Here is a 71,023-nt window from a genome sequence, read left to right as displayed (position 1 = left end):
GTTCCAGATATAACACTTTTGGTTCCATGTAGAACCCTTTCCACAGAGGCTTCTAAATGGAACTCAAAAGGGTTCTCCTATGGGGACAGCTGAAGAACCCTTTCGAAACCATTTTACTAAGAGCATAGTTCTAATGTGATGAAGCACCATGAAGTTAGAAGCTGTTTTTGGGCCTGGACCACTGCCTAACACCACTATTGTATTATTAAATAACCATGGCACGCTCAGGAAGAAACACACTGGATAAGAAATTGTTCAACTTAAACCATTTACTTCACTACTTGTGTCAAAAAGTTTTTTAGGTTCCGCTAACAACAGACAAAGGCAGGATGCAGACAGTCAAAGTTACTGTTTCTTAAATTATTTTGTTTATTAAAAAAAAAAGGTTGTTATAGGTTTGCGGCAACACAGGACACACACAAAGAAAAAGTAGGCCCTGCACACACTTACACCACATGCCAAGGTTCATAGTAGCCTGCAGGTTGGCTACACAAAGGACGGTAGTTGTGGTCGCCTGACCTTAGCAACCCGTCCAGGCCGGGTTGGTTCGGCTGGGGGGAGCAAAAACCCTTGAATGAGTAGGTGTGTCCAAACTTTTGACTGGTACTGTATATACTGGATATACACATATCAGCCCATTTCTTAGGTACAGCACCCCGTTCACAAAAATGGATTGCTCCTACAAACAGTGAGTCATGTGGCCGTGGCTTGCTACGCTATATAAAGTAGGCAGACAGGCATCGAGGCATTCAGTTACGTTAGAATGCACAAAACAGGTGGCCTAAATCTCTTTGAGCGTGGTATGATCATGGGTGACAGGCGTGCCGGATCCAGTATCTCAAAGACGACCTCCCCCTGGGCTTTTTTCACATGACACTGTGAAAACAGCTCCTTAATGAGAGGTTGAAGGAGAATGGCAAGAGTCGTACAAGCTAACAGGCGGGCCACAAACGGACAAATAACAGTGCAGTACAACAGTGGTGTGCAGAACAGCATCTCGGAAAGCAGAACTCGTCGATCCTTGTCATGGATGGACTATTGCAACAGACGACCACACTGGGTTCCACTCCTATCAGCTAAAAACAAGAAGAAGCGGCTCGAGTGGGCACGCGATCACCAACACTGGACAGTTGAGGAGTGGAAAAACATTGCCTAGGACTTGACAGCGAGTTCAGTTTACTTGAGTGGCCTGGTCAGTCCCCAGACCTCAACCCAATAGAGTGTCTTTGGGATGAGATGGAACGGGCTGTTCGCAGCATAAATGTACCGCCGTCCAATCTGCAGCAACTGCATGATGCCATCGTGTCAGCACGGACAAACATCCCTGTGGAATGTTTCCGATAATTTTGTAGAATTCCCCAAATAATTCAGTCTGTTCTGGAGGCAAAGGGGGTCCGACTCGGTACTAGATTGGTGTACCTAATAAACTGGCTGGTGAGTGTGTGTTTATATGGTGTCATCGAGGGTCCTAATATTGTGTCTGTGTTTGAAAGTTTCTTGCATCTGAGGCTTTTCTCTTTTATTTTCTTTGTTTCTTTGTCTATTCACCGATGCATTGTTGCCTATGGTGGCCTCTGTGATGACGGTAACCGGGTTCCTCAATCTCTGGATACACTGACTCAATACTCTACATATCCTGACAACATATACTGACACCTCTGAATGGTTTTCAGGGTCAAGTGAGGAATCAGGTACCATGGGACTGCTTGTTTGGTACAGTATTCCTGTTGCAAACCATGTAAATGTTTTACAAAATGATTTTAATCTGAGAATAAACCATAATCGTAGGAACATGTAAACATTTTCAGTGCTGGAGAGACTGAAAACTGCACACAGAGAAGATGACAAAAGACACAGGCTTAACTCAAGCAGTCTCCACCAGCGCCATCTCCACCGCTACCTAGGAAGAGGGGAGCTGCTACCGGGAGAGACTAAGACCTTTTCTCGGGAAGAGCCGAACAAAGGCCCTGCTCGGGGTGAGTCGAACAACGGTCACCCTCCACTCTCTAGCAAAAGCGGAGTTTGACTTGTGAGTGTGTATTTGGTAAATTTTGAATAGATTGTGTTATTAATCATAGTATATATTTCTTATCCAAGACTAATATCTGAGAGATATAAGAACAATCAGGAAACAATTTTTTATTATTTTTTACATATATTTAAAATCTGGTTTGGGCTTAGTGGGACTATAATTTGTTTTTCAACAGGACAATGACCCAACACACACCCCAGGCTGTGTAAGGGCTATTTTATCAAGAAGGAGAGTGATGGAGTGCTGCATCAGATGACCTGGCCTCCACAATCCCCCGACCTTAACCAAATTGAGATGGTTTGGGATGAGTCGGACCGCAGAGTGAAGAAAAAGCAGCCAACAAGTGCTCAGCATATGTGGGAATTCCTTCAAGACTGTTGGAAAAGCATTCCAGGTGAAGAGAGAATGCCAAGAGTGTGCCAAGTTGTCATCAAGGCAAAGGGTGGCTATTTGAAAAATCTCAAATATGAAATAGATTTTGATTTGTTTAACACTTTTTGGGTTACTACATGATTCCATATGTGTTATTTCATAGTCTTGATGTCTTCACAATTATTCTACAATGTAGAAATAGTAAAGATAAAGAAAAACCCTTGAATGAGTAGGTGTTCTAAAACTTTTGACCGGTATTGTATACTTCTCTGATTCAGAAGGGTTGGGTTCAATGCGGAAGACACATTTCAGTTGAATACATTCAGTTGGACAGCTGTCTAGGTATCCCCCGTTCCCTTCCATTCATTTCTTTAACTGGTACTGGGGACATTCAGACTAATCGTGAGAGTGTTCATGAGAGTCTCAGCTGTCCACCGAGTGCTCATACTAGTGTGTAGCCCAAACCGTTCGGACGCTACAGACAGAAGTTGGCAGAAGAGGCTGTACAGACTTCAGACATGTCACGAACACAATAGTGAGAGTCTCGTCTTTCAATAGAGTGGTCAGAATACTTCGTAGGCCAAACCGTTCGGACACTACAGACGTTTTTGTGAGAATACCTATTTTCGGGAAGTCTCATGGTTGGCAAACACCACTCTAGCTCTGCCACCTTTCACTGCAGATGCAGAAGAGCAATATCGGCAGATGTGGTAGATTGAGACGCAGCCCATGCAACAACAAAATAACATATCTCTACCTTAAACAGACGGATTTGGATGGGTAAGTGAAATAGATAACAAACAAAAGTGAAATAAACAATCAAAAATGTACAGTAAACGTTACACTTACAAAAGTTCCAAAGGAATAGTGACATTACAAATGTCATGTTATGGCTATATATATACAGTGTTGTAATGATGTAGATCTCTCTCTCGCTCGCTCCATCTCTCTTGCAGTATCACAGCTTTGACACCAGGTGGCAGGAAAGTCTAACCTACTGCTGCTCTTAGCACTGCCACTATTATTATTCTGAAGGAAATCCCAGACAGCCCTGAAAACTGAAGTCAGACTGCAGAGTTTAATCAGATAAAAAAAAGGTATTTCCCTCATATCCCAACAGCTGGTTAGCACACACATTTATGAAGAGGGAAATGCCTCACAAACAGCACCCATATAAATGGAGGGATTAAAAAAGACACCAGCTATGTGGATGTTGTTGTACAAGGCCCTTGTATTACAAAAACCTGGTCTGATCCAAGTCATATCAAAGGGCATGCTGGGGTAAAACAACACAATGAAACACTGCCTTCAGGGTTGGAGATTTACAATGACTCATCTACATGTGCTTGTTATCCACAGTATCTCCTCATCTCTACTTGTTCTGATGCCAGAACCAAACCATCCCTGACTACAGCCATTCTGTCTGGAACAACCTCTTATCTGCATCAAAACAATGTCTAATCTCATTCTGTGCATCACCACCATAGTGAGATAAGCTGCAAGACGCAGCTTGTTCAAAGAGACTCCCGTCCTGTGTCTTTCCACTGATTGACTACCTCTCAATGTCTTCTCAGTTCCCATCATATGGTTCAATAGGCCGTCATGTCTTCCTCAATAGACAGTCAATGAGATGAGGGAGATACTGTATATTACTCTAAACTACGCTCTTCTGTTGGGATGAGGAAGGCCATTTGATCAGGGTTTAACGATGCCTTTTGGCTCTGTGGTGGTGTGTCCTCCTAAGTGATGGGCGTGTGTGAACAGACAGATCCCCCCTCGGTGCCCATATTGGCACCAATATGGAGGAGACACATGGGCTCAAGAGAGGGTGTCATCTGAAATCAGCATTTGTTTCCCTGCCGGACCCTCATCCTGAATCAGGGAGCTTTGACTTGTCAGAGATCATGTGGGCATATATTCAAGGAAAGGTTGCCTCTATGCTTAGCAAAGAAATTGGGTAGTTTAAAAAAATAGATTACAAAAAAATGAAGACAGGCACTAAGCAGGTTTGTCTAAGATGGCTTCATATCAGCAGAGTACACTGTCTGAACCTGCTATGACTCATTATAATTTTCACTGCTGTGATTTCTCTTCCACATGTCCCCCTCACACGTCTGTTTGTCCCTCCACAGTGTGTTTGTGTACTGTCCGCTTGATGTTTGAGTGAGTTGTTTCTCAGTATCGGGGGAATGACTGTGAAGCCCACGTGTCCTGTTGTCAGTGGACTCTGCCCCTCCACGTTGGATGGAGAAGGGGACGTGAACATGGAGGTGTGACGTGTGTGTGTGTGTGTGTGTGTGCGTGCGTGCGTGCGCCCTCAGACAGACACTCATACACAGTGGGGACCCAGCCAGAGGGAGGAGTAATACACACCTGTCTGTAGCACATTCCAAAGTGGAACTCTGACCATTTTACCCAGCAAATGTATTTAAAAATATATATATATATATTTAACGAGGCAAGTCAGTTAAGAACAAATTCTTCTTTTCAATGACGGCCTAGGAACAGTGGGTCAACTGCCTTGTTCAGGGGCAGAACGACAGATTTTTACCTTGTCAGCTCAGGGATTCGATCTTGCAACCTTTCAGTTACTAGTCCAACACTCTAAACACTAGGCTAGGGCTGGTGTGGGCTAGCCTGTGCCCATCTTGCCCACCATATACCCACATGGGAGTCATGTTTTCTGGGTATGAATGTCACATGCCATTACATTGGCATTACAAGTATTGACATGTAAAAGGACAGAGACTTATCACTGGATAAACCTGTTGCTGACACATGAGCTAGAGATACAAATGTCAGCTGGGCCAGTCTGGACTTAGGAGGCCCGGGAAATAACAGTCTCTAATTAAGTAAAGCAAAAATGGCGCCGGAAGAAATGGCAGCAGTTTTACGGGCGCTAATTGTGCTATTATGTGTTTTTTTTCGCGTTATTTGTAACTTATTTTGTACATAATGTTTCTGCCACCGTATCTTACGGCAAAAAAGAGCTTCTGGATATCAGGACAGCGATCACTCACCTCGGATTAGACAAATATTTTTTCTTCAACAAGCAAGACGCACAGGACATTCTCCAAACACCCCACAGGGCCGACATCCCCGTTATTTGCAAGAGGAAGCGACGCAGGTACAGAGGACAAAGAGCCGGATGCCTGGTCAGGACCCGGAAAAGGCGGGTGAAATCGCCAACGTGAAATCATTGGACAATAAACTAGACGAGGTACGATCACGAATATCCTACCAACGGGACATCAAGAACTGTAATATCCTATGTTTCACGGAATCGTGGCTGAATGACAACATGGATATTCAGCTAGCGGGATATGCGCTGCACCGGCAAGATAGAACAGCACACTCCGGTAGACGAGGGGGGCGGTCTGTGCATATTTGTAAACAACAGCTGGTGCACGAAATCTAAGGAAGTCTCTAGATTTTGCTAACCTGAAGTAGAGTACATTGTGATAAATTGCAGGCCACACTACTTGCCTAGAGAGTTTTCAGCTATACTTTTCGTGGCTGTTTATTTACCACCACAGAAAGATGCTGGCACTAAGACCGCACTCAGTCAGCTGTATAAGGAAATAAGCAAACAGGAAACCACTCACCCAGAAGCGGCGCTCCTAGTGACCCGAGACTTTAATGCAGGGAAACTTAAATCAGTTCTACCAAATTTCTATCAACATGTTAAATGTGCAACCAGAGGGATTTTTTTTTTTAGATCACCTGTACTCCGCACACGGAGACGCATGCAAAGCTCTCCCTCGCCCTTCATTTTGCAAATCTGACCATAATTCTATCCTCCTGATTCCTGCTTACAAGCAAAAATGAAAGCAGGAAGCACCAGTGACTCGGTCTATAAAAAAGTGGTCAGATGAAGGAGATGCTAAACTACAGGACTGTTTTGCTATCACAGACTGGAACATGTTCCAGGATTCTTCCGATGGCATTGAGGAGTACACCACATCAGTCACTGGCTTTATTAATAAGTGCATCGAGGACGACGTCCCAACAGTGACTGTATGTACATACCCCAACCAGAAGCCATGGATTACAGGCAACATTCTCACTGAGCTAAAGGGTAGAGCTGCCGCTTTCAAGGTGTGGGACTCTAACCCGGAAGCTTACAAGAAATCCTGCTATGCCGTGCGACGAATCATCAAACAGGCAAAGCGTCAATACAGGGCTAAGATTGAATCATACTACACCGGCTCCGACACTCGTCTTATGTGGCAGGGCTTGCAAATTATCACAGACTACAAAGGGAAGCACAGCCGCGAGCTGCCCAGTGACACAAGCCTACCAGATGAGCTAAATCACTTCTATGCTCACTTTGAGGCAAGCAACACTGAGGCATGCATGAGAGCATCAGCTGTTCCGGACGACTGTGTGATCACGCTCTCCGTAGCCGACGTGAGTAAGACCTTTAAACAGGTCAACATACACAAGGCTGCGGGGCCAGCCAGATTACCAGTACGTGTGCTCCAGGCATGTGCTGACCAACTGGCAGGTGTCTTCACTGACATTTTCAACATGTCCCTGATTGAGTCTGTAACACCAACATGTTTCAAGCAGACCACCATAGTCCCTGTGCCCGAGAACACAAAGGCAACCTGCCTAAATGACTACACACCCGTAGCACTCACGTCCGTAGCCATGAAGTGCTTTGAAAGGTTGGTCATGGCTCACATCAACACCATTATCCCAGAAACCCTAAACCCACTCCAATTCGCATACCGCCCAAACAGATCCACAGATGATGCAATCTCTATTGCACTCCACACTGCCCTTTCCCACCTGGACAAAGGGAACACTTATGTGAGAATGCTATTCATTGACTACAGCTCAGCGTTCAACACCATAGTACACTCAAAGCTCATCACTAAGCTAAGGATCCTGGGACTAAACACCTCCCTTTGCAGCTGGATCCTGGACTTCCTGACGGGCCGTCCCCAGGTGGTGAGGGTAGGTAGCAACACATCTGCCACGCTGATCCTCAACACTGGATCTCCCCAGGGGTGCGTGCTCAGTCCCCTCCTGTACTCCCTGTTCACGCACGACTGCATGGGCAGGCACGACTCCAACACCATCATTAAGTTTGCAGACGACACGACAGTGGTAGGCCTGATCACCGACAACGACGAGACAGCCTATAGGGAGGAGGTCAGAGACCTGGCCGGGTGGTGCCAGAATAACAACCTATCCCTCAACGTAACCAAGACTAAGGAGATGATTGCGGACTACAGGAAAAGGAGGACCGAGCACGCCCCCATTCTCATCGACAGGGCTGTAGTGGAGCATGTTGAGAGCTTCAAGTTCCTTGGTGTCCTCATCAACAACAAACTAGAATGGTCCAAACACACCAAGACAGTCGTGAAGAGGGCACGATAAAGCCTATTCCCCCCTCAGGAAACTAAAAAGATTTGACATGGGTCCTGGGATCCTCAAAAGGTTTTACAGCTGCAACACCGAGAGCATCCTGACTGGTTGCATCACAGCCTGGTACGGCAATTGCTCGGCCTCTGACCGCAAGGCACTACATGTGGTAGTGCGTACGGCCCAGTACATCACTGGGGTTAAGCTGCCTGCCATCCAGGACCTCTACACCAGGCAATGTCAGAGGAAGGCCCTAAAAATTGTCAAAAACCCCAGCCACCCCAGTCATAGACTGTTCTCTATACTACCGCATGGCAAGCAGTATCGGAGTGCCAAGTCTAGGACAAAAGGCTTCTCAAAAGTTTTTACCCCCAAGCCATAAGAATCCTGAACAGGTAATCAAATAGCTACCCGGACTCGCTACTTTTATAGCCTCGCTACTGTATATAGCCTGTCTTTTTACTGTTGTTTTATTTCTTTACCTACTGTTCTTTACCTACTATTGTTCACCTAATACCTTTTTTTGCACTATTGGTTAGAGCCTGTAAGTAAGCATTTCACTGTAAGGTCTACACCTGTTGTATTCGGCGCACATGACAAATAAACTTTGATTTGATTTCACACACTCAACACAAGTATTTGTGTTGCTACAAGAGAGAGAGAGAGCGACACAGAGAGAGAGACACACCCAGTGAGACACACACAGTGAGACACAGAGAGAGAGACACACACACAGAGAGTGACACACAGAGAGACACACAGAGAAAGAGAGAGACACACACACACACACACACACACACAGAGACATAGAGCGAGAGAGACACAGAGAGAGAGTCGAGAGACAGACACAGAGACATAGAGAGAGAGAGAGATACAGAGATACACACAGAGAGAGACACTCAGAGACACACAGAGACAGGGATAGCCATAGTTGTGACTTTTCCTGTGTCCTTGAGTGACATATTGCATGTGTAATTGGAGTGTAATGAACTTAAAGGGAATATAATATAATTGACTATTAGCATTTGAATGAATGAGGGAACAATCTTGCATATGTTCATAACTGCAATAGCTTTATTTTTCTTTCAAAATTAATGAAATTATAAAAAGTTGACATTATTCAACATTTAACAAGGTTAAAACAAACACATAAATATTTGAGTGTGAATGTTTGGTTTATATTTCTCACCCTGCACTAAATAATAATAAATATGATGCTCTGGGCATATGCCCAGTTTAGTTTCCATGTTTTACAGTGCAGTTCGGGGTATGACAGAATCACTCAAAACGTTTCAGAGGATCAAGGAGTGGTGTTGGTTTGGGCCATTTAGTTGGTGTTGGTGAAGGCCTGGTAGAGGGCGGTGAGCTGGGCCTTCAGGTCCTGGGCGTAGGGGTCCAGCTTGTCCTTCAAGTCCTCAGCATAAGGGGCCAGGCTCTTCTGCACCATCTGAGCTCTGGTGGTCAGCTGGCTCTGGAGGTTCTCGGCCAGGGGGGCCACACTCTTCTGGAAGTCCTGCAGGCGCAGGTCCACTTTCTGCTTCAGCTCATCTGTGTAGGGACCCAGCTGGGACTGCATCTCCTTCACACTCTTTTCCAGACTCCCCTTCAGCTCCTCACTCTTCTGGAGCAGGGTGGCCCTCAGGGCCTCAGAGTCCAGGGACTCTGCATAGGGGGCCAGATCCTGTTTCAGCTGCTCCACTCTCTGCTGGACTTGTGTCTTGATCTCCTCTGCGTAGGGCTCCAGTTTCCCCTTGACGCTGCCCAGGTCCTGCTCCAGACGCTCTCTCAGCACTTCAGCTTCCTGGGTAATCTTGGCCATCAGGTCCTTGGCTGCAGGAGGAAGCTGCTCCTGAAGGGAGACTGCGTATTGGCTGGCCACATCAGCACTCTCTGTGATACGGTCACTGCAGGAGAGGAGAGGGGTCAGGTCAGGATTCTGCAATGCAGTGCCTTAGACCGCTGCACCACTCGGGTGACTAGTACTCTGAGGGCTTCCACTACAGACATTACAAACATGTTATGACAACTAGATCACAGGCCAAATGACTTACTTGACATCCTGTCCCAGCTGAGACTTCCTGATCATCTGGACGGTGTCGTCGGCAGTTTTTGTTGCCTTGGCAACATAGTCCCAGAAGGCATCTGTCAGCTGCTCCAACTGTGGCTTGGGCTCATCAGCATAGAATAAGTTAGCATGGCAACCTGTTGGGGCATGGAAGGAGAGTTAGTTCCTGTGAAACTGCTCGTTTAACCTGACCTGCTTTATGACCTTACACTGTTCAAGGAGCTTGAATTAGACTAAGTTTAAAATAATAATCATTCTAATAATCTTGTTGCATTCAAATGTTTTTTTTTACAGAGTAGTTATGGTTGTGGTAACATTAGATGTTACTTACCAGAGAGTATAGCAATTGCAAGCACCACCAACACCTTCATATTTGCGTTTCTCACTGAAACAGAAACATCATTAATCAATTACACTTCAATTACATTTGAATCTTAGAACCCTAAAATCACAGTTTCTCAACACCTTGTTTTGAATCTCAGCATTGGCCTCACCTGTTTTTTTCTTGGTGTATCTCTGTGTATTCAGTCTGTCTGTGTGTCTATCAGGCCAGTGCTATGCTGTATATATAGTCGAAACCAGAGCTGTAGCTGAAAGCCCAAAGTCCAGGAGTCACTGCCATGTCACCTCTCTTCCTGCTTCTACTACAACTCCTTGCTGGCTGTCACCACATGACTGTTCGCTTACTATATCGACATGCACATACACACACACATGCACACGCACACACAAATCACAATGACAATACATTATTTTGTTATGTTCATATTCATATTCATTCTCTGAGCCTGACAGACTGAACATAGACAGACCAGACTTGATTAAGCTTGCTTTGATTGAACTTCAATATGTTTCCTTTGGGAATCTCCCCCACCACCACCATGGTCCTTTTTATTGGTTATATTCTAATTAGACAACTGTGCATGGACCTTGACCCTTCTACTGAAAGCCTCATTCTAGAGAAGACTTACAGTCAGGGATGCAACTTTCACTGGGAACATGTCCCCCCCACATTCTGAAATTGCATTTTTGTCGCCCACAGTTTTATCATTGGAATGTGATACAATAGAGGCAACTGCGTGCTTTAGGACCATGCGGACGTCTCCGAGCGGTTGGGTAGTCTGTTTGGAGTGTTTATCCGACTGGATAAAAAATATATAAATAATTTTCCAAAATATGGCCCCCCCACTTCTAAAACCAAAGATGCGCCCCTGCTTATGGTAATACTAATGGGTAAAGGTATTTCACTGCTGACGGCCGGCAGATAACCTTAAACATGTCCACACCAAAGACACTTTGTAATCAGGTCAGGCAATGAGACCACAACCACATATAATACTAACTAGATTCTACGGATGCTGGCATTAGTACATTTTACTTTTCAATTTGGTGCTTTTCGACAAGGACATGATTTCATTCTATGGGTGTACCACAGGGTTCAATTCTCGGGCCGACTCTTTTCTCTGTATATATCATAATCATCTGCTCAATTATCACTCCAGTGTTAATCTGCTAAATTGTAATTACTTCGCTACTATGGCCTATTTATTGCCTTACCTCATCGCGCCATTTGTACACACTGTATATAAACGTTATTTTTTTCTATTGTGTTATTGACTGTACGCTTGTTTATTCCATATGTAACTCTGTGTTGTTGTTTGTGTCGCCCTGCTTTGCTTTATCTTGGCCAGGTCGCAGTTGTAAATGAGAACTTGTTCTCAACTAGTTTACATGGTTAAATAAAGGTGAAAAAAAAAAAAAATTATAGATATCCTGGCATTTGTTCAGCCATCAACGGTAGCATCCCAACGGTTGTGTCACCTCAACTGCCAACGCAAACCTATAGCGCAGTGTCAACCTTCACACATTTTAGTCATCACTGGGGTCAGAGGTTATTTGAGGTGTTGAACGTTTACATAGGGAATAGTAGATTCCAGGCAACTGCCTCTCCTTATTCTACTCTCTATAGAGTGGCACTGTGATGGTTTGTAATAAGGCACAGTGGGCAGATATGAGGTTTAGAACTCAACTCCTGACTTCACAGCTCCAGATTACCAGGATGTGACATCATGAATAACTCAAGTGATGTAGAATGAGTGCTGTGAAGATTCTCAATCTGGCCATTCTCTGGGTAGACTGATCCACCTTTTTGACATGGTAATGTTGTTCCCAGACACTTCTTTGCACAATAACCCGGGGGCGAGGTTATGATAAGGTCAACTACCAGTATAACTACCAGTATATTCCTAGACACCATACGTTATCTACTAACTATTGTGAAATCACATCTAATGAATGGACTTGGCCCATGCGACCCCTAACCCTAGACCCTATCACAGTGTGCATGGGCCGGGGTCAAATGAACTTTGGTCAGACAACTGACACATGGAAGTGCTTGAACACATGACCTCACAGTGAAACTGAAAACCATATCATAGAATATATTCTGGGAGTCAATGCCAGCTGGCTGGACATCAAACTTAAACTGACTATAAATCAATACCATATCTGATCACTGTGATATCTCATGAAGTTTGGAAGGAAGGTGTTGTCTGGACAAAGTGCTATTTATGTCTGAGAAATGGCTGTGATTGGCTCAGAGAATGGCTGATTCGATCTGAGACTTTCTGTGCCATCAAGGAAAAATCCATGAAACTGACCTGGTGTGAACCAGATACTCACTATCAGCATTGTAGAGTTGTAGCATCATATATAAAGACAAATATACATTATGGTTGAGAGAAAGGAACATGCTAGTGTATGTAAAAGTGCATAAGCCTCAATACAACACAATACATCTACCCTCAGATGATATTAACAGTAACAGACCTGTATAACTGCAAGGCCAACAGTGTCCTGCTGCACATGTATCACTACTGCATATCATTGAAAAACTATAGACAATGGGATTGAATGGAGATGTGTTTATCAGCATGCAGTCCCAGGAGATTGGTCTTCACTGAGTATCTCTGACCACTATTTTGTGTCCCAAATTCTGTTTGTGACACTTTACCCAGAGGTGATGATAACGCAGTGCTCTCCTGTGCATTCTGGGTCCAGGGGTTCATTGGGACAGGTCCAGGGTGAGTTGTCAGAACAGAACTGGGCTGGGTCAGGTAGACAGGTGCTGAGTGGTGCACTGCGGTCTGAGGGTTTATGATTTGGAGCACTGCTGACAGCGAGGCACTGGCTCCTGGACTTTGTGTTCCTTACTGCCCTGCTCACTATATATACAGGTCAGGACACAGCTGAAACTAGTCACTGCAGACTGGACTCAGAGATACACCAACACACTCATACACAAAGACGGTAAGCTGGATTCTACAAGTCCATGGTATTATTTGATAGCATTCCATTATGTTTTTTTTCTGGTGGATTACAATGTTTTAAGTGATTGTTGCTTTATTTCACAGAATCTGATTGAGAATCATGAAGGTCCTTGCGGTGCTCGCTCTGGCTGTATTCACTGGTGAGTGGGATACAAGAATATTCAGATTATAAGTGAAATTTATAGAGCTGAAGTACAGCAACATAATACATTCCATCAATCTACCAAATTAATTTTAAGTCAATAGTCAATAATAACAACCATAGCAGAGGGAGTATAATTTTGTAGTTACCTTAATGCCACCAACAGGCTGCCATGCCTAACCAGTTGTTTCACAACAACTAACTCTTCAGCTACGCCCCAACAGGCTGCCACGCTAACCTGTTCTACGCTGATGAGCCTAAGCCACAGCTGGAGCAGCTGACAGATGCCTTCTGGGACTATGTCGCCAAGGCAACGCAAACGGCCGACGACACCGTCCAGATGATCAGGAAGTCTCAACTGGGACAGGATGTCAAGTAAGTTATGTGATCTGTGATGTAGTTGTTATAACGTGTGGTATGTCTATAGTCGAATCGCTCAGATTACTTGGATGGGGACCTGAACATGACCCCCTCTCCTCTCCTCTCCTGCAGTGACCGCATCACAGAGAGTGCTGATGTGGCCAGCCAATATGCAGTCTCCCTTCAGGAGCAGCTTCCTCCTGCAGCCAAGGACCTGATGACCAAGATTACCCAGGAGGCTGAGGTGCTGAGAGAGCGTCTGGAGCAGGACCTGGGCAGCGTCAAGGGGAAACTGGAGCCCTACGCTGAGGAGATCAAGACACAAGTCCAGCAGAGAGTGGAGCAGCTGAAACAGGATCTGGCCCCCTATGCAGAGTCCCTGGACTCCGAGGCCCTGAGGGCCACCCTGCTCCAGAAGAGTGAGGAGCTGAAGGGGAGTCTGGAGCAGAGTGTGAAGGAGATGCAGTCCCAGCTGGGTCCCTACACAGATGAGCTGAAGCAGAAAGTGGACCTGCGCCTTCAGGACTTCCAGAAGAGTGTGGCCCCCCTGGCCGAGAACCTCCAGAGCCAGCTGACCACCAGAGCTCAGATGGTGCAGCAGAGCCTAGCCCCCTATGCTGAGGACCTGAAGGACAAGCTGGACCCCTACGCCCAGGACCTGAAGGCCCAGCTCACCGCCCTCTACCAGGCCTTCACCAACACCAACTAAATCACAAACACTTTCCTCCAACTGACTACTCTTTCCCTTTTGACGACTGTATTCTCCCTTCAAAGCCTTAGAACATGCCACCATGGTCAATAGAATGAGGGAGAGTTTACAAAGATGAACTTGGTAATGCAGATGAGGTCCATTCTAAATTTTGTATGAACTGAATTGGCTCTGATGAGTCAATGACATCTTTGTATTTTGTTTGTTTGTTATCTGAAGGTTGGTCAGTGACTGTGCCATATTGGTGTTGTATTCTTAATTTATAGAAATAAAAAGCAAAACTAAACATAACTTAAATGTATTGTGTCTGATGTATCGTGTCTATGATGCTAATTTAAATAATTTAAGCTGCTTCCACAAATTATAATGTGGTGACAAGAGTATGAGGTGGAAAGTCATATTAGTACATAAACATTGTCCAATAAGACTGGTTGCATGTAGGACTACTGTATGCCGCTGATCCAGTCATCTCTCCTCAAAATATGCATATGCCCCTGCTGGTTAAAAAGAGGTACAAGTATAGCCTTATATACCATCAGAAATAAGTGTGTATCACAGCATAAACAAATCTTGAAGATGTTTAAATATTACATTCACCTTTTAGTCATTTAGCAGACGATCTTATCCAGAGCGATTTACAATTAGTGCATTCATCTTAAGATAGCTAGGTGGGACAACCACGTATCTCAGTCATAGTAAGTACATTTCTTCTCATTAAAGTAGCTAAATATCTTACTCAAAGGGAGAGTAAAAGCTATTAGGATTATAGCCTGCATTGTTTGTCTTCAAAGTGGGAGCCATAATTACAATATCTGTGTTGTGAAAATTGTGTTGTTTGCTCTATAACCTGTTAGTTCATATGCCTTGACACCGTGATATACAATATAGGCCTAAGTCCGAGACAATAGAACACACAATGGCAGAATAAATTCAACCACACCTTTGTTTCATCACAAAACCGGAGCGCCACATATGTCCGGTGTAGTCCACAAAGCATATTACCTTAAACAAACAGTTGCATGACCTACAGCATGGTCAATCAAGTTAATATTTCGAACATTTTCGAACTACTGAACAACTATGGATTTAGAACACCGGAGACTTACTGCAGGTCCCAAAGAAAACAGGAGCTGCCTCCACTATTCCAGCACCATTTCAACTTAGACATTTCAACATCATCAAATCACCTCTGCTTAATCTAATACAGTTACAACTAAAAGATCCTCTGAACAATTTAGTCCAATCAACGTAAGCTAAATATCATGTGGCTGTCCATGGTACTGATTTCTGTGTGTGTGTGTGTGTGTCGGTGTGTGTGTAGAAAAAGTAGAAAAAAACATGTTGACTCACCCTACTTGAAGAGAAACGCCAATGTCATCCTCCTCTCATGTTGACGAAACGGTCTATGACTGTCATACAGTACACGCTTTTAGTTTTTGTTGTCCTAGGCTACTGGGCTAAAATGCTTGCTCGCTAGCCTAACTTCCTTTCATGGGCAACGATTAGCCAGTTAGTTAACATTAGCCTACTACATCTCCTGAGTGGTGCAGCTGTCATCTCCTGAATGGCGTAGTGTTCTAAGGCACTGCATCTCAGTGTAAGAGGCGTCACTACAGTCCCTGGTTCGATTCCAGGCTGTATCACATCCGGCCGTGATTGGGAGTCCCATAGGGCGGTGCACAATTGGCCCAGTGTCACCGGGTTTGGCCGGGGTAGGCCGTCATTGTAAATAACAATTTGTTCTTATTAACTGACTTGACTAGTTAAATGAAGGTAAAAAAAAATGTCAAAAAACAAAAACATCTACTGTAGCTACATATTGAACTTCCATCCTCTGAGGCCAGGGGCACAATGTATGAATTAACGTTTGGATCCAAATCCCTATCTCCATCCATGGCTAATTTTGGATAAGGCCACCGGAGGACAACAACACAACGAGATGCAACAATTCAAGTTTTTTGTTTATTTTGATGTGATGTGGTTGGTGTGAATCCAAAAATCAAAACTGGCTTCAATAAACACTTTTTTTTGGTGCACCAGGACCATTGACAGTTGAGTTCACTCAGTTTAGCTCAAAATATATAAATTATTGTATATGTTTTATTCTTTTTTATTGGTACATTTTGGGGGGGAAGCCTGGCTTCCCTTGGCATCCATGAATACACACCACTGGCAATAGCTTGCTTTCTCCTTCAACATAGTTTTAGAATGAATGCCATCTAGTGGCAGTTCATTGTCAATTCAGGGAATTATAAAGCCCTGTGCAATGATGGTGATTTACTGACCTCTTCACAGAAATCAGAAAATAACCATATATACAATGACCTGACAAACAGTCATGTACAGCTCTCTCTACCCCCCCCCCCCCCCCACCCCACCCTCTCTCTCCCTCTCTCTCTGAATTACTTGTAAGAACAATACAGTCCTGTAACACTATCTGAAATCCTATCACACCCCACAATCCCAAACCCCCTCCAGAGGTAGGTATGGAGCATGTTCAGAGCTGTCTCTGCATGTCTGATGATGTACCTGTATCCTCCCCCTCTCCCCCTCCGGCTCTACCAGGGCTCTCCCATGCTGCCTCACCCAGAGGTAAACAAAATTCCTTGGATCTGCCCCAAACTGCCACTGGCACCAGTAACCGTTAACCCTGCTGGGTTAGCCATGTACTTCCTTTGTTCAACATCATTACATTATCAACCTAATATAAATGACCTGTCAAACACGTTCTACTGGCCATACTGTTAACCCTCCAAACACTGTTAGACAAGCATACTATTTGTTTACTGTTACCTGTATTGGGTAGCAGAACGTATGTCCATAAAACAACTCTGTGAGAACAGGGAACAGGACAACTCAACATAAACCAAAAGTGGATATTGATTTATATCTTTGCCTGGTAGTAAGACTGTAAAACAAATATCTGAGATCTGCCTTATGCCACAGGGGTTCTGTAATGATAGACTAAATAAAGGACCCACATCTAAGCCTATAATGAACTGGCAAAAGGTCAATAGATAAGAACAAGAGACAAGTACGGAAATGGTCCTTACAGTGTTCCTTATGTTCCTTGGAGCAGCATTTTTACATAGTGAACTGTGTTTGATTTATGGTCCTTGTTGTTTGCTAGTGAACAGACACTGTATTTCTATGTAAAAAGGGCATTGGAGGTGAGGTCAACCTATTGTTCGGTGCAAGTTGCCACCAGTCAGCTACGTAAGCAAAATCAGTGAGTCAGAAGCAGATGACTGACCACACACACACGGAGAATAGAATCAAACCTAGTTTTAAAACTGGGCCCAGCTGAGCGCCCTTTGGCCCAGGCACAGCCAGTTGTGGTGACATCACAGACTCATGTGAAGTTAGAGGTGAGAGGTCTCACTCTGACCAGAGGTGACCAACTAACCACAGACCACAGTCCTCCAGCTCCCGTCACACCACTCCTGACTCCAAGATGAGCTGGCTGGGATTATGAGAGTTCACTGCTAACCGACAACTTCTCACACACTGCCCTGGTAGACGCATATTACCACATCACCCATCCTTACAATGAGAGGGAACAAAGAAGTATATATTTTTAGGACAAGAGGAAGTGTCTTCTGTTACAGAACTCTGTAGAAGTCTGTCGGTCTGTCTGTCTACAGCTAGTTATACCGTATCATCATTCTTCTTATTCTCTCTCTCTCTCACTTCCCTCTCGTTCTCTCTCACTGTTTCTATGACCCCAATGTTCATGCCTTGAAAGCCATTACAAAAGCTCTACTGCACTACTGTTCATAACAGCTGTGCTGCAATCCCTGTCCCTCGTGGTCCCAGCTTTAGTAGGACATGTCTGTCTGTCCCAGCAGGGAGAGCAGCAGTGGGTAGGGTATTGAGTTCAGCTCAGGCTGAAGCGTTCAAATAAAAAGAGTGAACCAAATTACAATCAAATCAAATTGTATTTGTCACATGCTTCATAAACAACAGGTGTAGTCTAACAGTGAAATGCGTATGGGCCTTTCCCAACAATGCAGAGAGAAAAAAAAATAGAAAACATTATAGAAAAATAACAACACAAGGAATAAATACACAATGAGTAACAATGTGCAAGGGTAGCAGGTAATTAAGGTAGATATGTACATATAGGTAGGGATAAAGTTAGTCAACAGGACAGATAATAAACAGTAGCAGCAGCGTATGTGATGAGTCAAAAGAGTTCAATGCAGATAGTCTGGGTAGCTATTTGGTTAACTATTTAACTATTTAGCAGAGAGAACAGTCTATGACTTGGGTAGCTGGAGTCTTTGACAATTTCTAGGGCCTTCCTCTGACACCGCCTGGTATTGAGGTCCTGGATGGCAGGGAGATCGGCCCCAATGATATTGGGGCGTCCGCACTACCCTCTGTATCGCCTTGGGGTCAGATGCCAAGCAGTTGCCATATCAAGCGGTGATGCAGCCAGTCAAGATGCTCTCAATGGTGCAGCTGTAGAACTTTTTGAGGATCTGAGGGCCCATGCCAAATCTTTTCAGCCTCGTGAGGGGGGAAAGGCTTTCTTTACAACTGTGTTGGTGTGTGTGGACCATGATAATTCCTTAGTGATGTGGACACCGAGGAACTAGAAGCTCTCGACCCGCTCCAAAACGGCTCCGTCGATGTGGATGGGGGCGTGCTCGGCCCTCCATTTCCTGTAGCCCACGCTCAGCTACTTTGTCTTTCAGACATTGAGGAAGAGGTTGTTGTCCTGGCACCACACTGCCACTGACCTCCTCCCTACAGGCTGTCTTATTGTCGTCGTCGGTGATCAGGCCAACCACTGTTGTGTCGTCAGCAAACTTAATGATGGTGTTGGAGTCGTGCGTGGCAATGCAGTCATGGGTGAACAGGGAGAACAGGAGGGGACTAAGCCCGTACCCCTGAGGGGTCCCCATGTTGAGGGTCAGCATGGCAGATGTGATGTTGCCTACACTCACCACCTGGCGGCGGCCCATCAGGAAGTCCAGGATCCAGATCAAGTTACAATAGAGATTGTGTCATCTGTGGATCTGTTAGGGCGGTATGAGAATTGGAGTGGGTCCAGGGTGTCTGGGATTACGGTGTTGATGTGAGCCATGACCAGCCTTTCAAAGCATTTCATGGCTTACAGAAGTGAGTGCTACTGGGCAATAGACAGTTAGACAGGTTACCTTGGCATTCTTGGGCACAGGGACTATGGTGGTCTGCTTGAAACATGTAGGTATTAGATAATGGGTCAGAGAGAGGTTAAAAATGTCAGTGAAGATACTTGCCAGCTGTTCAGTGCATACTCTGAGTACATGTCCTGGTAATTCGTCTGACCCTCATAAATGTTAACCTGTTAAAAAGGTCTTACTCACATTGGCTACGAGAGCGAGATCACACAGTCGTCCGGAACAGCTGGTGCTCTCATGCATGGTTCAGCGTTGCTTGCCTCAAAGCAGGCGTAGAAGGAATTTAGCTGGTCTGGTAAGCTCGAGTCACTGAGCAGCTCGTGGCTGGGTTTTCCTTTGTAATCCAACAACCTTAGGAACCTGTAGGAACAACTATAAAACCCCAATTCAATGCTGTTCCCACATTAAATGTGGGAGAAAAATAACTAATAACAGAGGCCGGTCAGATATCACAAAAGGATTGTGTGACAACAGATTGTGAGGTTGTTTGGATTCAATTACTTCAGTAATCCTCTGACTGTGTGCTGAACAGGACTGGACTTGTCATGCTGCTGAATGCCCACTTTTCCCATGTGACACACCCATACTGTGACATAGAGTAGAGGAAGCATGTGGAGTTCTATGCATCAAACTAAGAGACATTGTAAACACCTGATGGGTCATTTGATTTTATGTCACATATTTTTTATTCAGTGAAGTAATGTGTAAACTAAGATGGTAAAAATGTTTTTTTAAATGTGTCCTCAAATTGCTTGTAGTCAGAAGAGAGCACATGCACTGCAGTAGCTGTACATCTCAAGATATGCTAGCTGGCTAGATATATACACTACCGTTCAAAAGTTTGGGGTCACTTAGAAATGTCCATGTTTTTGATAGAAAAAAAAGTCCATTAAAATAACATCAAATTGATCAGAAATACAGTGTAGACATTGTTAATGTTCCAAATGACTATTGTAGCTTGAAACGGCAGATTTTTTATGGAATATCTACATAGGCCTACAGAGGCCCATTATCAGCAACCATCACTCCTGTGTTCCAATGGCACGTTGTGTTAGCTAATCCAAGTTTATCATTTAAAAGGCTAATTGATCATTAGAAAACCCTTTTGCAATTATGTTAGCACAGCTGAAAACTGTTGTTCTGATTAAAGAAGCAATACAACTGGCCTTCTTTAGACTAGTTGAGTGTCTGGAGCATCAGCATTTGTGGGTTCAAATAACTTTCTTCTGAAACTCATCAGTCTATTCTTGTTCTGAGAAATGAAGGCTATTCCATGCGAGAAATTGCCAAGAAACTGAAGATCTCGTACTACGCTGTGGACTACTCCCTTCACAGAACAGCGCAAACTGACTCTAACCAGAATAGAAAGAGGAGTGGGAGGCCCCGGTGCACAACTGAGCAAGAGGACAAGCACATTAGAGTGTCTAGTTTTGTCACGTTCCTGACCTGTTTTCTTTTGTCTTGTATTTATTTAGTTGGTCAGGGCGTGAGTTGGGTGGGTTTGTCTATGTGTGATTTTCTATGTTGGGATGTTTGTGTTCGGCCGGGTATGATTCTCAATCAGAGGCAGCTGTCAATCGTTGTCCCTGATTGAGAATCATACTTAGGCAGCCTGGGTTTCACGTGTGTTTTGTGGGTGTTTGTTCCTGTGTCAGGTTTTTTGCCACACAGGACTGTTTCGGTTTTGTCACGTTTGTTGGTTGTTTTGTATTTTGAAGTGTTTTGTTGACTTTCAGTAAATAATGAACACTAACCACTCTGCGTTTTGGTCCTCTCCTTCTGTCAGCGAGGACAGCCGTTACAGAAACACCCACCACCAAAGGACCAAGCGGAGTGGAAAAGGGCAGCGACAGCAGCAGAGACAGACACAGGAATGGACATGGGAAGACGTCTTGGACGGCAAGGGTTGCTACACATGGGAGGAGATCCTGGCTGGAAAGGATCGCCTCCCATGGGAACAGCTGGAGGCAGCGAGGAGAGCAGAGGCAACCGGAGAGAGGAACCGGCGGTATGAAGGTACGCGGCTAGCACGGAAGCCCGAAAGTCAGACCCAAAAATTTCTTGGGGGGGGGCACACGCGGAGTGTGGCAAAGCCGGGTAGGATACCTGAGCCAACTCCCCGTGCTTACCGTGGAGTGAGAGGGCGTCGTACTGGTCAGACACCGTGTTATGCGGTAAAGCGCACGGTGTCCCCAGTACGCGTGCTTAGTCCAGTGCGGGCTATTCCACCTTGCCGCACTGGCCGGGCTAGGTTGGTCATCGAGCCGGGTGTCATGAAGCCGGCCCAACGCATCTGGCCTCCAGTGCGTCTCCTCGGGCCGGCGTACATGGCACCAGCCTTACAAATGGTGTCCCCGGTTCGCCAGCATAGCCCAGTGCGGGCTATTCCACCTCGCCGCACTGGCAGGGCTACGGGGGCCATTCAACCAGGTAAGGTTGGGTGGGCTCGGTGCTCAAGAGCACGTGTCCTCCTTCACGGTCCGGTTTTTCTGGTGCCACCTCCACGTACCAGTCCTCCGGTGGCAGCCCCCCGCACCAGGCTGTCTCTCCGTCTTCTCTCTCCAGTTGCTCCCACCTGTCCAGCGCTGTCAGAGCCTTGCTCCTCTCCAGCGCAGCCAGTGTCTGAGCTGCCTGCCTGCCCAGCGCTGTCTGAACTGTCTGCCTGCCCAGCGCTGTCTGAACTGTCTGCCTGCCCAGCACTGTCTGAACTGTCTGCCTGCCCAGCGCTGTCTGAGCTGCCTGCCTGCCCAGTGCTGTCTGAGCTGCCTGCCTGCCCAGCGCTGTCTGAGCTGCCTGCCTGCCCAGCGCTGTCCGTCTGTACTGAGTCTTCAAAGCCGCCCGTCTGTACTGAGCCTTCAAAGCCGCCCGTCTGTACTGATTCTTCAAAGCCGCCCGTCTGTCCTGAGCCTTCAGAGCCGTCTGCCAGACAGGAGCCGCTAGAGCCTTCCGCCAGACAGGAGCCGCTAGAGCCTTCCGCCAGACAGGAGCCGCTAGAGCCTTCCGCCAGACAGGAGCCGCTAGAGCCTTCCGCCAGACAGGAGCAGCCAGAGCCTTCCGCCAGACAGGAGCAGCCAGAGCCGTCCAGCCAGGACCAGCCAGAGCCGTCCAGCCAGGACCAGCCAGAGCCGTCCAGCCAGGACCAGCCAGAGCCAGCCAGCCAGGATCCGCCAGGGCCGCCAGCCAGCCAGGATCCGCCAGGGCCGCCAGCCAGCCAGGAGCTGCCGTCTGTACTGATTCTTCAAAGCCGCCCGTCTGTCCTGAGCCTTCAGAGCCGTCTGCCAGACAGGAGCCGCTAGAGCCTTCCGCCAGACAGGAGCCGCTAGAGCCTTCCGCCAGACAGGAGCCGCTAGAGCCTTCCGCCAGACAGGAGCCGCTAGAGCCTTCCGCCAGACAGGAGCAGCCAGAGCCTTCCGCCAGACAGGAGCAGCCAGAGCCGTCCAGCCAGGACCAGCCAGAGCCGTCCAGCCAGGACCAGCCAGAGCCGTCCAGCCAGGACCAGCCAGAGCCAGCCAGCCAGGATCCGCCAGGGCCGCCAGCCAGCCAGGAGCTGCCAGAGCCAGCCAGCCAGGAGCTGCCAGAGCCAGCCAGCCAGATTCCGCCAGAGCCAGCCAGCCAGGATCCGCCAGAGCCAGCCAGCCAGGATCCGCCAGAGCCAGCCAGCCAGGATCCGCCAGAGCCAGCCAGCCAGGATCCGCCAGAGCCAGCCAGCCAGGATCCGTCCCTCAGTCCGGTGCTGCCCCTCAGTCCGGTGCTGCCCCTCAGTCCGGTGCTGCCCCTCAGTCCGGTGCTGCCCCTCAGTCCGGTGCTGCCCCTCATTCCGGTGTTGCCCCTCATTCCGGTGTTGCCCCTCCTTCCGGTGTTGCCCCTTAATCTAGTGGGGTTAATTTGGAGGAGGCTACGGAGGAGGGGATTGACTATGGTGGGGTGGGGACCACGACCAGCGCCAGAGCCGCCACCGTGGACAGACGCCCACCCAGACCCTCCCCTAGAGTTTATGCTGGTGCGCCCGGAGTTCGCACCTTAAGGGGGGGGGTTATGTCACGTTCCTGACCTGTTTTCTTTTGTCTTGTATTTATTTAGTTGGTCAGGGCGTGAGTTGGGTGGGTTTGTCTATGTGTGATTTTCTATGTTGGGATGTTTGTGTTCGGCCGGGTATGATTCTCAATCAGAGGCAGCTGTCAATCGTTGTCCCTGATTGAGAATCATACTTAGGCAGCCTGGGTTTCACGTGTGTTTTGTGGGTGTTTGTTCCTGTGTCAGGTTTTTTGCCACACAGGACTGTTTCGGTTTTGTCACGTTTGTTGGTTGTTTTGTATTTTGAAGTGTTTTGTTGACTTTCAGTAAATAATGAACACTAACCACTCTGCGTTTTGGTCCTCTCCTTCTGTCAGCGAGGACAGCCGTTACAAGTTTGAGAAACAGACGCCTCACAAGTCCTCAACTGGCAGCTTCATAAAATACAGTGGCTTGCGAAGGTATTCACCCCCTTGACATTTTTCCTATTTTGTTGCCTTACAACCTGGAATTAAAATGGATTTTTAGGGGGTTTGTATCATTTGATTTACACAACATGCCTACTACTTTCAAGTGTGCATAACCCAAAGTCAATAATTTGTAGAGCCACCTTTTGCAGCAATTACATCTGCAAGTCTCTTGGGGTATGTCTCTATAAGCTTGGCACATCTAGCCACTGGGATTTTTGCCCATTCTTCAATGCAAAACTGCTCCAGCTCCTTCAAGTTGGATGGGTTCCACTGATGTACAGCAATCTTTAAGTCATACCACAGATTCTCAATTGGTTTGAGGTCTGGGCTTTGACTAGGCCATTCCAAGACATTTAAATGTTTTCCCTTAAACCACTCTAGTGTTGCTTTAGCAGTATGCTTAGGGTCATTGTCCTGCTGGTAGGTGAACTTCCGTCCTAGTCTCAAATTTCTGGAAGACTGAAACAGGTTCCCTCAAGAATTTCCCTGTATTTAGAGCCATCCATCATTCCTTCAATTCTGACCAGTTTCCAAGTCCCTGCTGATGAAAAACATCTTCACAGCATGATGCTGCCACCACCATGCTTCGCTGTGGGGATGGTGTTCTCGGGGTGATGAGAGGTGTTGGGTTTGCGCCCGACATAGCATTTTCTTTGATGGCCAAAAGCTCAATTTTTTCTCATCTGACCAGAAGACCTTCTTCCATATGTTTGGGGAGTCTCCCACATGCCTTTTGGCGAACACCAAACATGTTTGCTTATGTTTTTTGGGCCACTCTTCCGTAAATCCCAGCTCTGTGGAGTGTGGAGCTCTCTTAAAGTGGTCCTACGGACAGATACTCCAATCTCCGCTGTGGAGATTTGCAACTCCTTCAGGGTTATCTTTGGTCTCTTTGTTGCCTCTCCGATTAATGCCCTCCTTGCCTGGTCCGTGAGTTTTGGTGGGCGGCCCTCTCTTGGCAGGTTTGTTATGGTGCCATATTCTTTCCATTTTTTAAATAATGGATTTAATGGTGCTCCGTGGGATGTTCAAAGTTTCTGATATTTAAAAAAAACCCAACTCTGTTCTGTACTTCTCCACAACTTTGTCCCTGACCTGTTTGGAGAGCTCCTTGATCTTCATATTGCTGCTTGCTTGGTGGTGCCCCTTGCTTAGTGGTGTTGCAGACTCTGGGGCCTTTCAGAACAGGTGCATATATACTGAGATCATGTGACAGATCATGTGACACTTAGATTGCACACAGGTGGACTTTAATTAACTAATTATGTGACTTCTGAATGTAATTGGTTGAGCCAGATCTTATTTAGGGGCTTCATAGCAGAGGGGGTGAAAACATATGCACACACCACTTTTCCATTAAAAACATGTTTAAAAAATGTTTCACTTCACCAATTTGGACTATTTTGTATATGTCCATTATATTAAATCCAAATAAAAATCAATTTAAATTAGAAGTTGTAATGCAACAAAATAGGAAAAGCGCCAAGGGGGGTGAATACTTTTGCAAGGCACTGTAGTACCTGCAAAACACCAGTCTCAATGTCAACAGTGAAGATGCGACTCTGGGATGCTGGCCTTCTAGACAGAGTTGCAAAGAAAAAGCCATATCTCAGACTGGCCAATAGGAAGAAAAGATTAAGATGGGCAAAAGAACACAGACACTGGACAAATCTGCTTAGAAGGCACGCATTCCGGAGTCGCCTCTTCACTGTTGACGTTGAGACTGGTGTTTTGCGGGTACTATTTAATGAAGCTGCCAGTTGAGGACTTGTGAGGTGTCTGTTTCTCCACCAAGACACTCTAATGTACTTGTCCTCTTGCTCAGTTGTGCACCGGGGCCTCCCACTCCTCTTTCTATTCTGGTTAGAGGCAGTTTGCGCTGTTCCTTTAAGGGAGTAGTACACAGCGTTGTACGAGATCTTCAGTTTCTTGGCAATTTCTCGCATGGAATAGCCTTCATTTCTCAGAACAAGAATAGACTGACGAGTTTCAGAAGAAAGTCTTTGTTTCTGGCCATTTTGAGCCTGTAATCGAACCCACAAATGCTGATGCTCCGGATACTCAACTAGTCTAAAGAAGGCCAGTTGTATTGCTTCTTTAATCAGAACAACAGTTTTCAGCTGTGCTAACATAATTGCAAAAGGGTTTTCTAATGATCAATTAGCCTTTTAAAATGATAAACTTGGATTAGCTAACACAACGTGCCATTGGAACACAGGAGTGATGGTTGCTGATAATGGGCCTCTGTAGGCCTATGTAGATATTCCATAAAAAATCTGCCGTTTCCAGCTACAATAGTCATTTAGAACATTAACAATGTCTACACTGTATTTCTGATCAATTTGATGTTATTTTAATGGACGAAAAAAGTTATTTTCTATCAAAAACATGGACATTTCTAAGTGACCCCAAACTTTTGAATGGTAGTGTACATATCCATTCCGACCAATCAGTGAAGAGATAGAAGTTGACTCCTGGAGTTTATCTCATACTATCAGGCTCTGAACAAACCAATCAATTCCAGTTTGTGTTTCTTGGGAGAAGGCTTCTTGTGATTACCACACAGAGAGGAATGTCTAGTATTGACAGCAGAGGTAGCGTACCTGCTGGACCATTCTCGGTAAAGGCCATCGGTACTGCTGGAATCAGTAGTGGTGCTGATAACAAGGCCTATATATGGCCAGCATTGCACATATATAGACTTTCATTACCTGAGTATAACAATGACTCAACAGAAGATTCCTCATTATGAAAGCTCTGTTGTTGTATCACTGGGGCTTTCCAGAACCCATTACAAGACCCAAGATGTTAACTTTCACCATACAACACCATCTTTAACCAAGCCTTAACTATGCTTAGATCTTACTATGCCAGACTAAATTCCTGAGCAGAACATATTCAGGTCAAATCTGATGTGATAAACAAGCAATACCGCAAGGACATTGTTGATCAGGATGTGGCCTTGATGTACTTCAATTGTATTCATCAGTTGTGTAAAGTACTTAAGTAAAAATACTTTAAAGTACTACTTAAGTTGTTTTTGGGGGTATCTGTACTTTACTTTACTATTTACATTTTTGACAACTTTTACTTTTACTTCACACATTCCTAAAGAAAATAATGTACTTTTTACGCCATACATTTTCCCTGACACCCAAAGTACTCATTACATTTTGAATGCTTAGCAGGACAGGAACATGGTCCAATTCAAGCACTTATCAAGAGAACATCCCTGGTCATCCCTACAGCCTCTGATATGGCGGACTCACTAAAAACACATGCTTCGTTTGTAAATTATGTTGGTGTGTGCCCCTGGCTATATGTAAATGAATAAAAACAAGAAAATGGTTTGCTTAATATAAGGAATTTGAAATTATTACTGTCTAAGTACTGTATATTTTAGCAATTACATTTACTTTTGACACTTAAGTATATTTAAAACCAAATACTTTTACACTTTTACTCAAGTAGAATTTTACTGGGTGACTCACTTATACTCGAGTGTCAAGTCTACTCCCGCTCCCCCTCTCTGGCGCTCGACATTGCCGGTCTACTAACCACGGGTCCTGGCAACCTCATTACGCACACCTGGCAACCCTCATTACACACACCTGTGCCCCATCATGAGGCAATCTTGGACTCATCACTACCCTGATTACTTCCCCTTTATCTAGCACTCCTTTGTTATCACCCACCAAGCAATATTGTTTGTTTCCATGTTAGACGCTTCTCTTGTTTTATATCGTTCTTGGTCATTAAACTCACTAACTGCACTTGCTTCCTGACTCCCTGCATCTACGTTACATTGAGTCATTTTCTATTAAAGTATGACAATTTGTTACTTTTTCCTCCACTGGTACACATATTGACTTCTTTTGATCAAGAAGAGTAATCTGCAAATGCAGACGGAATGACAATCCTCTCACAAATAACATCAGTTCTGACCTTTGCTTGAATCCTAAGAATATAATTTGGGGGATGCTTATATTTGTCATGTTATAAACAAGTGTAATGGAATTCTTTGTTGCATATCCCAACTCCCACGAGACACCTGCAGGGCGTGTGGTCACGGCCACACTCCCTGCACTCCATTGTACAGCGCCTTTGGAGCAATTAGGGTTAAGTGCCTTGCTCAAGGGCACAGCGAGATGTGTCACCTTGTTGGCTCTGGTATTCGAACCAGCGACTTTTCGGTTATTGCCCAAAGCTCTAACCTTGATGTCCAACAATGCATAAACTGTGACTAGACCTAACAAAAAGGAGAATTAGAGCTACATTTGGGTGTGTGAGTTGAACTCATATGGCTCAGTTGGAGTCAGCACTTTCTCTTTTTATTTTATTTTTTGTCATTGTCTCAGTTCCTTACAGGCTATGAACAATAAAGCTAGCTCTGTCAAATCCTTATCTTGAGAGTTATATTGAGGTTACATGTTCTACAGTAACTCCTTTTACCTCAAAAACATTTTCCTCATTGGACATGCCTATCCCAACTAACCGCAGTCTATTTATGTGATGTATGAACTGCCTTCGTTGCCCCTCACGCCACTCTCTCTACCGCCCACTCATAATCCTTCCTACTGCACCCCAGCTCTATCCCCAAGCCCTGACATGTCTCTGGGAACAGCAGTATCTCCCACTCCTATCTTGTTTTGCACTGATCTGTTAGCCTGGGGAGTTATTGTTTTGAGGAAATAACAGATGTTAACAGTTACAGTGCCTTCAGAAAGTATTCATACCCCTTGACTTATTCCACATCGATTGAGGTACTTTACAGATAATTGTAAGTGTGGGAAACATAGATGTGTTTAACGTAATTTAAAAGTCATGTTAAACACTATTATTGCACGCCGAGTGAGTCCATGCAACTTATTATGTGACTTGTTAAGCACATTTTTAATCCTGAACTTATTTAGGCTTGGCATAAAAAAGGGGTTGAAAACTTACTGACTCAAGATATTTCTGTTTTTTTTTTTTTTTTTATTTGTACACATTTTGAAAAACATTATTCCACTTTTACATTATGTGGTATTGAGTGTATGCCAAAAATCTAAATTTTATATTCAGGCTGTAACACAACAAAATGTGGAAAAAGTAAAGGGGTGTGAATACTTTCTGAAGGCACTGTAAATGACTGATCCTAGTTGGATTGTGAATAGTGAACAGTATTATTCATGTAATTCTGATAGAAGATGTTCCATAGGTCATGGGTTCAACATCATTCATGTAGACTACTTACCCAGTCTGGTCATTATGGAGACAGTGCCTTTCAAATGCATTTGATTGGTGACCATCATGCATTCAAATAGCCCAGTGTAAATGAATGAAGACTGATGGGGAGTGGAGAGGTGCCATACAGTGGCAGGGGTAGTCAGTTGATACTGTAGTTTCATGATTAAAAATAAACTGATTCAAATACATTGAAGACCATTGGAGCTGCCTGACAAGGATAGCCTATTTACAGATTCCTGGCGCCAGCAGTAGATTATTGTTGGCAAAAGAATTGTTCTCTGAGACATTTAACATTTAATTGTATTTGCAAAACGGATTACATAAAACACACCTGGAAAAGCCAAAGACCAAGAAGGAAATGTATAAACAATCTGAGTGAGCCACAATCACATCTAAGAGTTCTTTAAACGAGTTTCCTTGTTTCAAATAGCCTACAGTTTTTTCATAGAAGCACAAACTATTTTCGTTGACGTACATCATAAACTATATATTGCACAATCACCATATATCCAACAACAACGCAAAGAGATGAGAACTTCGAACGCGAAGTGGCACATCGCGTGGAACGAACCATGAGCTGAGCCACACATCATCACATGCGCGCGTTCTCCCAGCTACAGGCGCGCGGCCGTCCCAGGACAGTATAAAAAGCCCCGCGAACTGTCCCTAGAGCACGGAAAGAACTGGATTTCTTAGGTGAGTGAGGAATGGGGACAACTAATGGGCACCATATAGGCTACAAACGTGCTTTAGTCATGAGTGAAATACCTTATTTTTAGTAGAAATATAAAGCAGCTGTTAAAGTAGACTAGATTTGATACCGAGATAGAGACTACTTATAAATTATTGCATTAGGTTAAGCTACTGTAGCCTTCACATTAGGCAATGAAAAGCAAGTCATTAATCTTTTTACTGTAGTGTGCAGATTAACCAGACCAAATGTATGGTAAAACTGTTAAGAAGAGATGCATTGCAGTGGAAACTACAATACCTTATTAGTTTATAGCATAATGACTGGATTTAAAGTTTAATCTGAAACGTTTGATTGCATAGAACTAGTTTAGTTGCTATTCTAAAAGAGCTCAGTGAGTACAGTTATGGACATTTAGCGTCCATGAAAGGTAATTTTTCCTATTTATTCTATTGGCTCAGAGTAGTATTCTACTTTATTCAAAAAAATATTCTGCCAATTATTCCAATGATGTAACATTGTATCTTTGTATATTGTTGTATTTGTTTTCTATAGCTTTGATAGACAACCACTGTCTGACTTGGGTCTATGTCTGTTTTCATAGGTGTATCTGTCTGTCAATCAATCATGAAGGCTGTGGCAATAATCCTTGCTCTGGCAGTTATCTCTGGTAAACCTGGGTTTACACTGTTCCCTTTTGGCACTGTTATCAATATATACAGTTCCTTGAAAAAGTATTCATACCCCTTGGATTTCTTCACATTTTATTGTGTTAGAAAGTGGGATTAAAATGGATTTTAATTGTAATTCATTACAATTAACGACTATATTTTAGTTATAAATGTTTTCTTAATCTTTTTTTAAAAATTAGAATTTTTCTTCCACTTTGACATTACAGAGTATTTTGAGTAGATTGTTGACAAAAAAAATGAAAATGAAATACATTAATGCCACGTTGTAACACAATAAAATGTGAAGAAATCCAGTGCAAGGCACTGTATATACAGTATATATATTTAGTATTAGTCAACTGTATATACAGTATATATATTTAGTATTAGTCAACTGTATATACAGTATATATATTTAGTATTAGTCAACTGTATTTACAGTATATATATTTAGTATTAGTCAACTGTATATACAGTATATATATTTAGTATTAGTCAACTGTATATACAGTATATATATTTAGTATTAGTCAACTGTATGTGCATGAATGCATTTACTGACTCCTTGCTGAAATCAGTCTTTAAGATCAACTCTTACAATACTGTAACACTTGTATAATTAGGCTTCATACTGTACCAAGGCTCCACACTCATTACCAGACTGGATTTAACCCCCCTGATGGTGTATATTATGGAAACCTCACCTCAGAGCTCTCTGTGTCCCCCTGCAGGCTGCCATGCCCGCGCTGTGCGCCAGGCAGAGGCCCTCCAGAACCACTGGGAGGAGAACGTTGAGCGCTTCTGGACCTACGTGTCTGAGATCAACAGCAGAGCCGACGGACTGGTGGAAAACCTCAAGGCCTCCCAGCTCAGCAGAGAACTCGAGTGAGTGGCACATTGTGACACTATTTTATTCTGAAGTGATATAGGCTCATATACTTTGCTTCATCGCTCTCCATTATCACCTTGTGCTGTGTGACTGTCTCTGACCATGCCTCCCTGCTTTCCCCTCTCTCCCCATCCTCCCCCCCGTGTCCCTGACCATGCCTCCCCTCTTTCTCCTCTCTCCCTCATCCTCCCCCCTGTACCCCTGTGTCTCCCGATTTCCCAGACGATGTCTCCCCTCTCTCCCCCGTCCTCCCTCCTGTACCCCTGTGTCCTCCTATGTCCCTGACCATGCCTCCCTCATCCTCCCCCCTGTACCCCTGTGTCTCCCGATTTCCCAGACGATGTCTCCCCTCTCTCCTCCATCCTCCCCCCTGTACCCCTGTGTCTCCCGATTTCCCAGACGATGTCTCCCCTCTCTCCTCCGTCCTCCCCCCTGTACCCCTGTGTCCCCTTACGTCACTGGCCATGTCTCCCTCTACCCACTTTATGACCATCTCTGACCATGCCTCCCTCTCCGCAGCACCCTGATCACTGACACCATGGCTGAGCTGACCGTGTACGGGGAGGACATCCAGACCAAGTTGGGGCCCTACTCCCAGGACACAGCCGCCCTGCTGGGCCAGGACCTGCAGCTTCTGACCACCAAGCTCCAGACCGACATGGTTGACGCCAAGGAGCGCAGCACACAGTACCTGGGAGAGCTCAAGACTATGATGGAGCAGAATGCTGATGATGTCCACAACCGTGCCAACACCTACACCCGCAAACTGAAGAAACGCCTTAACAAGGACACCGAGGAGATCCGCAAGTGAGTATAGATGGCAACAGCTAATGTACTGTAACAGCTTGATTTCCAACATAGAATTTCTAAATACAGTTTTAATATCTTCCAAGTGATGCAAACTCCCTATGCCTCTCCCTCCCCCAGGACCGTGGCCACCTACCTGGGTGAGATCCAGTCCCGTACCTCCCAGAACATGGATCTCGTGAAGGAGCGTGTGGAGCCCTTCGTGAGTCAGGCCCACGACACCGCCGCCCAGAGGCTGGGCAGCTTCACTGACCTTCTGAAGAACCAGGCCCAGGACCTGAGCCAGCAGGTCTCCACCCAGGCCGAAGGCATGCGCGAGAAGCTGGAGGCCACCGCCGAGGACCTGCGCATCACCCTGGAGGGCAAGATCGATGAGCTCAGCAGCCTGATCGCCCCCTACGCCGCCAAGATCCGTGAGCAGCTCCAGACCGCCATGGACAAGGTCAAGGAGACCGCTGTCTAAATGGACCCAGGGGAGGGAGGGGGTCGGAGGACCGGTGTCCCGCCACTGCACCCCTGTTTAAGTAGGGGTGGGGGTTGTGAAGCACTGTGCCACCATTCACCTAGCTACCACAGAGAGGAGGAGGGAGTTAAGTGTTACTGATGCTGTTTTCACTGTGTTGGCACTGTGTGTTTTGGTTGAGGGTGGTTGATAGAGAGAGATGGGTGAGGATGACAGAGCTTTGAAGTGGTCTTGAGCAGACAAACACAGTTCTTTATGTCTGTTCAGGCCTCAGAAAGGCATTTACTGTTTAAATCACTTCAATCACTCTCTCGCTGTATTATCTCCTCATCTAAGAACACAAGAGCCACACTCAATACTGCCTTTCTTAAACACACAAGAGGCCATTGTTTTTAACCTGCTTCGCTTGTCTTCCTCATTATAAGTGCTCTAGATGTCTTCTCCAAATTGTTCTACTAATTTGCATCAGGTTTCTAAGGCTGCTATATGGGATACAAGGGGGGTTGAAACAGTATCTAACAATCGTGAGCCAAATTGTCTCCGGCCCATTCCAGCGCTGTCCCTGTCCTTCATTTCAATAACTGCACTGAACTAAGACTGGGCTTATCTCCAGCACTAGCATCAGTCTGTCCAGAACCAAAGGAGCAGAACCACTCCATGCCTTGCTTGTCTATGATGCTGTATCTACACCTGCTCTGTAGGCTCTGTATTTGTTGTGATTCATATAGAAGTGTATTTACTATGACTGTGATATGACGCGAATATGACAATGAAACTAAAAGGTATACTTCACAGGGTCCATATACTACCTGTCTGTAATTTTTCAGTTTGGCCAGAGTGTCTCTGCCACTTCACAATGTAACACGCCCTGCTGCTCACCATAGCACACTGTTCGTCTGGCTGTCTGGCTGACTGCAGTGTGCTACCCAGCGCTGCGTAAATAAAATATGTAAAGAGTTGCTCAATTGTCAGTGTGTTCTTTTCTTGTCAAACGTTTATCAACTTTTTTCAACTTTGACATTTCTTTATTTTTAGTTACAATGACAAATTAGGTAGTTAATATAGCTGAATAGATGGATCTTCATCTTACAATCTATGGTTGATGAACACATAAAATCAAGACATTCCTATGCTTATAAATTCCCTCTATCATGCATCATGTTCTGATAACAATGATAAGCTGAACCAGGTTAGTTACAGCTGGGGTTGGAGAGAAAACCTACAGGAGGGTAGCTCTCCGGGAACAGGGTTGGAGACCCCTGACATACAGTAATTCAGTGTTGGTCTTTATAAACCACAAACAATGTAAGTTGAATTGAGATCTACGTTAGGTTATAATGTCACGTAACATCACATCTGGAGGCTCCAGAAATAGGTTGGACAGAATGTCCTCGTCATGTTATGCTCTATCTTCTTTTCTATCATCTTTTCCCATCCCCAGATCCCATTTCTTTAACCCCGAAACACCAACCCTAAACCCCCTGTAGGCAGTTCTCTACTACCTGTACACTCATAAACACACACATGTTCCTTATAATACACTTTCTTCAGGCTGTTGTTACGTACGTTTATAGGGATATGTCTGACGATTTTCAGTAAGGCCTTCTTTCAGGGTACCTATCCTTCTCCCTAACCCACATCCCCCTTTCACCTTTTCTTTTAGGACCCTCCCCCACCACCCATACCCCCCTCTCAACACACACTGTCAATTCATCTCCTAATCTGTACAGATGGTGCAAGATTGACCAAACACTAAAGGGCCTTTCCGCCCCCTCCTGCCCTGCAGGTCTTTCTTTCTCTTTTGTCCCCTTTCCTCCCTCCTTCCGTACCTCCCTCCCTCTCTCCCTGCTTCCCCGGTCCTGGCTTGTCGGGATCTGCTCTCACATTCCTTTCTCCTTATCCCAGCAGGTTTCAAGAACCATGTTTGTGTTTTCATCTACTATGTTTATAGTTATTCAACCCTCCTCTCCTGTCTAAGATACACAGATGTGCACGACGGTACACACACACACACACACACATACATACACACACACACATACTGTAGGTACACAAATGCTATGATAATTGCTTTTGATGGATCTACAGTTAGTTTTTCACGTTTGCAATTTGACTTGTAATATCGCTGACCCTGCTGCTATCTTGGACCCAGTCTGTGTTGCAAAACAGATTTTATCCAAGAGATTTTAGGTTTAACCTGGATAAATCAGGTTTAAAAGAACACGTAAACACCAGAAACACACAGCAATAGTAAGGCATTCTGGCAGACCAAACAAAACATGGATGTTTTTTTTGTGTAGTTAACAGAAAGTGTGAGTCACAAAGTTTGCCTCTGAAGCGTAGGATAGTGGCCAGCAAGTAAACATTTAGGCTGGAAGCCAGGCAGTGAAGGCCACCACTTATCCCTCCTCTCTGCTCCACCAATCCCCTACTGAAAAAAGCACTTACAGTCGAAGCCGGAAGTTTACATACACCTTATACAAATACATTTCAACTCAGTTTTTCACAATTCCTGATATTTAATCCTAGTAAAAATTCCATGGCTTAGGTCAGTTAGGATCACCATTTTATTTTAAGAATGTGAAATGTCAGAATAATAGTAAAGAGAATGACTTATTTCATCTTTAATTTATTTTATCACATTCCCAGTGGGTCAGAAGTTTACATACACTCAATTAGTATTTGGTAACATTGCCTTTAAATTGTTTAACTTGGGTCAAATGTTTCGGGTAGCCTTCCACAAGCTTCCCACAATAAGTTGGGTGAATTTTGGCCCATTCCTACTGACAGAGCTGGTGTAACTGAGTCAGGTTTGTAGGCCTCCTTGCTCGCACCGGCTTTTTCAGTTCTGACCACAAATTTTCTATGGGATGGAGGTCAGGGTGTTGTGATGGCCACTTAAATATCTTGACTTTGTTGTCCTTAAGCCATTTTGCCACAACTTTGGAAGTATGCTTGGGGTCATTGTCCATTTGGAAGACCCATTTGCGACCAAGCTTTAACTTCCTGACTGATGTCTTGAGATGTTGCTTCAATATATCAACATAATTGTTCTTCCCTCATGATGCCATCTATTTTGTGAAGTCCACCAGTCCCTCCTGCAGCAAAGCACCCCCACAACTTGATGCTGCCACACCCGTGCTTCACGGTTGGGATGGTGTTCTTCGGCTTGCAAGCGTCCCCCTTTTTCCTCCCAACATAACGATGATCATTATGGCCAAACAGTTCTATTTTTGTTTCATCCGACCAGAGAACATTTCTCCAAAAAGTATGATCTTTGTCCCCATGTGCAGTTGCAAACCGTAGTCTGGCTTCTTTATGGCGGTTTTGGAGCAGTGGCTTCTTCCTTGCTGAGCGGCCTTTCAGGTTATGTCGATATGGGACTCGTTTTACTGTGGATATAGATACTTTTGTACCTGTTTCCTCCAACGTCTTCACAAGGTCCTTTGCTGCTGTTCTGGGATTGATTTGCACTTTTCGCACCAAAGTACGTTAATCTTTAGGAGACAGAACACGTCTCCTTTCTGAGTGGTATGACGGCTACGTGGTCCCATGGTGTTTATACTTGCGTACTATTGTTTGTACAGATGAACGTGGTACCTTCAGGTGTTTGGAAATTGCTCTTCTTTTGATTTTCCCATGATGTCAAGCAAATAGGCACTGAGTTTGAAGGTAGGGGTTATGGTTACTAACATTGACTCTTATAATTAAGTTATTCTTTCAGCGAAATACATCCACAGGTACACCTTCAATTGACTCAAATGATGTCAATTAGCCTATCAGAAGCTTCTAAAGCCATGACATCATCTTCTGGAATTTTCCAAGTTGTTTAAAGGCACAGTCAACTTAGTGTATGTAAACTTCTGACCCACTGGAATTGTGATACAGTGAATTACAAGTTAAATAATCTGTCTGTAAACAATTGTTGGAAAAATGACTTGTGTCATGCACAAAGTAGATGGCCTAATCGACTTGCAAAAACTATAGTTTGTTAACAAGAAATTTGTGGAGTGGTTGAAAAACGAGTTTTAATGACTCCAACCTAAGTGTATGTAAACTTCCGACTTCTACTGTACACCTACAGTACTTTAGTATTGTTGTTCATGGTAGTTTTAATAAACTAAACAAAGTTCATTTTCACTGTATACAATAGCACTATGGGCATCTTTATTTTTGAAGTTGAAGCACTGTTTCGTGATTAAGTCTATAAATATGAACACAAGCTTCTTGATGATATTCATTAAAATGTGCTCACACATCCTTTTTTAACCAGGAAAAAAACGGTAGAAAAAATACTCTATGCAAGCATTAACTGTGTCTAGTAAACCATCTCTACTCAACCCTAAGCATAAAAAGTAGCATACCATTTCAAGTATGTGACCTTGTTTTCAATGAATATACAAGAAGAGCAACAATGACTACAATGACCTCTCCCCTAAATCAGGTCACACTCCTAATAACAACCTCTGTGTTGAAGTGCATTGTTATTGAGTCACAGTTTGTTTCTGTTCCTCCTTTACTGGAAGGCCGTGTTTGGGTGAAGTGTCCTACACTATAGTAAACCCTGTATGTATTTGTAGTGGTCTGGCCAAGGAGAAAACAGGAAAACCACAAGCATTCTGCCAGTCAGTACTTCTTCTCACATACTATACTGCAGCTCCTGGGTGTCTCTGGCTCCGGCTGAAGCAACAAAGGGCTCCAGCTAGAAAGTGTTGGCAGAGCAAAACCGACAGTAACCCCCGACAACCCCCACAGAGATTTTACCTCTTACTACCCTTCCTCCCCCCTCTTCCCCCATCTTGGTGCTGGAACACAAACCATTCACCACAGGAGCCCTTTGGCAAAAGAATTGGGAAAAACAGTCTTTTATCAGACGGCTTGTTATTGCAATTCATGAGCGAGCGAGACATGCACGTCCATGCCTCACACAAAGACTCACACACTCTGCCACAGGTGAGGAATGGGTACTGTGTGATTAAGAGGTGCAAGACAATGGTCATCTGTGCATCATAATAGGGTTTCATATGGCTAAAGCCATCAGCACCAAATGGGCACCCTGCAGTGGGCAGCAAGGGGCTGGGTGTAAAGAGGGAAGTGCTGCAATGAGGAAAACATACCCCTCCAGCACTAATGAGAGGTTACTATAGTTCAACAAACTGTAGTCCACTACCCCTGTATGCTCCAACACAGAGAATGACCTTCTAGACTTACTATTTTAAGAATATTGCAAATAAAGTCATAAGACTTTGCCAGACTTTGTAGTTCTTGGACGTGGAGTTACGTACTGGCTATTCCAGGACAGTAGAGGTTTGTTGAGCCCAGCTTCTTTCTGTTGGAGACAGCACGGAGGAGCACTAATATAATGGACTTCTATCTATAGATCTACATAACAGTGGACAAATATGATACTGTGCATGCTGTATCACATGATAACACTGATAACACAGATCTGGGTGTGAGGTCAGTGAAGGGTAATGGCACTGAAAGTAGATCAGAGGGGAAGAAGCGCACATGTTATAGGCCTGATTTTTATATTTTATATTATGAAATTGATAGGTGTCAACAAGGATTCCATCACACAGCTTTCATTTATTCAGAGAAGTCAGAACAGGGATGACTTCAGGGAAGGGAGGAGGGAAGGATGGAATGGGGCCCAAATACTTGCCTTGCCAAAAAGACTAAGGGCTGGATTCAATCCGTATCGCAGAAGATCTGCATTAAAATGCAAAGGTCATTGAATGCAGTCAACGCAACGGTGGGAACACAGCTTTTAATTATTGGTCGCAAATCTTCAGTGCTATGGATTGAATAGAGCCCTAAATGGACTGGTCTGGTGGACTCAGAGACAGATCTGCACTGAGCACCAGAGTCAATGCAGTGCTGGTTAGTGATGCCACTGCAGAACTGTATCAATATCTTACCTAGTATAAGTATCTTGTGACCTAGTTTAATGGTCATACTCCACTTTAGGTCTGTATCTCTGTGCACTCACAGTCTGATGATTTACAATGGATATTTTATGACAAATTAATATCACATTATAAAACCTAAGGCAGGTTGAACCCCCCCCCCCCCAGATCAGACTGTGAATTACAGATCCAGTCAAATAAATACATTCCCACAAAATCTGATTAAATACGTGATCATGTGTGGTTTGAAACAAGACAGGACATGGACCATACCTCAGCTGGGCTCTCCGAAAAAGGGAGATGGGGGAGGGTTGGTTAATCTGGAGGAGAAGGTGGGAGTAGGCCACTCTTGGCGCGTGCTTCATTGTGCGATGTGGGGTCACCATAGGTCAGAAGTGGTGACTACTGATTACGTCAGCGTCCTGGGATATATAGAGGGACTCCGTCAGTCTGTCAGACACACTCTGGTTATTTTCTCTCTGAGACGGGAAAACAGGTAAGATTAACCTACTTTTCACTTGCATTTCTAGAGACTTCTTTTCATTGTTATTACTTCAAATGTCTATCTTTGTATGTTTTTGTTCTTATCTGAGCAAACACATAGGCCGGAATAACTTTTGTTCATCAGTTTATTTACTCAAAATATATGCACGTGAATGCCGTCAATGCAGTTGTTTATTTTATACCCCAAACTTTCCATAAATCTATACCCGTCTCTCAAAATCCGTTTGCGGTATTGTGGCGACATCTAGGTGTAGTTTATACAGCGGGAAAGACATCCAGCCAACCTTCTGTTTCTGAGCGCCATCCAATGCTCAGGACAGATATTAATAGAAACAATTGTTATGTTAGTTTACTAATTTGATCAAATGCAGGTCGAGTTTAAAATCTAAAATGTAAGGCTATCAAAGTTTTTTTGTCTTGCTCATGTAAAGTCAGCAATCTAAGTTGTGTGTAGGCTAGAGAACGCCAAGGGAGCTGTCCACTGTTCTGAATGCACTAACATAACAGCTGTTGATCAATAGTAATTGTTTAGGATGGCTTACATTTCACTTGTTTAGCACAGCTCCTGATGAAACCCTGACGGCATAATGCTACGATTTTGTTTTAACTCATAACTAACTCACATCATGCAAACCTTTTTATGATGGAGGATATTAAAGGCAGGGTGTTGTTACTAAATTTGTCCTTCCCTTGCAGCCAACAGTCAAGATGAAACTTTCCATTGCCATTGCCGTGTTGATGCTTGTGTTCGCCGCACACACAGGTATGAAGCCCTACCCTATTAGGCAGCCATTACACTCTCACTCTATCTAATCATTTTATTGCTCATTCACCTCCCTCAATACTGGCGTCAATACTAATGCATTATCACTGGTGACACGTATGTGATGTTTCTCTCTCACACAAACACACAAACGCATGCATACACACATGCACATGTACATGCATGTACACAAACACACAGCTTCACACACACACAAATACACTTGATACTACTCTATACAAATCCATTACTACTGAATGCGTAAGTCTGACCTCAAATACACATCAATACAAATGTATTATTATGAACACACATGTACCATATCTCTCTCTCTCTCTCTCTCTCTCTCTCTCTCTCTCTCTCTCTCTCTCTCTCTCTCTCCACCTTTCTCTCTTCATGATGAAACCCTCAGTCTACTCATTTTCCTGACTATTTCCCCTTCTGTTTATAGTTCTAACACTCTCCCCTTCTATTCATAGTTCTAACACTCTCCCCTTCTGTTCATAGTTCTAACACTCTCCCCTTCTGTTTATAGTTCTAACACTCTCCCCTTCTGTTCATAGTTCTAACACTCTCCCCTTCTATTCATAGTTCTAACACTCTCCCCTTCTGTTCATAGTTCTATCACTCTCCCCTTCTGTTCATAGTTCTAACACTCTCCCCTTCTATTCATAGTTCTAACACTCTCCCCTTCTGTTCATAGTTCTAACACTCTCCCCTTCTGTTCATAGTTCTAACACTCTCCCCTTCTGTTCATAGTTCTAACACTCTCCCCTTCTATTCATAGTTCTAACACTCTCCCCTTCTATTCATAGTTCTAACACTCTCCCCTTCTGTTCATAGTTCTAACACTCTCCCCTTCTATTCATAGTTCTAACACTCTCCCCTTCTGTTCATAGTTCTAACACTCTCCCCTTCTGTTTATAGTTCTAACACTCTTCCCTTCTGTTCATAGTTCTAACACGCTTCCCTTCTGTTTATAGTTCTAACACTCTTCCCTTCTGTTCATAGTTCTAACACTCTTCCCTTCTGTTTATAGTTCTAACACTCTCCCCTTCTGTTTATAGTTCTAACACTCTCCCCTTCTATTCATAGTTCTAACACTCTCCCCTTCTGTTTATAGTTCTAACACTCTTCCCTTCTGTTTATAGTTCTAACACTCTTCCCTTCTGTTCATAGTTCTAACACTATTCCCTTCTGTTTATAGTTCTAACACTCTTCCCTTCTGTTCATAGTTCTAACACTCTCCCCTTCTATTCATAGTTCTAACACTCTCCCCTTCTGTTCATAGTTCTAACACTCTCCCCTTCTATTCATAGTTCTAACACTCTCCCCTTCTGTTCATAGTTCTAACACTCTCCCCTTCTATTCATAGTTCTAACACTCTCCCCTTCTATTCATAGTTCTAACACTCTCCCCTTCTGTTCATAGTTCTAACACTCTCCCCTTCTATTCATAGTTCTAACACTCTCCCCTTCTGTTCATAGTTCTAACACTCTCCCCTTCTATTCATAGTTCTAACACTCTCCCCTTCTATTCATAGTTCTAACACTCTCCCCTTCTATTCATAGTTCTAACACTCTCCCCTTCTATTCATAGTTCTAACACTCTCCCCTTCTATTCATAGTTCTAACACTCTCCCCTTCTGTTCATAGTTCTAACACTCTCCCCTTCTATTCATAGTTCTAACACTCTCCCCTTCTGTTCATAATTCTAACACTCTCCCCTTCTGTTCATAGTTCTAACACTCTCCCCTTCTATTCATAGTTCTAACACTCTCCCCTTCTATTCATAGTTCTAACACTCTCCCCTTCTGTTCATAGTTCTAACACTCTTCCCTTCTGTTTATAGTTCTAACACTCTCCCCTTCTGTTCATAGTTCTAACCCTGCCTCCTTTCTCTCTCTCTACAGAGGCTCAGGAGGCTGAGAAGACCATTGAGGAGCATTTCGCCACCTTCGGCAATCAGATGAAGGAACTAACTGATGACCTGAGCGTCAAGACCAAGGACATGTTTGAAAAGATCGGGGACAGCGAGTTCGCCTCCAAGACCAAGTACACGCACACACACACCCCCCAAAACATAACCCAACATTTAATTAATTGGAGATCTACATTAGTACTCTGAAATAATTAAAGACTGAAATTACTCACTGTGTCTCTGTCTCCCCGTCTCCAGGAACTGGTTCACTGAGCAGTTTGACAAGATGAAGGCCAAGGTCGACGAGAACTTCCCCAAGCAGTAGTAAGCCTGTACACCTCTGACCCTGCCTGTCTAAGACCCCCCCACGCCCCCATCACGCTTCTTGCCTGGTGACGCGGTTGCCGTGACACTGACACCAAGGTTATATTCCCCCTCTGTGAAGAGACTGATGTCATCTCTGTGTAATTGTTATGGCTTGCTTTAATAAACATGGCTTGCTTTAATAACCTGAACAATAAAGACACCTTTGTGATAAAACTATATTTGTGGGTTGTTATATTATGCATTTGATTTGCTACAGTAAGAAGTCAACCTGTTCATTTTTAAAGAGACCAATGAGTCTAGGCAATGACAAGTTAGAAGTTATTCTGAACAATGAGTTTGATTGGCAATGATTTTTATTTGACAAGTGTCTCTTCAACTAATATATGGGGGGCACATCAATCAATCAAATGTATTTATAAAGCTCTATTTACATCAGACCGATGTCACAAAGTGCTATACAAATACCCAGCCTAAAACCCCAAACAGCAAGCAATGCAGATGTAGAAGCACGGTTTTATAAGGATATAAGGACATGAAGACCTGTACACATAATACAGACAGTATGCATAACATGTATAAAAAAAGTGCACAAAGACCAAACATTCACTTCGTCTCTGTTTATGATGCATTGTGGGATAGTTGTAGGATGTTAATGTGGTCAACGTGAATGGTCAGCTGACCAGTATGTCACATGGGTTAAAAACACCATGGTGGCCAGAGAAAGAATTAGTGCATTTTGACTGAAAGATACTATACTTAAAAGCAGTCTGCAACACATGTAATTTCACATTTTGCCCAGACACTTCTCTAACTGAGATTCAACAGTAAGACAAGTGTCTGTCAATGGCCCCTTTCTTCCATTCAACATGTTGGTTGTGTGCAGCCTTGAAAAGTATCTCTATGAACAATGTTCAATCTCTTGAAACTTCATGTTCCTGTGCTAAGATATGTTTACCCTAAAAAAAGATACAAACTTGTGTCACAATCAAAAATGGACTCTGGATTGATGCTGTTATTGAGCTCTCATTAACAATGAACACTCTGTAAAGCAATACAACAGAAATACTTTGATGCTCTGGATATCTTGTATCACTCTGGATATCCACTCGTCAATAGCTTTACTGAGAGATACTAACCCGGTCAAATAATTCTGCAGAATGAATTAATAGCAGAGAGTGTTCTATGAGAGATAGTGGTCTATCCATCTATGTCAATAGCAGACACCAAAGGGCAATTGGGAGCACTACACTTGCTGCTGGTCCTCCATTTCACAAGGCCCGTGCTAAAGTCAATGTTTATCCTGAGTTAATGATTACTATGCTGTCCCTGTTTACTGGAATCTGCTCCTGTGTTTGACCAGAGGTCAGGGGTCAGACGTAGGAGGGTTAGAGGGGGTCCAGGGGGCAAGAGGGTTGTGCACCCCACCAGGGAATACTCATATTTTCACCATATTTTCTGGTGGAGTGTCATGAGTGGGCAGCTTTAATCTGCTCTCTGTACCCTCTTCTCCCACAACAACCAACTATTGTGCTGTGTCTGTCGACAGGACCAGAGGTGAAGAGCAATAGCAGGAAAACAAGATTTGAAAATGACATCCACAGTTGGTCATGTATCAGTGTGTCATTCAGCATTATGCCTGAAACTGATGTGTTGCAGAGAGAGAGAGAGAGAGCGAGAGAGAGAGAGAGAGAGAGCGAGAGAGAGAGAGAGAGAGACAGAGAGAGAGAGAGAGAGAGAGAGAGAGAGAGAGAGAGAGAGAGAGAGAGAGAGAGAGAGAGAGAGATAGATATTGTGAAGTGGACTCCTCTCTTGAGTTCTGCTGACTGAGACATTGGGTCTAGTCCAAAACAGTACTCTATTTCATTGACCTGCTCTTCTTAATAAATCTATCTGGAGCACAGTGATATAAAGACCTGGTCTGAATACTTACAAGCCAACATGTCCACTCGTCTTTATTAAAGGAACTTTGGGCTACTGCATACTGCAGCAGCTGACACAAGTCATGTATCTTATTTCACGATATTTTTCATGATATTTTGTGTTAACTTTTTTTTTTAGGTTAAAATAAATTATCTGCCAATGACGTTAGATAATTAAGCTTGGTAAAAAAAAAAAAATCGTCTAAAGGGAATTATCACGAAATATTAGATATTTCCGCTTGCTTACGTTTTGGTTTTTGCAGTATACCCTGAAAAATCTTTTCTCAGAACTTAAATAAATAAAGACTATCGAAACACTGGACTACTTATGACTGACTCACTGATCATCTAAGCCAATCCAATCAGTCCACCACTTCCCACCCAAAAACAGACCATCGGTCAGTGGTCACCAAAACAAGAACAACGTACAAACGAAAAAGCGCTGTGAGAAGTCCCCTAATTCAAATAAAGTGACTTGATTCCACCAAACAGATTGGACAATACTGAGAACAAACACTAAGGTAAAGTGCTCCCTAAAATGCTCTTTCACTTACTTTGAATTGTGTATTGACCAGCTGTTTTTATACTGGAGGCCAGCTGTTATGAGTGATACTGTTGATTACAGAAATATATATACATATCAGTGATGTATCATTTGAATGTATGATTATTTTTGTTTGGGGTGATGAAAAATGTAATGTACTGTTTATTGAATAATTTCATTATATGTAATATCAATTTTATAAGTGAGATGTGTATTTTAGCCAAGTCTTCCCTCTCATTATGTTTCTATGACAGATGCAAGGGAAACTGATGCTGGTTGCTCTCGTCTTGCTCCTTCAAGGTGTGGCCGTGCATTTCATTTTTTTTTTAAACTCTCTATCTAGTCTGTCCTCCATTGAACTGTTGACATGGACTGGTAGTCTGTTACCTACTGTAACCTACTGTAACCTACTGTAACTTCTCTCCTCCATAGCATGTGTGTCCATAGTGGCCCAGATGCCAGCCCCAGGGGACTCTGACTCTGAGGGGGTTCTGCAGCGGGCAACAGAGGCATACAGGTACAAACAGACACACAGTCACCATGGCCGACCTTGCCGTTTTAAGAATAAGGGTAAAAGGCGTGCACTCAGTGGATGCTGCTTCCAACTGATTTATTATTGTGTGTGTGTCTTACAGGGCAGCCAAAGTTAAAGCCCAGAGAATAAGAGAGGTGGTGCAGGCCTTTGCTGGTGCGTACTACGAGGACCACATCAAACCAGTGGCTGATCCCTACATGGACTGGGCCTCAGCATCCACCAGTTCCTTCTGGGACAGAGTCAAGGAGAAGATGGACCAGTACAGACCCATCTAATGGCACCTGAATCTAAGGCAGACGAACACCCACCCAGCTCACTGCCAGCACATATACTCATGCAAGGTGATACTAGGGCTGATGCTATGTTCATGTGCACTAGGGATTACAACTAGGACATTTGTGTTACAATGTTTTAGAAGAGCGCGTAAACAGTGCTGTATGATTTGGCCGGTGAATGAGGACACCCATTTACTGGTGTTTCACTAACCTCAGCACAAGGGTTGTGATAGTATTAAAACTGCCATAGAGTGTATTAGTAATCATACCGTTATGGCTCACATATTGCATCTGAGTGAGTCAATTAACTATTGTGAACCACCAAAATTAATTCAACGTAAATCAAATAAAAAACATTTAATTGTACCATTATAGTGTTGTGCCTTTTCATAAACTTTCCCTTGACACGGTCTACACTCCTCACATTCATCCATCTCTGAACTGAATGAAGTAGAAAGCTGAGAGAGACTGAGAATATATTTTAGAAAGGCAGAGAAAGCAACAGGGAATGACAAAGAGGGAGAGAAAGAATGAGACAGAAAGAAAGAGACAGACAGACAGACAGACAGACAGAGACATCAGCGATGGGAGTGATAGCTACAGACTGTGCTGAAATGGGAGTGTTATCTAGGTGAGAGTTGACAGTTGAGATACAAGGTTCAGCAGGTGTGTCTGGCTGGAGGGGAGATGTGTGTGACCTGCAGGACGTTTCTCTCGGGTCTCACTGTGTGGACTGCAGACATCGATCCTGGAACACAGTCAACACACTCAGGGCCCTGTTTCATTCAATCAAAACCATAATCTGACTAACTGGGATACATGAAACACGTTCAAATAGCCAGTGAGAATGGACCTTAGCGTGAATAAACCATTGAGATGATTTTTTGTTAGACATTGTGAAGAGTGTTTTGTTGTTGAGTTCGTGAATTCTGAATGTGTGCAAGAATACAGATTTTCAATGAGTTACATAGAGGCAGTCAAACATACTGGTTTATGTTCCACACAAATGTTGACAAATAAATTATGGAAAACTTTCAGACACAGTTATAATGCTTAACAAGATCCTTCATTCAAACAAAAATCTACTTCATGCACTGATATGCAAACATTTTTGAGGAGAATTTATGCTTTCACTCGTATGCAGAATAGGGCATTGCAGCATAAATAATTTTCAGAAACCAATCCAAGTGATAATCTGGATGCATTGCATCACCTGTCTCAAGTGCAATGGACTTTGTGTAGGCGAACAAGTGTGTGGATGTTTGTCCTATAGGTACAGTGGGTTCTGGTGTGTCTGGTGCGTGGGTGTGTGTGCGTGCGTGTGTTCCTGTAGGTGTTTGTGTGCCTGCGTACCTGTGTGCATACTCATTAGATGACGTTTGTTTACTCTCCTCACTATATCATGGTGTCTACTTGTCCAGATTGCTTTACAGACAACTCAGCCACCAAAGGAGACTGTCATTTAATTCACTGGGATCTGTACACACACTACAACAGGAGGTCATCTTTTTCTCTCTCTCTTCTCAACTTTTATAGATATATTATTTCAATGCTCTAGTATCTCTAAAAATATAAATGTATTAATGTATACATTTATTTTCTCATGCATTTTAAGCATCTTCCTTTCCTATCAGATATAAACAGGTCAACAGTTTCATTGATGCCTGATCAGAAAGGTGTGATTTCGAGTCTAATAAATAGACAGGCATTGCATTTAACTTCATCTAAATAATGCATATAAATTCCTATTGTGTTTGTCTTTTTCTTTCAGAAATGAACGGAAAATTGGCATTAGCCTTAGTGCTTGCACTCCAAGGTAAGACCTAGAACCTGCAACACACACCCTGCAGAACTCAAACCAGATGTGTTTTTTCATCAGAAATGAATGCTTATAGGTACCTTCATGTGCGTGTAACATATTGTTTACTGTTCTCAGATGATTCATTCATAGATTTTAGATGTGTATGAAAATGTTAGTTTTTTGGCAAAAACGCTGTTTATCCATTGTTTAGCTGGAATGGAAGGTTCGTATCCTGTATATTTGACTGTGATATGTGGTTGTCTCACCTAGTTAGCTTAAGATGGATAAGAGCATCTGGTAAATGACAAAAATGTAAAATATAAAGGTTTTACATACAGATCTCATATTACTGTGTTGAATATTTTTTTGTAAAAAAATAATTACCGTATATTGATGTCACAAATGTATAATTTCTACCGTTCTTTATAAACAATGTAGCTATTTGGCACATTTGACTGTGTAAAACCTAGCTGTAATACAACTTCTTTCTGTGAGAGAGGCGGATATATAGCATTTTGCTAAAAAAAAACGTGATTAATTGTCTCTGAAATGAAACCCTCGTGATATTTTAAACAAAGACATGGCGGTCATTGAACAACCCCATGCCATGATTACATAGTGACAAAAACTATCTCTTCCATAATGTCTTTAAACAATAAAGGCAAATTTACCAACATTTATGAAAATGGATATATAGCGTTCATTCCAGCCATTTATACAACAGAAGGTAATAGCTACCTTTGACCTGCAGCTGTGAACATGTCAGCAACAGTGAGAGACTATGTCAGCAACAGGAATGCATAGCACAGTTAGTTGTATGTTTATCTGAGAGGTGAAAGGCCTTGAACTGTGATGGACTTGTGGAGGTGATAGACCGACTACGTTGAGCAGTGACACTATGGGCATCAGACACCACTGCTACACAATCTGCAGGGGTAAGAGAGACCTCAGACGTCAGGTTGAAATGGCCTTTGATTATTTCACCCGAGTTTACTCATCATGAGAGCGATCTAACCAAGTGACCAAACTATCTCCATTACACAGACACTAAATCAACCTTACTCACACACACTGCATGGTTATGCGAAGCATTTTAATATATTAGGGCTATTTTGTGGCTATAGTTAGTCCAGTGGTTTTAGATACTCTATAACAGCAGTCAATCAAGTCAAGCAAGTGCAATGAATTAATAAAAACTATCTCTTCCCTGTCTCCCCTCCAGTCTCTGTGTGCCTGTGTCAAGTACCAGAGCCAGACAAGGAGCTGGTGGAGAAGTATGAGACCATGAAGTCTGTGTTCTACAAGAGGCTGATGAACGCCTACAGCAAGGTGCAGGCTGCTGTGGGGCCTATGACTGAGAGCCTGGGCCAGGGCCAGGGCCAGGCTGCCAAAGACTACATCGAGGAGCTGCAGGGCAACCCAAAATTCCTGAGCGTTGTCAAGATCGGAACGTGAGTGCCCCACCGCGACACAACCAAGTTAACTTGACGCATCGATCCAGACCCTGCATTGAGTCAGTCTGTCGATGTCCTTCTGTTGTCCTGCCTGTTTGTCTGTCTATCCGTCTGTCTGATTTACTGTCAGTTCTTCTGTCTATCTGTCCATAACTTTGAAATAGGATTTCAAATGATTATAGGATCTTAGATGCTGGCCCCTCATGCCTATCAACATGTTACCTAGATATTTTACCATTCTTTATTGGACGTTAACCACTGGACACATCAGAACTTAAAATACAATTTAAGGTATTTCAATTACATTTCATTACATTTCAAAACAAGTATTCAGATCATCTTTATTTAAAAAAACAAGTAGTTGGAAATACACTTGGAAAGTATTTGAAATGACTGAAATACACTGGCTCAGATACACTCCCATGCATTTAACCCAGGTATTTGAAATACTTTCAAATACAATTTGGAAGACTATTTGTTTTAGTTTTCTCAAATATCCATTCAAATACTCAAATAAAAGTACTTGTTTTGGGCTGAGTATTTCAGAATACTCAATACACAGATATAAAAATAATAATACTAAAATACACATGTATTTGAACCCAAGTCTGGGACACATAGGATGGCTGTTAACCTATGACACACTGACATCTCCTTCTGTCTCTGTGTGTGTGTTGTCCAGTGGTCTGGCCCAGGAAGCAGCACCCTTGGTGGACAAGGCCCGTATGGCCGGCCTGGGTCTGTACGGACACTATCTGCGCCCCCATGTCGGCACCTACCTGGACGAGGCCATCACCTCCATCAAGGTTTACCTCGACAAAGTCCTACCCGCTGAGGAATGAGCCCTAGATAGCCTCCGTCGCATCGGACCACCCCACACGCTTGTACCTTTCCACACAGGGCTCCGCTTTAGCTGTGTTTCTGATACATGTATTAAATGCTAGAGGGGGGAAATACCTGAAGGTGATTGAGAAGAGAAATGCACAATGCAAAACACATCCCTCCCGTTTTCTATGTCAACACATTCCTAGACATGACTGTTCAAGTGAAAGAAAGGTCAAAGCATGGTAGATAGGAAGATTGACATCTCGAAAGAGATTTAACATTCATTCAACATTGTGCATGTATATAACTACGTGTTTGATACTCTAACGGGAGTTTGTGTGTGTGTGTGTGTGTGTTTGTGTTCAATAAAGATCTGAAAGTTGAAACTCTCGACTGATACTTGTGCATCATGTTTAATTAGGGTATTTGGTGCAGAAACATTTTCACTCATCCATATGAATAATAATATCATGAACCAGATTTTTCTTTAAATACCACAAGTGAGAAATGTTGATCAAACTGCTTAATTGTTTAATTATTAAGAAGTTATGGATAGCACTTTATTTTAGGGTAAAGAAATTATGTACTTATTATTATGATTCATTATTTAAGAGTTACATGGTAAATACACAATAACAACCTATCAAAACATATGTTTCTTTGGAATTCATTAAAACAAGCACCATTTCGGTACAAAGTGGTTAAAGATGCATTTTGAGATTTTAACACACACAACAAAACTGTAGCCCGTCACTTGTTTTGATTGAGAACAGAACAGAACAGAACAGAGGAGAGCAGAACAGAACAGGCCAGAACAGATGAGAACAGGACAGAACATGACAGAACAGTTGAGAACAGGACAGAACATGACAGAACAGATGAGAACAGGACAGATGTCAACAGGACAGAACAGATGAGAACAGGACAGATGAGAAAAGGACAGATGGGAAAAGGACAGATGAGAACAGGACAGATGGGAAAAGGACAGATGTGAACAGGACAGATTAAAACAGGACAGAACATGACAGAACAGAGGAGAACAGGACAGATGAGAAAAGGACAGATGTGAACAGGACAGATGAGAACAGGACAGAACATGACAGAACAGAGGAGAACAGGACAGATGAGAAAAGGACAGATGTGAACAGGACAGATGGAAAAACAGGACAGAACATGACAGAACAGATGAGAACAGGACAGATGAGAAAAGGACAGATGTGAACAGGACAGATGAGAACAGGACAGAACTTGACAGGACAGATGAGAACAGGACAGATGAGAAAAGGACAGATGTGAACAGGACAGATGAGAACATGACAGAACTTGACAGGACAGATGAGAATACCCATAGTAACAGAGGGTATACTACATACTTTGAGATTTTTGTAAAAAAAAATATTTTTTTAATGTCAAAGTGATTTACAAATGTTCCCTCAGTTTACCACCACTACCATGCCTACCAGAGACTTATGTGCCAATGTGTGATCCATACTGACAGTAGGGTTGGGTGATTTTAAGATTGCATCTTCTATTGACGATATTTGACAACCATTGACGATGGTGACGACATCGTAATGTCACAAACGATTAGCATATTTAAATTTGACTGCACCTCCAGAGTCTGGCAGCTGACAGCAGCGCAGTGGAGTGAGCACACGGCAGGGTGACATGCCAAATGGCCCATTCCCTATTTGCCATAGCAAAATACATTCCAATACATATGCGATAGGTAGACTATTAACATAATGAAAGAGACCAATGTAGATACACACAATACCACATAATGTCAAAAGTGGAGTTAGGTTTTTAAACATTTTTACAAATGAATAAAAAATGAAAAGCTGAAATATCTTAAGCATTCAACCCCTTTGTTATGCAAGACAAAATAAGTTCAGGAGTAAATTGTGTAGGCCAATGACACAACATCTAATTGAATACATTTCGAATTCAGGCTGTAACATAACAAAATGTGGAAAAAGTCAAGGAGTGTGAATACTTTCTGAAGGCACTGTATAGGCTTGACGGAGTTTGAGCTCAGAAAGTTGACTAGAGATAGAACAAACAATTAAAAGATAGACTAATCAAATATATAAATGAAACAAACCTGGTACGTTTCTGCTTTACTTGACCAAAGTATAGGCAAAATAAATTGTTAGGTCGGAAAATCCCTCCTTGCAAACCAAACAAGTAATATAGGCCTACACATAGGCCACTGTCAATAAAAGTTGCAGTAAATGTTACTTTGATCAAGTTCAACTTGTAAACTATCGAACTGTAAAAATACTAAATATACAATCAGATAAAACAAATTAATATTTATAACATTCTTTATAACACTTAAAAACGAATAAATGAATAGGCCTATCAGAATATGCCTTTAACCTATAGAACTGTACAAATCCTAAATATTGGCCTTAAAGTTTGAAAATATATAAAGTATCCTAAACATTATAAATATAAAAATGACCTAAATGAATGCAAAAAAACCTGTGTGAATAGGTCATTCAAGGTTTGACAGAATATTTTTTTTATTTCGAACAAAATGAGTCTTGATTTGAATTTAGGCTACAATATAAAATTACATTTAAAATAAAGTGCAATGAGGAACCATCAGGTAGTGTATTTTTTTTTACCATGTGTTAGGCCTACGTGAAGGTTTCTAGTGAGGAACACCATTATGTTCATCCAGAACAGCGAACTCAGCAAGATGATGGACTTGTAAATGTTGACAGAGGTTTGTCCATACTTTGCCCTGATTATCTTTTTGCATACTCTGCAAGTGACCGGTCAGGTCTGCTGGCTCACATTAATTATTTGGCCTGAAACTGAAGAACTGCCAAACAGGCAAAGCATGGTGGTGGAGCCTGGTGGGGGCAGCATAATGCTGTGGGGATGTTTTTCATCGGCAGGGACTGGGAAACTGGTCAGAATTGAAGGAATGATGGATGGTGCTAAATACAGGGAAATTCTTGAGGGAAACCTGTTTCAGTCTTCCAGAGATTTGAGACTGGGAGGGAGGTTCACCTTCCAGCAGGACAATGACCCTAAGCATACTGCTAAAGCAACACTCGAGTGGTTTAAGGGGAAACAGACCTCAACCCAATTCAGAATCTGTGGTATGACTTAAAGATTGCTGTACACCAGCGGAACCCATCCAACTTGAAGGAGCTGGAGCAGTGTTGCCTTGAAGAATGGGCAAAAATCCCAGTGGATAGATGTGCCAAACTTATAGAGACATACCCCAAGAGACTTGCAGCTGTAATTGCTGCAAAAGGTGGCTCTACAAAGTATTTACTTTGAGGGGGTGAATAGTTATACACGCTCAAGTTTTCTGTTTCTTTGTCTTATTTCTTGTTTGTTTCACAATAAAAAAATATTTTGCATTTTCAAATTGGTAGGCATGTTGTGTAAATCAAATGATACAAACCCCCCAAAAATCAATTTTAACTCCAGGTTGTAAGGCAGCAAAATAGGAAAAATTCCACTGTATGTGTACATTTATTTTGCAACGCTCGCACACGCAACGCGTCCGGTTTAGGCATGGTGTAATTAACAGGTATGTGTTCTTAAAAGTTAACTTGTGATATTTCTTTCCTTCTTAATGTATTTGAGCCAATCAGTTGTGTTGTGACAAGTTAGCGGCAGCGTAGCCTAGTGGTTAGAGTGTTGGACTAGTAACCGAAAGATTGCAAGATCAAATCCCCAAGCGGATAAAGTACAAATCTATCGTTCTGCCCCTGAACAAGGCAGTTAACCCACTGTTCCTAGGCTGTCATTGAAAATAAGAATTTGTTCTTAACTGACTTGCCTAGTTAAATAAAGGTTAAATAAGGTAGGGGTGGTATACAGAAGATATCCCTATTTGGTAAAAAAACAAGTCCATATTATGGCAAGAAAAGCTAAAATAAGCGAAGAGAAATGACAGTCCATCATTACTTTAAGACAAGAATTTTGAAAGTTTCCTCAAGTGCAGTCGCAAAAACCATCAAGCACTATGATGAAACTGGCTCTCATGAGGACCGTCACAGGAAAGGAAGACCCAGAGTTACCTCTGCTGCAGAGGGTAAGTTCATTAGAGTTACCAGCCTCAGAAATTGCAGCCCAAATAAATGCTTCATAGAGTTCAAGTAACAGACACTGTGAAATATATTTTCAATAACAAAAAAATATTTTTTACAGCTGTTTGAAGCTGGTGGACCAAAACTGAAAGTAAAAGGCTCAAGCGCAAGTCTCCGCCATGGGATGAGGGGAAGGGAGATTTATTTTGAATGTAGCCTAGTGCTGTTACAATTCATCTAGCACTAGGCTGCATTCAAAACAAATCTCCCTTTGAAACATTATCATTCCACTATTACTGCAGATATATTATGAACATTTTCTGAAATTACAATGCAAATATTAAATAGAAAATCCTATGTGTATCACCTTTAAGTTGCTGTATAAAATATCTGACATTGTATTCAAATTTGAACTTCGTTGTGCTTTTAAATGGTTGAATGCACAGTGATAACACATTTAGGTGACAACTAAACCAAAAATCTCACATTGATTTTCCGTCGGAATTTGGTTGTGCTTTTAGATTGTTGATATCACAGTGAAAACACATTGGGATTTCAGCAAACTTTTTGCTGTATTTTTAGTCGGTGAAAATAGGTTGTAATCTCATTGATTAACGAAATGATGTGGGGATAGCATCTCCATTTTGACCCACTCTCTCTTGCTCTTGTCACGCCCTGACCGTAGAGATCCTTTTTATGTCTCTATTTTGGTTGGTCAGGGCGTGAGTTTGGGTGGGCATTCTAGGTCTGGTGTTCTATGTTGTCTATTTCTTTGTGATTGGCCGTGTGTGGTTCTCAATCAGAGGCAGCTGTGGGTGATTATTTTCTGTTTAGTGTTTGTCGTCACCTTTCAGAACTGTTCGTTTGTCGTTTTGTTAGTGTTCATATTTATTAAAGAAACGTATTTATGAATACTTACCACGCTGCACCTTGGTCCTCTTCTCCTTCTCCCGACGACAATCGTTATAGCTCTCTTCATCAACACCTGAACGGAGGAGTGAACTTTGACTTTGACTCAGTCAACACATCCCCACTCAAATATACACTACCATTCAAAAGTTTGTGGTCACTTAGAAATGTCCTTGTTTTTGAAAGAAAATCACATTTTTTGTCCATTAAAATAACATCTAATTGATCAGAAATACAGTGTAGACATTGTCAATGTTGTAAATGACTATTGTAGCTGGAAAGGGCAGATTTTTAATGGAATAACTACATAGGCGTACAGAGGCCTATTATTAGCAACCATATCTCAGACTGGCCAATAAAAATAAAAGATTAAGATGGGCAAAAGAACACAGACACTGGACAGCGGAACTCTGCTTAGAAGAGCAGCATCCCGGAGTCGCCTCTTCACTGTTGACGTTGAGATTGGTGTTTTGTGGGTACTATTTAATGAAGCTGCCAGTTGAGGTGTCTGTTTCTCAAACTAGACACTCTAATGTACTTGTCCTCTTGCTCAGTTGTGCACCGGGGCCTCCCACTCCTCTTTCTATTCTGGTTAGAGTCAGTTCGCGCTGTTCTGTGAAGGGAGTAGTACACAGCGTTGTACGAGATCTTCAGTTTCTTGACAATTTCTAGAATGGAATAGCCTTCATTTCTCAGAAGAAGAATAGACTGATGAGTTTCAGAAGAAAGATCTTTGTTTCTGGACATTTTGAGCCTGTAATCGAACCCACAAATGCTAATGCTCCAGATACTCAACTAGTCTAAAGAAGGCCAGTTTTATTGCTTCTTTAATCAGAAAAACAGTTATCAGCTGTGCTGACATAATTGCAAAAGGGTTTTCTAATGATCAATTAGCCTTTTAAAATGATAAACTTGGATTAGCTAACACAACGTGCCATTGGAACACAGGAATGATGGTTGCTGATAATGGGCCTCTGTACGTCTATGTAGATATTCCATAAAAAATCTGCCGTTTCCAGCCACAATAGTCATTTACAACATTAACAATGTCTACACTGTATTTCAGATCAATTGTATGTTATTTTAATGGACTTTTTTTTTTTTGCTTTTCTTTCAAAAACATGGACATTTCTATTTGACCCCAAACTTTTGAACGGTAGTGTACATACAGGCTAGCTCACTGCTTCCTCTCAGCTACTGCCTGCTATTCATTCCTGTCACCCAGTACGGAGAGGAGAAACAGTGAGAACAGCCATATTCGTTGGTTATCCATCTGTTGGTACACCATCTTTTAGTTCCCCATATTTTGGTTCACCATGTTTTGGTAAATTTGCATATACTCCAGAATGTTATGAAGAGTGATCAGATGAATTGCAATTAATTGTAAAGTCCCTCTTTGCCATGCAAATGAACTGAATCCCCCAAAAACATTTCCACTGCATTTCAGCCCTGCCACAAAAAGACCAGCTGACATCATGTCAGTGATTCTCTCGTTAACACAGGTGTGAGTGTTGACGAGGACAAGGCTGGAGATCACTCTGTCATGCTGATTGAGTTTGAATAACAGACTAGAAGCTTCAAAAGGAGGGTGGTGCTTGGAATCATTGTTCTTCCTCTGTCTATCATGGTTACCTGCAAGGAAACACGTGCCATCATCATTGCTTTGCACAAAAAGGGCTTCACAGGCAAGGATATGCTGCCAGTAAGATTGCACCTAAATCAACCATTTATTGGATCATCAAGAACTTCAAGGAGAGTGGTTCAATTGTTGTGAAGAAGGCTTCAGGGCGCCCAAGAAAGTCCAGCAAGCGCCAGGACCGTCTCCTAAAGTTGATTCAGCTGCGGGATCGGGGCACCACCAGTACAGAGATTGCTCAGGAATGGCAGCAGGCAGGTGTGAGTGCATCTGCACGCACAGTGAGGCAAATACTTTGGAGGATGGCCTGGTGTCAAGAAGGGCAGCAAAGAAGCCACTTCTCTCCAGGAAAAGCATCAGGGACAGACTGATATTCTGCAAAAGGTACAGGGATTGGACTGCTGAGGACTGGGGTAAAGTCATTTTCTCTGATGAATCCCCTTTCCGATTGTTTGAGGCATCCTGGATAAAAGTTTGTCCGGAGAAGACAAGGTGAGTGCTACCATCAGTCCTGTGTCATGCCAACAGTAAAGCATCCTGAGACCATTCATGTGTGGGGTTGCTTCTCAGCCAAGGGAGTGGGCTCACTCACATTTTGGCCTAAGAACACAGTCATGAATAAAGAATGGTACCAACACATCCTCCGAGAGCAACTTCTCCCAACCATCCAGGAACAGTTTGGTGACGAACAATGCCTTTTCCAGCATGATGGAGCACCTTACCATAAGGCAAAAGTGATAACTAAGTGGCTAGGGGAACAAAACATCGATATTTTGGATCCATGGTCAGGAAACTCCCCAGACCTTAATCCCATTGAGAACTTGTGGTCAATCCTCAAAAGGCGGGTGGACAAACAAAAACCCACAAATTCTGACAAACTCTGACAAACACAAATTCTGACAAATTCTGACAAAGCCCAGAAGTTGATTGACAGCATGCCAGGGAGGATTGCAGAGGTCTTGAAAAAGAAGGGTCAACACTGCAAATATTGACTCTTTGCATCAACTTCATGTAATTGTCAATAAAAGCCTTTGACACTTATGAAATGCTTGTAATTATACTTCAGTATTCCATAGTAACATCTGACAAAAATATCTAAAGACACTGAGGCAACAGACTTTGTGAAAATGAATATTTGTGTCATTCTCAAAACTTTTGGCCACGACTGTACACAGTCAAGATCCTTACAGACAGACTGACTTACTGGTGGTGTTCCAGGTTGTCTTTTTTGCAGTCTCACTGTGCATCCCAGAAGGTTTCTATGTCATATTAGTGTGGTTCCTGAAACGTAAAAACTTCTCCAGTCTGAAAAAAATACCACCTGGAGCGGCACCATCGACTGACTGACAGTCTGACCAACCAACCATTTTGAGCCGGCTAAATGTAGACTTTCACACACACTTTGAATCTCTAACCCTCCCCTCTCTTCCACGGATGCTCAGGGCATCCGTTTGCAGAGGCAAGCTGAGGAAGGTGAGGCTCCAGAAGAGGTAGCTGAGGAGCGTGAGGCTCCAGAAGAGGTAGCTGAGGAGCGTGTGGCTCCAGAAGAGGTAGCTGAGGAGCGTGAGGCTCCAGAAGAGGTAGCTGAGGAGCGTGAGGCTCCAGAAGAGGTAGCTGAGGAGCGTGAGGCTCCAGAAGAGGTAGCTGAGGAGCGTGAGGCTCCAGAAGAGGTAGCTGAGGAGCGTGAGGCTCCAGAAGAGGTAGCTGAGGAGCGTGAGGCTCCAGAAGAGGTAGCTGAGGAGCGTGAGGCTCCAGAAGAGGTAGCTGAGGAGCGTGAGGCTCCAGAAGAGGTAGCTGAGGAGCGTGAGGCTCCAGAAGAGGTAGCTGAGGAGCGTGAGGCTCCAGAAGAGGTAGCTGAGGAGCGTGCGGCTGAGGAGGCTGTGGTTGAGGAACTGGCCCCGGTGGCTGATGTTGCTCATTTATTTTCCATGTGTCTGTGTGTCCATCAGGAATGCCTACATTGACACCACCATGGCGGTGAGCACCTACTCTGGCATCCTGCAGGAACAGGTTTACCATATCTTACACCAACAGTAAATATAATTCCTTGCTTACCTCTGCATCTTCAAAGTCCCTTGGTGAGGAGACTGTCGTAGCTGTGGGCCCCTACTCTCTTTAGGCTCACCTCAGACTGCACACAGAACCTTACCATTATGAATGAAGAAAAGAGCCCTAGTGTTTCACCACAGGAAACCCAGTTGGGCAGAAACACATGTCAAATTATAGTGGCACCCAGTGGTGCAATCAACTCAAATGACTCTGACGTCAGACTTCAGGCACATCTGGAACAGTTTGAAATACTGTGTTATTTTATGTCAACAAAGTATCTTGAAATAAAAACATGAATAGCAGGAAAACAGTAGACCCTATGTGTTTCTTGAGGAGCATGATTCAGTTGTATGAGTCTGTATGACCTGTTTGTTCAGTTGTGTATTATTAGACAAAGTTGTGTAATGTAGGATATGTTCATGCATATCTCCCAGATTTGTATGATGAACATTACAGGCCAGTACAGAATAGTACAGAACAGAACAGTCCAGAACAGTCCAGAACAGAATAGTACAGAACAGTCCAGTCCAGAACAGGACAGTCCAGAACAGTCCAGTACAGAACAGAACAGTCCAGAACAGAATAGTACAGAACAGTCCAGTCCAGAACAGAATAGTACATAACAGTCCAGAACAAAACAGTCCAGAACAGAACAGAACAGTCAAGAACAGAATAGTCCAGAACAGAATAGTCCAGAACAGTCCAGAACAGAATAGTACAGTCCAAAACAGTCCAGAACAGAAAAGTCCATAACCGAACAGAACAGTCCAGAACAGTACAGAATAGTAGAGTAGAGTACAGAGGAGGGATATAACAATATGTTTCCTGAACTGGGCAACTTAGTCACACAAGTCCAACACGTTTTCCCCACTACCAGAGAGAAATACAGCAGACATACAGTGTGGGTGGTCAATCACAAAGTGCAAATATTACATGTCTGCTGTTGCTGCCCTGTTTCACTGCACCCTCTTGCCAGGTCGCTATGTAGCTGAATATGTTCTTCATAACCTACTTGGCTAAATAAAGGGCCTCAATTAATAATTAAATAAATAAGACATATACACCAATTAAAATATGTTTAATGAGTTCGATCTTCAATCTCACTCCAAAAGCTAATTCCGCGCCAAACAGATTGGATAATGATCAAGGGCACAACCCTCCCTATTCAACCAATGATCAGTGAGAAGGGATATGGTCAGGAGGTTTTTGCTTTAGTGCTACAGATAATCTAAGAAAACGTGCATTACTCTGTCCTTGTCTGTTCCCTTGCTATGTCAACTCATTTATTGATACCTTCTATTCAGTCAACGCTTTTACCCGACAGATCTCAAAGTGATTGACAAATGTCAAGACATTAGATGCATACCAGCCTGTCCCTTCAGTTTATCACCACCACCACCTACCAGAGACCTGGTCATATTGACAGGGCACAAAACAACCTGTCATAGTGACAGGACACAAAACAACCTGACGTGTGACAGGGAATCAGGTGACTGGAGTGTTTACACAGCACTAAATTTAGTAAACAAAGAAGGAAAAAAAATCTTTCAATACTAAGACAAAGTTCAGTATTTCACAACTTAATGTTGAGTTTGCAGTGTCAGTTAAAAGAACTGAAGCATGGATGACAGTTTCTTCTGGCCCATAGAGGAAACATCTAACAACAAGTTGGAAATAAATACTGAACTCCCCCGTTGTACCAATCAAGTCTAACACGGGAAATGTAACGTAATACTGGAAATGTACAATCATACTTTATTGTAAAATCACTTGACCTCACACACACAGCCAGGACAGGTTATTAAGAGGATTTTTTAGCTAAAAGATCATGGCAGATTCATCACAATACACCTGAAGATTTGAATGATGCAGTTTAAACAGCTCACAGCTACAGCACTGGGCTTCACATTAGATATTCAGTGATACAGATCATGCTGCCCCACCATTCACTTTCACTGGTAGTGAGTCATTGACCGATAGTTTACCAGCACCACTTGGTGAATCTTTGTCTTAGTTTACCAGCACCATTTGAGTGCAGTGGGGTCTGTGCTAACCTGTAGTAACCAGACCGACGGACGTGTCAATGGTGATCTAGACTTAGGACTGTGTGCTTAGGCATGGGAGGGGGTGGTGGTAGGGGGTTGTAATATGAACTCTACTGACTTAATAAAGACCAATAAAAATCAACCAGTCTCCAATGAAAACCAATCATCAATCAGGATAACTTGTCCTGTTACATTTCAGTACACCTATCTGGATTGGCAAATACACAGAATCCCCTACACTAAACTCAAATGATACTAAATCAACAAATGATGAACATGTTACTGTCATAGCATCTCCATCTTTGACCCTGTCTGTCCTCTCTCTCACTTTCTTTATCACATACACAAACACCTGAACAGTGGGTGTTTATCTCAGAGGAGTGCACTTTGGCTCGGAGAACGACAAGTCAACACATCCCCACTCATATATATACAGGCTAGCTCACCGCCGCCTCTCAGCTACTGCCTGCTATTCATTACTGTCACCCAGTACGGAGAGGAGAAACAGTGAGTACAGCCATGTTCGTTTGGTTCACCCTGTTTTGGTTCACCATCTTTTGGTTCACCCTCTTTTGGTTTGCCATTTTTTAGTTCACCATCTTTTAGTTCACCATCTTCTTTAGGTTCACACATCTGTATGGAGAAAAAGAAAAGGGTGCACGTCATGATAATATCACTGTTATAAGGTGTTGTAGATGGGTATTGGGTGGGTAAGATGGGTATTACACGTCTGTCTCCAGACTGTTGGACAAAACACTCTGGGAGAGATCAAGTAGAGGGTATTGAGAGGGGTTCCAACTGAACGGAATAACTAAATAAATTATAGCATGTCTATACAGATGTGGGGCCTTAATTTGATCCAGGAAATGAGCAGGAAAGAGCAGGAAATGCAAACTTGTAGTATATTCAAGATTTAAAAAGGCTTCTAAAGTTTGCAATTAAAAATTTCAGACTTGATTTGCTAACTAAAAATGTATCAACCCCAACAAAAATGGCCATTAATTATAATAATATTATAATTATTATTTCCTGTTTCTCCAGGATTATTTTCCTGCTGTGAGAAACTGGTCAAAGTAAGATCCTGCATCTGTATGTGGTCTGCTGCATAGTGTGACACAAACCCAGAAAAATGATAGTTTCATTGTCATTAAAAACATTGCCAACCCCAGAATAGCCTTACCTTAGTCATTGGACACATGTTAAAAGACATGTTTGAGATAAAATAGAAGAGATTAGATCAGCCTGAGATGAGATAAGGCTAAGAGCAGAGCTGAAAAGGAAGAGGAAATGATGCCGACTAGTGGACAAGTTGATGAATGGTTTGTCTGATCCTCACCAAGATGTTTGCTTTGCACACAGATCTGAGTGACATCATGAACAAGCTTCTGACCATCACTGTGCTTGTCACTCTTCTGGGCCTCAGTAAGTACAGAGTCAAGACCCTGACCGACCGACCGACCGACCGACCGACCGACCGACCGACCGACCGACCGACCGACCGACCGACCGACCGACCGACCGACCGACCGACCGACCGACCGACCGACCGACCGACCGACCGACCGACCGACCGACCGACCGACCGACCGACCGACCGACCGACCGACCGACCGACCGACCGACCGACCGACCGACCGACCGACCGACCGACCGACCGACCGACTGACTGACTAACTGACTGACTAACTGACTGACCAACTAACTGACCGACTGACTGACTGATTGACTGACTAACTGACTGACTGACTGACTAACTAACTGACTGACTGACTGACTGACTAACTGACTGACCGACTAACTGACCGACTAACTGACTGACTAACTGACTGACTAACTGACTGACTGACTGACTGACCGACTAACTGACCGACTGACTGACTGATTGACTGACTAACTGACTGACTGACTGACTGACTAACTGACTGACTGAGTGACTAACTGACTGACCGACTAACTGACCGACTAACTGACTGACTAACTGACTGACTGACTGACTGACTGACTAACTGACTGACTAACTGACTGACCGACTAACTGACTGACTGACTGACTGACTAACTGACTGACTAACTGACTGACTGACTAACTAACTAACTAACTGACTGACTAACTGACTGACTGACTGACTGACTGACCGACTAACTGTCTGACTACCTGACTGACTGACTGACTGACTGACTGACTGACTGACCGACTAACTGTCTGACTACCTGACTGACTAACTGACTGACTGACTGACTGACTGACTGACTAACTGACTGACTAACTGACTGACTAACTGACTGACCAACTAACTAACTAACTGACTGACTGACTGACTAACTGACTGACTGACTAACTGACTGACTAACTGACTGACCGACTGACTGACCGACTGACTAACTGACTGACTGACTGACTGACTAACTGACTGACTAACTGACTGACTGACTAACTGACTGACAGACTGACTGACTGACTAACTGACTGACTGACTGACTGACTGACTGACTGACTGACTGACCGACTAACTGACTGACTAACTGACTGACTAACTGACTGACCGACTAACTGACTGACCGACTGACTAACCGACTGACTAACTGACTGACTGACTAACTAACTGACGGACTAACTGACTGACTGACTGACTAACTGACTGACTAACTGACTGACTAACTGACTGACTGACTAACTAACTGACTGATTGACTGACTGACTAACTGACTGACTAACTGACTGACTGTCTGACTAACCGACTGACTAACTGACTGACTGACTAACTGACTAACTGACTGACTGACTAACTGACTGACTAACTAACTGTCTGACTACCTGACTGACTAACTGACTAACTGTCTGACTACCTGACTGACTGACTGACTAACTAACTGACTGACTGACTGACTGACTAACGGACTAACTGACTGACTGACTGACTGACTGACTGACTGACTGACTGACTAACTGACTGACATACTGGTGGTGTTCCAGGTTGTCTTTTATGCAGTCTCACTGGGCATCCCAGAAGGTTGCTTTATCATAATAGCATTTCGCTACACCTACAATAACATCTGCTAATTTTGTGTATGCGACCAATAAAATTTTATTTTATTTGAAACATTAAACACTCCAGATAAGAGCACCTCGAGCGGCAATAATGACTGACTGACTGACAGACTGACCGACCAACCATTTTGACCCTCTAACCCTAACCCTCCCATTCTAGGTGCTCAGGGCCTCCGTCTGCCTAGACAAGCTGAGGGTACGCCTGAGGAACCGGTTGCAGATGTTGCCGAGGCTGATGGAGAGCAGGGAACCCTGGAAAAGCTGACCAGCGCCGCCAAGAGCTACTACGAAACATCCATCAGCACCGCCTCTAGCTGGCTGGACAGCATCGATGGCCTGAAGCTGAAGGAGAAGGCCAAGTAAGACAGACACGCACACACACACACACACAAGAACGGAACAGCAGGTCAAGATAGCAGGCTGACAGTTAATGCACTGTCCATGTGTCTGTGTCCATCAGGAATGCCCTCAGTGACACCACCGTGGCGGTGATCACTTACGCTGGCATCCTGCAGGACCAGGTCTACCACATCTTATACCAACAGTAAAGACCCTTCCTTGTTTCCCTCTGTGTCCCCAACGTCTTCAAAATGCCTTGGTGAGGAGAGTGTCGCAGCTGTGGGCCTCTACTCTCTCATCCTGGAGCCTCTGATCAGCTTCACCAGACCTCCAACCCTCGTGACGTCCCCCTGGAGTCTGTGTAGATTGAAATACAGTATTATTTTATGTCAACATTTTACGTTTCAATCATTTAGCAGACGCTCTTATCCAGAACAACTTACAATTAGTGCATTCATCTAAAGATAGCTAGGTGAGACAACCACGTATCACAGTCGTAGGAAGTTAAAACATTTTACAGTAAAGTAACTATCAGCAAAGTCAGTGAAAGTAGGAAAATACTTTTTTAAATGTTATTTTTAATGTCAATGTATCTTGAAATAAAATGCGTTTGTAGAAAACCAGTAAACCCTATGTGTTTCTTGAGGGGCATTATTCATATGAGTCAGTACGATCATTGTACTTAGTGTTTTATTATCAGACAAAGTTGAGAGACGTAGGATATGTTCATGCATATCTCCCACAGGTTTGTGATGTCAATAGGGTTGTGTGTACATCATGTCTCAGAGTTTACAATATGGACAATATGGAGTCTCACAATGCCTACTGTACATAACTATCACCTAACACTGAGTCAACTGCCTCTCCTCTGAATATAGAGGAAAAAGAAAACACTGATTCCTGTGACTGTTTCTGACAGACACATTCTCAACCAGAGCTTGAGTTTCTAAATGAGTGGAAATAAAGGGTGTCCTCTGGGTTTCTGATCTCAGAAAGGTTCGAAGTGAGCTATTCATGATCCTTTTGAAGCTGCAATGATAACAGACAGAAATAATACATTTTACCTCAAATATGACCATGTTCACTGAAGATGTAAGAGCCTGGAGCTACAAGACCACAGAGAAGAACATCTTGAACTGTTAGTTAACCTCTTCATAGGGTTGTGATACACTAGCAGGGATATGGCCAATCTGATGTAGCCTCAGTCTAAGATTCATTCAAACTGACTCAAAATGTATTCAAACTAAAGGCTTCTTCTGAGTACCTACATTTCCCCATCATTTCCCCATCATGATTTCCCAATTCTCTCACAACTTTATCTGTCTCACAAGGCCACAAAGTTGCCTTCTCTTAGTAATCAAACCACAGTTAATGAATAGCTTCACTTGATATTACTAAATGAGGGCACTGCACATTGATACAAGGGGTTACATAATAGTAGATCCCACTGAGTACTTTCATCACAGTGAAATATTAACTCTAAATGCTAGGAATTATATGAGTAGGCTTATCTCTCTTGTTTATTCGTTTTTTTCCAATGGTGACAGTAAAAGGACATAGCACCTGTACTACAAAGAACAACACATGCGTCTCATACTAAAGGGCCAACATGTGTTTTAAATTAAAGGGCCTTAAGTTTTTGTTCAGTTTGTTTGTTTTTGCTTTGTTGTTTGTTGTTTTAATAATGTAAAAAATATATACTGTATATTTGTACTTATGTCAAAAATGGCAAATTGTATGCTCTTATACAGATGTAGGCTCTTCATTTCATCACCTTGCTGCAGGAGAGCTTGTTGTGTATTTGAGGTTTAAAAAGGCTCCTGAAGTATTTAATCTCCACCTAGAAATTTCAGACTTGATTTTCCCAGTATCAACCCTTACAAAAATGTCCATTGATTATAATGCACATAATAATCCACATGCTCTGTTGCTGCAGGATTGTTTTCTTGCTTTAGAAAACTGGCTGAAATTAAGATCCTACATCTGTATGTCCAATAAAATAAAAGTATATTACAAACACATCTGTAATTGACTGAATGGGGGCCTATAGTCACAGCATACCTATCCAGTCACAGCATACCTATCCAGTCACAGCATACATATCCAGTCACAGCATACCTATCCAGTCACAGCATACCTATCCAGTCACAGCATACCTATCCAGTCACAGACATGAGAGAAGTGCCAGGAAAACAAAGCACAGGTGCAGCCCAGGCAGTCAACTCCCAGAGATCTAAAGGCTAGAGGCACAGATACACAGGTATAAAAGAACCACAGACTAAACCCAGTCTCATACAGAGACCAAGACATGATGAAGCTGCTACTGCTGGCCTTGGCTTTGGGATGTGCAGGTAAGACTGTAATACACAGTATCTACAGCATCATGAGACAGTTATGCAATGCAAGAACATGAAGAATGATACCTTCTTTTAGAGACAGGTTAGGGAGGGAGATATACGGCAGCGTAGCCTAGTGCGTTGGACTAGTAACCGTAAAGGTTGCAAGATCAAATCCCCGAGCTGACAAGGTACAAATCTGTAGTTCTGCCCCTGAACAAGGCAGTTAACCCACTGTTCCTAGGCCGTCATTGAAAATAAGAATTTGTTCTTAACTGACTTGCCTGGTTAAATAAAATACACTGAGTGTACTGAACATTATGCTCTTTCCATGACATAGACTGACCGGGTGTATCTCAATATTAGGAAGGTGTTCTTAATGTTTTGTACACTCAGTCTTTACACTCATCTATACTACGACCATTTCTCTCTCTCTTATTTAGCGGAGGTTCCAGTGAAGGAGGATGGAGCGTTGTTGCAGGAAGTTTGCCAACCCCACTCCAGACCCTGGCAGGTCTACCTGTGGAACACTAAGGTGGGCTGGTATGGGGAGGAAAGGTGTAGTGGTGCCCTCATCAACGAGTGGTGGGTGCTTACCGCCTGGAACTGCTTTGTCGAGTAGGCATTCCCCCTTTTTTTCTTTCTTGAAATCAGTGTAAAATGCATGCAGCCCATATGTTCACCGAAAACAAACAAATATTTTTGTTAAACTCCACTCTACTCTACTACTCTACTACTCTACTCCTCCTCCTCCTCCTCCTCAGACCTGGCCACACTATGGTTTCTCTGGGGGAGCATGACCTGACAGTGGAGGAAGGGACAGAGCAACACATCTGGGTGGCCAGATATGTGCAGCACGGGCCGTACGCACGAGGCCCCTCACACAGCCTGGCAATGGTGAAGCTGGCAGAGCCTGCCCGGTTCACTCAGCATGTCATGCCCGTAGCCCTACCCACACGCTGCACTCAGCTCCATGAGAAGTGTTTGGTCAGCGGCTGGGGCTCCACCGTACCGGGACAGGGTGAGTGGACCATAAAGCCAGGGGAGGCCTATATGCCTCAACCCAAATTAATGGAATAGATAAGCACCAAATAAACTCCCATGAGTCCCTATGTCTGTCCCTCCATACAGACGAGCCCAAACTAATCCTGAAGTGTGAAACACAGCGGGTCATTGATGACAAGATGTGCCAGACATCCTTTCCTCTTTATTGGATTGAACATGCATTCTGTGCTAAAACCATCATCTCAACAGACAACTGCCTGGTCAGTACATCAACAGAACAGTGCTTTGCAAACATTTATATTTTTATCTCTGGCTATTGCATTGGAAATGTGTAAGAGAATATTATGATCAACGAGCTAATCAAGATTTTCCTTTGTACTTTAATTTCACTGTGCCACCATATTCTGAGAGTTCTCTATGTGTACTTTTAACCTCTCTCTCTTTCTCTCTTTCTCTTTCTCAGTCTGACCAGGGCAGTACTGTGGTGTGTGGGGGTGAGCTACAGGGGTTGTTCTGGTCCAGTTCTTCTGACGTTGGTTTGTACACCCGCCTGTGCCTGTACCTTGACTGGATGAGTGACATCATGAACACCCCTGATCCTACACCTGAACCTGCGTGGACCACCGCAGCAGCAGCTACAACATGGTGATTGAAAAGAAAAACAATAAAGTGATATGTACTGAAATGTTCTGTTCACCTGCCCCATTGATTCCATCATATCTGGCATGTGTTGTTTTAATTCCCCAGCAGAGGGCAACATAGACTAATAATACTGGCCTATCACAAACCTCTAAGAGATTTCTTGGCTATAACATGTCACACATTAACACATACATATTTTACCATGTAGAAAAATACTAAAGTCTGCAGGAAGTTTAATTTCTCAATTACTTAGTTTACTTCTCCAAACAATTGGAATTGGACACCCCAAAGTGTCTTTCCTGAAGATAAATCCTCCAACCATGCAGTCGTTTGTCCTGGGATATGTAGTTATTTTGATCACCAGCAGACGGCAATGTAGACTAATAATAGTCCATTTGAGCACTAAAGCGCCACACAATCAATGTAGACACCGAATGAAAATAGGAGATAGAGGATTTTCAGAGCGAGAGAGAGAGAGAGAGAGAGATGATATGAGAGCAGGTGAAATGAGACTGCCATTCTTTGCAAGGTTTTTAATGAGTGTGTCTAGATCTGCGTGCAAGCTAAATATCACACTCTGACACACACACACACACACACACACCACACACAAACACACACTGTATGACTGACAGCTGTGCCCACTGACACTCAGTCTAACACGAGCCACTTCACCATCTGTTCTCCACACTTTCCCCCTCCTTTCCCCTCTTTCCTCCATGTTCCCCCTTTCAGGTCCCCCTCCTCCTTCCCCTACCCTTTCCCTCCTGCTTTCCTCTAGCTTTCAGAGATCTCTGACTCTTTCCATTTTTTTGTCTCTCCTGCACTCCAGTCCACTCTCCTGCTCCGTCTCTAATACACTGAGAAAACAACCTATAGAAGCATCTCTTACTCTGTTTACAGTACAATATACTTTGCCCTTCTGTCTGTATCCATGTGCCCACTCCCCCTATCACCCCCCACACTAATTTACCCTCTATTCCTCCCTCCTTTCCTTCCATCATACTATAAATTCTCCCAATTAATCTGTCCTCTCTTCCTCCCTCACTCCTTTCAGTGCTGTTGGTAAGCATTGTTCCTGCACTAGCTAAACAGAGAGATGTTTATAGTAAAGATAAGGTAATATGTAATATGAGCAGATATACTCTGAGTGTACAAAACATTAAGAAAACTTTCCTAATATTGAGTTGCAGCACCTTTTGCCCGCAGAACAGCCTAAATTTGCCGGGGCATGGACTCTACAAGTTGTCGAAAGTGTTTGACAGGGATGCTGACCCATGTTGACTCAATGCTTCCTACAATTGTGTCAACTTGGCTGGATGTTCTTTGAGTGGTGGACCTTTCTTCATACACACAGGAAAATGTTGAGCGTTGCACTTCTTAAGACACTCAAACTGATGCGCCTGGCCTCTACTACCATATCCCGTTCATCTACACTTATTCATCTCCCTCTCCCTGGCAAACTGTTCCTATCGCTCATCAGAGGCTTACGTTCCCAATATTCTCCTATGACACCTAACAGACTCATGGTCCTGGAAGAAGAAGGAGAGGAAGTCACAGAGATAGAGAGAGAGAGGAAGTCACAGAGATAGAGAGAGAGAGAGAGGAAGTCACAGAGAGAGAGAGAGAGAGAGAGAGAGAGAGAGAGAGAGAGAGAGAGAGAGAGAGAGAGAGAGAGAGAGAGAGAGAGAGAGAGAGAGAGAGAGAGAGAGGAAGTCACAGAGAGATAGAGATAGACAGAGAGACAGAGAGAGAGAGAGAGAGAGAGAGACATAGAGAGAGAGAGACAGAGAGAGAGAGAGAGACAGAGAGAGAGAGAGAGACAGAGAGAGAGAGAGAGAGAGAGAGAGAGAGGAGAGAGAGAGAGAGAGAGAGACAGAGAGAGAGAGAGAGAGAGAGAGAGAGAGAGAGAGAGAGAGAGAGAGAGAGAGAGACAGAGAGAGAGAGAGAGAGAGAGAGACAGACAGAGAGAGAGAGAGAGAGACAGAGAGAGAGAGAGAGAGAGAGAGAGAGAGAGAGAGAGAGAGAGAGAGAGAGAGAGACAGAGAGAGAGAGAGAGAGAGAGAGAGAGAGACAGAGAGAGAGACAGAGAGAGAGAGAGAGAGAGAGAGAGAGAGACAGAGAGAGAGAGAGAGAGAGAGAGAGAGAGAGAGAGAGAGAGAGAGAGAGAGAGAGACAGAGAGAGAGAGAGAGAGAGAGAGACAGAGAGAGAGAGAGAGAGAGACAGAGAGAGAGAGAGAGAGAGAGAGAGAGAGACAGAGAGAGACAGAGAGAGAGATAGAGAGAGAGAGAGAGAGAGAGAGAGAGAGAGAGGTTAAAAGTACACACAGAGAAGTCTCAGAGTATGCTGGCATAGATAAATGAACGAAGGACTCAATACTGCGATAAGAAAAATCACAATAATGTCATAGTGACTCTATACGTGGGATTTACTCTGTGTGACTCGCTATGTGCCGACATGTGTGCCCCAGTGTGTATCTCACACCCTAACCAAACCTAACTGAAACCAGTGTGTATCTCACACCCTAACCTAACCTAACTGAAACCAGTGTGTGTCTCACCAGTGTGTCTGTGTAAAGGCTTTACTCATTTATAAGAGACAACGGAGCATAAAAACTCAATCTCTCCAAATCTGTCCCCATTGCCTAGTAGAGACACAAGACTCATCAGTGGGGTAAATGACTTTCAAGTGCTCTAATGATACCAACCTAATAGCTAACAGCAAACAGAGAGAGGGGGAGGGGTGTGTGTGTGTGGGGGGGGGGGGGGATAATGCATCTATTGGAGGAATTAACAAAGTAAATTAACTCTGAGTAATAACCTCTGTTTCTGTCTCTCTCTCTTTTCTCTCCCTCTCGCCATCATGGTTAGAGAGTGCAGGAAGTGAGTGCTCCAGCCCCTCTCATCATCCCTCTAATGTAGCCCCCTCCACCTGCTTTTAATCAGAGGGAGTGATGGAGAACCCTGACTGGATGTGTCTGTGGTAAATAGTGTACAGTATGTATGGGATAGTGCACCTGTGAGTGAGTGAGTGAGTGAGTGAGTGAGTGAGTGAGTGAGTGAGTGAGTGAGTGAGTGAGTGAGTGAGTGAGTGAGTGAGTGAGTGAGTGAGTGAGTGAGTGAGTGAGTGAGTGAGAGAGAGAGAGAGAGAGAGAGAGAGAGAGAGAGAGAGAGAGAGAGATAGATAGATGGTACATGTGTGTTCATAATAATACATTTGTATTGATGTGTATTTGAGGTCAGACTTACGCATTCAGTAGTAATGGATTTGTTTTGACTATTATCAAGTGTATTTGTGTGTGAGGCTGTGTGTGTGTATGCATGCGTTTGTGTGTTTGTGTGAGAGAGAAACATCACATGGGTATTGCCAGTGATAATGCATTAGTATTGATAGCA

General features: G+C 43.5%; 6 protein-coding genes across 6 annotated transcripts; 5 read left to right on the top strand and 1 right to left on the bottom strand.

Moving 5' to 3' along the window:
- Positions 1-8,829: 8,829 nt before the first annotated feature.
- LOC120048627 (apolipoprotein A-IV-like) lies at positions 8,830-10,406 on the bottom strand. The gene is made up of 4 exons (XM_038994728.1): positions 10,337-10,406; positions 10,174-10,227; positions 9,829-9,979; positions 8,830-9,681 (listed from the first exon to the last, which is right to left on the bottom strand). Exons 2-4 carry the CDS (start codon positions 10,211-10,213, stop codon positions 9,105-9,107), a joined length of 768 nt encoding a protein of 255 aa, XP_038850656.1. The 5' UTR covers positions 10,214-10,227; positions 10,337-10,406; the 3' UTR covers positions 8,830-9,104.
- Positions 10,407-13,065: 2,659 nt separating this feature from the next.
- Positions 13,066-14,674, top strand: LOC120048626 (apolipoprotein A-IV-like). The gene is made up of 4 exons (XM_038994727.1): positions 13,066-13,151; positions 13,256-13,311; positions 13,538-13,688; positions 13,806-14,674. Exons 2-4 carry the CDS (start codon positions 13,272-13,274, stop codon positions 14,380-14,382), a joined length of 768 nt encoding a protein of 255 aa, XP_038850655.1. The 5' UTR covers positions 13,066-13,151; positions 13,256-13,271; the 3' UTR covers positions 14,383-14,674.
- A 15,215-nt stretch (positions 14,675-29,889) lies between these two features.
- Positions 29,890-33,743, top strand: LOC120048625 (apolipoprotein Eb-like). Its single transcript, XM_038994725.1, has 5 exons — positions 29,890-29,959; positions 30,559-30,624; positions 31,357-31,510; positions 32,034-32,321; positions 32,442-33,743. Exons 2-5 carry the CDS (start codon positions 30,582-30,584, stop codon positions 32,782-32,784), a joined length of 828 nt encoding a protein of 275 aa, XP_038850653.1. The 5' UTR covers positions 29,890-29,959; positions 30,559-30,581; the 3' UTR covers positions 32,785-33,743.
- A 5,374-nt stretch (positions 33,744-39,117) lies between these two features.
- On the top strand, positions 39,118-42,425 carry LOC120048624 (apolipoprotein C-I-like). The gene is made up of 4 exons (XM_038994724.1): positions 39,118-39,189; positions 39,894-39,960; positions 41,873-42,014; positions 42,139-42,425. The coding sequence occupies exons 2-4, from the start codon at positions 39,906-39,908 to the stop codon at positions 42,203-42,205; spliced, it is 264 nt and encodes an 87-aa protein (XP_038850652.1). The 5' UTR covers positions 39,118-39,189; positions 39,894-39,905; the 3' UTR covers positions 42,206-42,425.
- Positions 42,426-60,674: 18,249 nt separating this feature from the next.
- Positions 60,675-64,277, top strand: LOC120048623 (apolipoprotein C-II-like). The gene is made up of 4 exons (XM_038994723.1): positions 60,675-60,764; positions 61,617-61,679; positions 63,466-63,664; positions 63,766-64,277. The coding sequence occupies exons 2-4, from the start codon at positions 61,631-61,633 to the stop codon at positions 63,851-63,853; spliced, it is 336 nt and encodes a 111-aa protein (XP_038850651.1). The 5' UTR covers positions 60,675-60,764; positions 61,617-61,630; the 3' UTR covers positions 63,854-64,277.
- A 1,586-nt stretch (positions 64,278-65,863) lies between these two features.
- On the top strand, positions 65,864-67,679 carry LOC120047698 (trypsinogen-like protein 3). Its single transcript, XM_038993252.1, has 5 exons — positions 65,864-65,995; positions 66,424-66,598; positions 66,745-67,001; positions 67,112-67,245; positions 67,449-67,679. Exons 1-5 carry the CDS (start codon positions 65,953-65,955, stop codon positions 67,632-67,634), a joined length of 795 nt encoding a protein of 264 aa, XP_038849180.1. The 5' UTR covers positions 65,864-65,952; the 3' UTR covers positions 67,635-67,679.
- Positions 67,680-71,023: the final 3,344 nt, after the last annotated feature.

Source organism: Salvelinus namaycush, chromosome 5 (genome assembly GCF_016432855.1).
Source record: "Salvelinus namaycush isolate Seneca chromosome 5, SaNama_1.0, whole genome shotgun sequence".
NCBI classification, from domain to species: Eukaryota; Metazoa; Chordata; class Actinopteri; order Salmoniformes; family Salmonidae; genus Salvelinus; species Salvelinus namaycush.
Note: the sequence above shows the minus strand (reverse complement) of the source record. Positions and strands in the feature narration are given on the sequence as shown.

Bases quoted from the DNA above. Each gene is read 5' to 3' on its own strand.
- LOC120047698 (XM_038993252.1), top strand. From the start codon at position 65,953: ATGATGAAGCTGCTACTGCTGGCCTTGGCTTTGGGATGTGCAG. The intron at 67,002-67,111 runs GTGAGTGGACCA...CCCTCCATACAG, and splicing joins CTCCACCGTACCGGGACAGG to ACGAGCCCAAACTAATCCTG. The intron at 67,246-67,448 runs GTCAGTACATCA...TCTCTTTCTCAG, and splicing joins TCTCAACAGACAACTGCCTG to TCTGACCAGGGCAGTACTGT.
- LOC120048627 (XM_038994728.1), bottom strand. From the start codon at position 10,213: ATGAAGGTGTTGGTGGTGCTTGCAATTGCTATACTCTCTG. The intron at 9,980-10,173 runs GTAAGTAACATC...ATGCCCCAACAG, and splicing joins TGCAATTGCTATACTCTCTG to GTTGCCATGCTAACTTATTC. The intron at 9,682-9,828 runs GTAAGTCATTTG...CCTCTCCTGCAG, and splicing joins CAGCTGGGACAGGATGTCAA to TGACCGTATCACAGAGAGTG.
- LOC120048626 (XM_038994727.1), top strand. From the start codon at position 13,272: ATGAAGGTCCTTGCGGTGCTCGCTCTGGCTGTATTCACTG. The intron at 13,312-13,537 runs GTGAGTGGGATA...ACGCCCCAACAG, and splicing joins CGCTCTGGCTGTATTCACTG to GCTGCCACGCTAACCTGTTC. The intron at 13,689-13,805 runs GTAAGTTATGTG...CCTCTCCTGCAG, and splicing joins CAACTGGGACAGGATGTCAA to TGACCGCATCACAGAGAGTG.
- LOC120048625 (XM_038994725.1), top strand. From the start codon at position 30,582: ATGAAGGCTGTGGCAATAATCCTTGCTCTGGCAGTTATCTCTG. The intron at 30,625-31,356 runs GTAAACCTGGGT...GTCCCCCTGCAG, and splicing joins TGCTCTGGCAGTTATCTCTG to GCTGCCATGCCCGCGCTGTG. The intron at 32,322-32,441 runs GTGAGTATAGAT...TCCCTCCCCCAG, and splicing joins GACACCGAGGAGATCCGCAA to GACCGTGGCCACCTACCTGG.
- LOC120048624 (XM_038994724.1), top strand. From the start codon at position 39,906: ATGAAACTTTCCATTGCCATTGCCGTGTTGATGCTTGTGTTCGCCGCA. The intron at 39,961-41,872 runs GTATGAAGCCCT...CTCTCTCTACAG, and splicing joins TGTGTTCGCCGCACACACAG to AGGCTCAGGAGGCTGAGAAG. The intron at 42,015-42,138 runs GTACACGCACAC...CCCCGTCTCCAG, and splicing joins GAGTTCGCCTCCAAGACCAA to GAACTGGTTCACTGAGCAGT.
- LOC120048623 (XM_038994723.1), top strand. From the start codon at position 61,631: ATGAACAAGCTTCTGACCATCACTGTGCTTGTCACTCTTCTGGGCCTC. The intron at 61,680-63,465 runs GTAAGTACAGAG...CTCCCATTCTAG, and splicing joins TGTCACTCTTCTGGGCCTCA to GTGCTCAGGGCCTCCGTCTG. The intron at 63,665-63,765 runs GTAAGACAGACA...TGTGTCCATCAG, and splicing joins AAGCTGAAGGAGAAGGCCAA to GAATGCCCTCAGTGACACCA.